Consider the following 60,793-nt stretch of genomic DNA (forward strand, 5'->3'; position numbering starts at 1 on the left):
TTTTATTTAAAATTACTTTTGAATTAAACGTGGTCGCCGATGTTAAAAAGTAAAGCCCTGAAGTCCAAGATAATTTAAACACGTTGCATGGAATCTAGTTACGAGGGCATCAATACATATGCAATTTGAACCTAATCGAATAAAAAATTTAAGTTGTATTGTGAAGTCCGTCGCGCTGTCTCACTTCAGCTAATGATTTTTCGGGCAGACGATTTTTAAAATTGTAGGACCTCTAAATAAAACCAAGAGCTATCTAAGGTTAAGGTGGTGTCAAAAATTTACATCATCTAGGCTATACGTAGGTATTGTTCGTTGACAAAATTGGCCTCAACGTATTAAAATGTTAACCAAATCCTTAACATAGTTTAATACCCTTCATAGTTTGTTGTTTTGAATTGTGCTGCACTTTGTATATAAATGCACATTTTTTCTTACATACAGTCAGCACTTCGTGCATGTTGTGTGTGTCTGTTCGCCTTCAAATTTTTAACGTTGTTGATCATGACGAACTTAAGCGAAATTCAAGAAAAAGAATTGTTTAACGCTAATTTTCAATATGGTCGTTGGTTGTCCTCACCTCCAACTGGTGAAGAAGTGGTCATATCTGGCATGTCTGGTCGTTTTCCAGAATGTGATAATGTCTACGAGTTTCGTGATAATCTGTTTAACAAAAAGGAGATGTTTACCGAAAATGAGAAAAGATGGAAAATCAATCATCCAGATGTACCGAAACGAAGTGCTCACATCAATAATATTGACAAACTGGATGCTGGGTATTTTGGGCTACATTATCGTCAAGCTGATAATTTAGACCCTTCCATGAAAGTTTTGATGGAAACGGTCATGGAAGCTATTATGGATGCAGGAGTCAATCCGTTAGAGCTTAAAGGAAGCAAAACTGGCGTGTTCATCGCTTTTTCTTGTTCAGATGTGGAAAATCTTACTATCATGGGTATGACGGAACCACAAAAGTTTACCGCTACCGGGTAAGAAAATTTTATTAATAAACACATTTTTACTTAATTTTTATTAACAATGTGTTTCTTTCAGCTATTTTAAATCCTTGATTGCTCATCGCCTCAGCTATTTTTTGAAACTAAAAGGACCATCATTCATAGCTGACACTGCTTGTAGCAGTTCTGGAAATGCTCTCCATTCAGCGTTCAAATCCATGAGAAGTGGTGAATGTGAAAACGCAATAGTCGCTAGCTGTATGTTGACTATCCATCCTGGAGGCACTATTCAATTTTTTCGGTACATTTCCGATTTATACAAGATTATAATTTCTTTGTCACAACAATACATTTTAGCTTAGGAGTTTTAAGTCCGGACGGAATACCAAAAATATTCGATCAGGACGCAAACGGTTACGTTAGAAGTGAGGCTTGTGCTTGTATTTTGCTCCAAAAGTCTAAAAATGCGAAACGAATTTACGCACAAGTTATTAATACCAAAGTGAACTGCGACGGTTTTAAAAAGGAAGGAATAACATATCCTTCATCGCAAATACAAGAAAAGCTTATGACTGAAATATATAAAGAAAGTGGCATTAAACTTTCAGAAGTGAGCTACGTCGAAGCACATGGTACTGGCACTCAAGCTGGTGATCCTGAAGAAGTTAATGCTATAGACAGGGCTCTGGCCAAAAATTGTGAAAAGCAGCTTCTCGTGGGTTCAGTAAAGTCAAATATCGGTCATACAGAGCCTGTTTCAGGTCTGTGTTCAATTATAAAGGTGTTGATTGCAATGGAAACCGGATTTATACCACCTAATATCAACTTGAAAAGAGTTCGAAAAGGACTGGAAGGAATTGAACAAAATAGAATGAAAATTGTGACAGAAGCCACTGAGCTTTTAAAAAATGATGCAATTGTAGGTGTTAACAACTTTGGTTTCGGAGGTAACAACTGTCATGTGATACTAAAAAGGTTCAAAAAACAGAAAATCGATAGTGGATTGCCAAAAGACGACGTTCCTAGATTAATTTGTGTCAGCGGTCGCACTAATGAAGCAGTTTTGAAAATTTTAGACGACGTTAGTAACAAAAGCTTGGATGAAGAATACGTCGGTCTTCTCCATCAGTTATATAAAATTAATAACCCAAATCATTTACATCGAGGATATGCACTGGTTTCCAAACGCGGTCTTATATCAATGTCATCAAAATTATTGCCTTCCCACAGACCACATTTGTATGTATTTTTCGGACAATTCGTCAATAATTTCCGCATACTGGCGTCTTACTTAAAGAAGTTTTCGATCTTCGAATACGTCGAAACAAGGTACGTTAAGATTTCATTTGTGGGTCCTTAACTAAGAGATTATTTTTCTGGCGATAGGGTTAATGAAATTTTGGTGCTTAACAAAGTAAAAACGTTTAAAGAAATTTTAGAAACAAAGACAAACGTCGACGAAGAGGTATTAGGATCAATATGTTTGCAGTTAATATTGGTTGGTATTATCAAAGAATTGAAATTGTTTCCAACTCGCGTTTTTGGTGTCGCTTCTGGTAAAATCGCTGCTGCTTACTGTAACAACTTTATTCAACTGAAAGAAGCTGTGTCAACAGCGGTAAAACTTAGTAAAGCAAATTCCGATATTAATTTAAATTTCCAATTACTATCAAACTTGATGGATTCAAAAAATAAAAACATGTTAAACGAGGATTATTCAACATTCCTAAATTCTAAGAAAGCATCAGTAGGCACATTACTTAATATATCCGACCTATGGCTCAGCGATGAAGATAATTTACTGGTAGAAAATGGTGGCTTGAATTTATTGTACCTTTTAGGAAGGTGAGAACTTCGTAACAATGAAATTTACAAAAAAACATGAATTAAATTTGTAGATTATATACAGAAGGTTATCATCTTCAAGTTCATAAACTGTATCCACAAGTAGAATTCCCTGTAAGTAGAGGCACATCCATGATTTCACCTTCTATTCGATGGAATCACGAAAAATCATGGTATACCTACAAATTCAGTGAATTTATATCATCGGACGCTGATCAGAGAGAATACAGAATTTCATACTTACACGAGGAACATCAGTTTATCAAAGGCCATTGCATCGATGGTAAGACGTTTAAACTAACACTAAAGAATATACTGAATGATCGAAAAAAGTCGTCTAGTAACATGATAAACAACGTTTTTAGGGCGCAACCTTTTCCCTGCTACCGAATATTTAAATTTAGTTTGGCAAACCTATGCACAGAGTCGACGATTATTAACCACCGATATTCCCGTTTTATTTGAAGACTGTAAATTTATCAGAGCTGTTACAATTCCTAATAGTGGTTACGTGAAACTGCTTGTAACGATTCAAAGGGGCACAGGCAATTTTGAAATTCTAGAGAAAGATTCGTTAATAGTTAGTGGTCGTCTCCAAATTTGCCCAAATGCAAGCCAGCAGCAAATTATGTTACCAAAATTTAATTCCTTCAATGACGATAAGCTGGAAGTATTGGAACAAGACGATATTTATCGAGAATTTTACCTAAGGGGTTACAATTACAGGTTAGTTTGATAACGGTGAGACACAATTTGTTGCATAGATGTTTTTAGTGGTTTATTCAAATCAATTAAACGGTGCACTATAGACGCTTCTGTTGGTTTGATTAAATGGAAGAACAACTGGTGTGCTTTTATGGATAATATGCTTCAAATGAAAATTCTTCAGTCTGACACAAGGTTGCTTTTCGTTCCTGTTGCCATTAAGAAAATAATTATAGACCCCTTAAAACACATGGATATTGTGAACCAACGGGATTCAGACGAATGTCTTCTACCTGTTTATGGGAACAAGAATTGCAACTTGATCCAGTAAATAAACTATTCTTTGATATTGCAATTAAAAAAATAATTTCATCGTGTTTAGGTCTGGCGGAATTGAGATACATGGAGTCCAAGTAAAATCTATTTTCAAGAAAAAACCACCACTGGAACTAGTTTTAGAAAAGAACGTGTTTATCCCAAATAATTTATCGTTAGGATTAGAAGAAGCTGTGAGAGTCAACACACAAATTATCTTAGAAAATAGTTTAGAGAGCAATTTCAAAGCTGTGGAAATTGTCAACGAATTCACGGATATAAATGCGAAATATATCTTAGGTTTTGTCGATAAAGCCTTAGAACACATTCCTGTAGTAACACCTGATCTAACCATTTCGTCAGAAACAACCATAGATGAGACACCTGGAATAAAATTGGAAACTGTTACGTTAACTCCTCAAAGTAACATACTTTTATATGTTGGCAGTAAAATTCTAAAACAATCAAATGCTTTAAAACAAATTTTTGCGCCAGTTAGCACAAACGGATTTATCCTTACACGGGAAGATATCGGTTTCAATTTGGAAAAAGATATTACTGAAGCAGATATTCTAACTGACTATGTAACACCAAACGAAAGAATAATTTTATTGCGAAGAAAAATGGAAAATGTTGATCAGAAGTTTGTTGAAATATCTTCTAGTAATTTCAACTGGATCTCGGAGTTACAAAACGCGTTAAATCTAGGAACAGATGTTATAACGTATGCGACTAACACAAATCCCGAAGGAATATTAGGTTTGATAAATTGCATCAGGCGTGAAGCCAGTGGACACTTAGTTAAGTGTTTCTTCATGATGGACGATGCTCCAGAATTTGATCCCCAAAATCCGTTCTATAGCAAACAAATTAGTAAAAACTTGGCTGTAAACGTATATAAGGACAAATCGTGGGGAACATATCGACATTTGGTTTTGGAAGAGAGGGCGAAGATTAACTGTGAACATTCTTATGCATATTTTAAAAGTAGAGGAGACATATCCAGTTTTGAATGGTTAGAGGGACATTTATCTGAACAAGTACCACTAAACGAAGGACAACTTTTGGTTTCAGTAAGTTACATAAAACACAGTTCAATGGAAATAATCTCTGTTTGTAGACACATTATTCGTCAATTAACTTTAAAGATATTATGGCGGCTTCTGGGCGTGTAAATCCCGAAATGATACATCCACATCGACTTGGCCAAGAATTTCTAATAGGGTTTGAATTTTCAGGAAAAGATTTAAGGTGGTATTTTTTATTTGAAAAAACTAAGTTACACACATTATTTACAGTGGTCGTAGAATAGCTGCTATGACTAACAATCAAGGTATTTCGTCCGCTGTTACTCTCGATTCTTCCTTAGTTTGGAAAATACCAGACTCATGGACACTTGAAGATGCAGCAACGGTTCCTGTTGTCTATTCCACTGTTATTTATGCTCTTTTAATGGTACCTACGTCCAAAGAAACTTAATTTCTTTAATAACGTCTTTTTAAGGTTGGCGATATGAAACCAAGTTCTTCAGTTCTTATTCACTCCGCCACTGGTGGTATCGGACTAGCTGCCTTGAACATTTGCCTTTACTACAAATGCGAAATCTATGTAACCGTAGGCACTCAGGAAAAACGAGCTTATTTAAGAGAAAATTATCCACAAATCCCGGACAACCATATCGGGAATTCACGAGACACCTCATTTGAACAAATGATCAAAAGAGAAACCCGGAATAAAGGGGTTGACATCATTTTGAACTCCCTAAGTGAGGATAAATTGCAGGCTTCGATTAGGTGTTTAGCACGAGGAGGAAAGTTTATGGAAATTGGCAAATACGATTTGGCGAATGACAGTTCTTTAAATCTTTTGTTCATGGAAAAAGAAGCCAGCTATCATGGCATATTGTTAGATGTGGTATTTAGAAACTTTAAAGAAATGAAGCCCAAGCTGGTCAAACGTTTAACGGAGGGAATTGAAGCAGGTTTTGTAAAACCACTTCCCAGGATTGTGTTCAGGGCAGATGAAGTTGAAAAATCTTACAGATACATGATGATAGGTAAACATATTGGGAGGATATTGCTCAAGCTGCGGAATGAAGAGGAAGATAGTGGCAGTAAATTCCAGATTATGTCAAATCCACGGTAAGTTAATAATGAGATAAAGACGGTTGGATGTAATCAAAGATGTTTTTTAAGTTTCCACTGTGACGTGCGTTGCACCTACGTCGTTATTGGAGGACTAGGCGGAGTTGGTTTAGAATTAAGCGACTGGTTGATTGTGAGAGGCGCAAGAAAACTAGTACTAACTTCGAGATCGGGTATACAAAATGGTCACCATCAGCAAAGAATAAAGTAAAATATAATCTCTTCACCCAGTAAACATAACCAATAGCAATTTTAGCATTTGGACAACCTATGGTGTCGAAGTTAAAATTTCTACAAAAGACGTAACGACTGAGCAAGGATGCGAAGATTTAATTAAAGAAGCGACTACCCTTGGACCTGTCGATGCTATTTTTAACTTAGCAGTTGTCCTCAAAGACACACTCTTTGAAAATCAAACTCATACAAATTTCGAAGCTTCCTTGGCACCTAAAGCACGCGCTACCCTATATATGGATCGAGTCACTAGAAAATTGTGTCCAAAACTAAGGTTTACTTACAACTTAGAGACAACATTTGACTCTGGTGATGTATTTTAGGCACTTTGTTGTATTTTCGTCAGTATCATGTGGTCGTGGAAATCCGGGCCAGAGCAACTACGGTATGGCAAACTCTGTTATGGAAAGAATATGTGAAAATCGAAAGCGAGGAGGACTACCAGCCGTAGCTATCCAATGGGGCGCAATCGGTGAAGTACTCAACACATTTTTAAATATTCCTTAAGACTGCGAGTATTTTAAAGGTAGGTTTGGTGGCGAAAATGCAGAAGGAGAATAAAGAGTTAGTAATTGGTGGTACTCTTCAACAAAAAATTTCAAGTTGTGTGGAGGTATTAGATGTGTTATTGAAACACGAATATCCGGTTGTTTCTAGTATGGTGGTTGCTAAAAAACACGATAAAAGTGGCATTGTTAGTGCAGTAGAAGCGGTTGCGCATGTTTTAGGAATAAAAGACATGAAAACTATAAGCCAGTATACGACGTTCGCAGAACTCGGTATGGATTCACTGATGGGAACTGAGATTATTCAACTTTTAGAGAAAGATTTTGGGATCTATGTAACATCCAAAGATGTGAGAAGTTTAACATTTGCAAAGTAATTATTATCTAATTGCGAAAATGTTGTAATTTATTGTTGAACTGTAGACTGACTGAAATGGAGGCAGAGAAAACGAAAGCGTCTGAAGAAGTTGTAAACAAAAAAATAGAAGAAGGCACAAGTTTACTTATTCAGTTTATTCCCAATAACGAAAATAGTCATCTGTCTGTTGTTAAATTAAATAGTCGAGTGGAACCAGATGTAGAAGCTCCAACCGTATTAGTGTTACCAGGAGTGGAAGGTATCTTCCAACCGCTAGATTTTTTGACGACTTCATTGAAAGCACATGTGATAGGAGTACAGTACAACTATAAAAATTCAGAGGACTCTATTGAGGAGCTTGCACGGAATACATTGCCAGTTCGTTAGAATTTATATACGTATGTTACAGTTTATTTATGATAATATTTTCAGCACATCAAACATTATTTAACCAGGAACACCTCCTTTTACATTATTGGATATTCATTCGGAACTCTAGTCGCTCTAGAAATGATCAGTTTGCTAGAAAAGAAGGGCTATACTGGTATTCTGATTTTAATCGACGGCTCACCAGCGTATTTAACTTCATCTTTAAAAAAACAGGTCGCGCATGAAACTGAAGCCCAATTCCAAACTGCTATTTTGAGCAAAATTTCTGCTTTCGTGGTTCCATTGGATCTATTTTCACAATGTGAGGTAACTGCTTATCAAATTATTTTTATTTATACGATTATAGTAAGTATGCGTTTTTTTCAGGAATCTTTACTGAAAGCTAAAGATTTTGAAGAACGAATCGATTTGTTTTTGGCGTTGATACCCCCCGAAACAAGTAACAAACAAAAGTTAGAAAAGCAGGCAGGTGTTGCACTATACCACCGGTGCAAAGCTATGCTTAACTATACGTTTCAAAATGAGAAAATTAAATCGTCAGTGCATCTGTTCAAGGCAAAATATTCCATGGTTGACGAAGAGGATGATTATCAATTGTCACAAATAAGCGAAAACCTGGCGCAAGTAACTGCGATAGATGGTGACCATGTAACAATTTTGAAAAACCCAGATCTTGTCACAGGTGTCAATGAAATTGTAGCCCTGAAATCATAATTTGAAATAAAATAATCATCTCAATCTTCTTTTTTTGACCTGTGGAGCAACACGAATAGTCGAAAAACATTCTGAATTTGTTTCGTCTAAACCGCTAAAGTGCAAACAGCCACCTGACTATCTAACGCTACAGAAGAAAAAAAGTTAGGATGTTAAAAATTAGTAACAAAAAATTATACTTGCAAAAAGTGTGTACTGCAAATTTAAGGAAAAATTTGTCAAACATATTAACAAAGGATCAAATTGAAGCTCTAAAAGGGAAAAAATTCAAAAAATGTTCCGAACAAACAATCACTAAATCTTTGAAGCTTAAATCTGGATGTGGGACCAGTGGACATAACTTATTAAGAAAAATGAAACTACCATTTTCAGCTATTCGAACATTGAATTTTCATTTACAAAATTTAGAGTTTAAGTCTGGAGTTTTGGATGAAATTATAGGGTTTTTGAAAATCAAATGTGAATCGCTTAATCAGGATTTTGGGAGGGATTGTCTGGTGGCATTGGACGAAATGGATATAAAAGTTGGGATTGATTATTGTGTACATAGTGGGGCGTATATTGGGGGAATTACTTTACCAAAACATGAGGGATTAGCGACAAAAGCATTGGTAATTCTTGTGGGAGGTATTACTACTCACTGGAAACAAATTGTTTCATACTATTTTACTGGAGACAGTATGAATGGAGCAGTTCTAGCTGATGTTCTTAAAGAAGTTTTTAAGAAAATCAGTGCAATTGGTTTGAAGGTTCATTCTGTAACCTCAGATATGGAATCGACGAATCAAGCTATGTGGAAAACCTTTGGAATAAAAGCTTGAAGAAAATGCGAACCAAAAAATTAGTAGATGGGCCACATTTATTACAAAATATAAAGCAATGTTTGTTACAAAACAAAATCATTCAATTACCAAATTATTTTGTTGAAAAATATAAACTAACTTCTGATTTGGTTGACGTGCAACAGATTAACGAATTTTGTGAAGAAGAAGGCAAATTTGAGCTGCAATTTGCGTCTAAATTAAATATGGATCTTTTACAATCTAACCATTTTGCCAAAATAAAGCTGTCAAATTATCTAAACGTTTGAATCGAAATGTTAGTTGTGGAATAAAATTTGATGCGGAAGAGGAGAGAGAAGACAAATCTTCTCTAACGACAGCTGTTTTTACTGATGTTGTACATAGGTGGTTCCAGTTGATTAGTTCTAGATCAACTATTTTGGCCTTGAGCAAGTTTAAAATGGCTGTCTATAGGGAAACTATATAATTCCTTCAAGAGTTCATCAAGTTATTTTTAAACTTAAAAGTCGCTCCTGACAAATTTGGAAACGCAGTTTGGAAGCCTATTCAAACAGGTGTTATACTGACTACAACATCAATTTTAGACCTGCATAACTTGTTTTTGAACGAAAAAAAAACTCATATTTATTAACATTGAGATTTTCTCAAGATTGTTTAGAAAATGTATTTTCCCAAATTCGGTCCCCACGGCCATTCAATTTAAATATGACTTAAAATTTTTATCAATTTCTCAATATTTGGACGTTTCAAATAACTCAAGTTACGAAACCGACAAAACAACACCTTTAGTTGGTTTTTTGAGTTATATTAAAAATAATAACAGAAAAGAAAACGATGTTCCTAAAGAAAAAGAAAATTTAGCTTTACCTAGAAATTGGAATTTGAAGAAAAAAGAACTTTCTTTGAGAAAAAAAAATGCTTTGTCCAGTTACACAGGTTACGTTGTTAAAAGCTTGATAAAAAATCAAAATTTTTGCAAAAAATGTATTGCTGCTTTGGTCTCTAAGAAGAATTGCAATGAAAATTGTGCAAAATTTGTGGCGTTAAAAGAATATAAAACTAGTGCTTTACATTACGCTTCAAAGAACGCGTTCCAAATAGCAAATATTTTGTAATTTGAGAGATTATTATTTAAAGAATAATCATTTTGCACTGATAATGTTTTGGAAGTCATGAAAAAAGAAATTACGAAAAATTCGACTTATCGCTCAATACAATTTCCAACATGCTGCAACAGCAAAACAAAATTTACTGCAAAAATGATAATTTAGTCTGAAAATCTATACCAGAAAAGCTAAAGAAGAAATAAGAAAAAACAAAGAATAAAATGGTCCATGCAATGAGAGATTTGGTTGAAAATGCAAATCAAAAATTTGAAAAAAAATAAAGAGTAACAGTTTTGTTGTCCAACTATTTAACTGACAAATTTCGAGATAAAAAATAAAAATTATTTTCGATATTTTGTTTATTATATTATGTAAGTAAGCTTTGATTTTGATCACGGAATAGCGTCTCGAAGTTAGAAAAAATCTGCTTTAGGTTTTGTATTCGGGATTGTTTTAGGCGAAGGTAGGCCAAGGAAATTTAGTAATTTGGTTGGCAACCAATTTGATAAATGCAAAGATCCCTAATGAAAAATGAAAATTGTCATGTTAGGTTCAGTTGTTTTGTTGTAAGGTTAAAAAATCTGTCAAATCAGTCTTAGCAGGTATAAGGCCCGCCCACCCACCCTCTCTTTTCTTAAAGGATACGTCATCTGCCAAAATCAGTTTCATCTTAGCAGGTACTAGCCCCGCCCACCCACCCTCTATTTTCTTGGAAGGTATGTGATTTGCTAAAGTCAGTCTTATCTTAGCAAGTACTAGCTACCTGATCTTGGCACTTTTGAGATTTTCGACCATTTTTTAACAATTTTTGAAAATTAGTTGAAGATATTTTCTTGTAAATTCATAGAAATATTTAAAATTTGTTTATTTGAGATATAGAAAAATTAGAACAGGTCAGGTCCCGTTGGGTCAAGTCAAGTCAAGTCAAGTAAAGTCAAGTCAAGTACATGAAATAAGAAATAAATTTTATAGCAAATAGTAACTATAACAAAAAACGTTACGATTGGCGCTGATTGAATGATCTTATGCTGAACAGAAATAAAATTAGTCGTTAAAATGAGAAGAGGGGGCCTAGTACTTGCTCAGATAAGACTGATTTTGGCAATCACATACCTTCCAACAAAATAGAGGGAAGGTGGGCGGGGCTATCATTTGATAAAATAAAACTGATTTTGGCAGTTTTAACATTTTTGGACAAGTTTTCAACTATTTTCGAAAATTAGTTGAAGACATTTTCTTGTAGATTCGCAGAAATGTTTAAAATTTATTTATTTGAGATAATAGATAAATTAGGTCAAGTCACGTCAGGTACGTGAAATAAGAAATAAATTTTATTGTAAATAGTATTAAAAAATACGATTGGCCCTTTTCTTACTTTTTTCACATCCTTTTCCCACTCCTACAGAACAGAAGAACATAACTTATATGTCAAGTGTCAAGAAATCCCAATCTCTCACCGGAACCACTATACCACAAATTCAATAGTAGCCCCTATTTAAAATTTTCTTAGTAACGCCACTCACCTTTTGGCATTAGTTTTGGATCAAAAATTGCTGTCACTTGTCAGTGTTTGCTCTATCTTATCATTATATGCAGTGTTGGGGACAGATACTTTTAAAAGTATCTAGATATATACAGATATAGATATATGGAAGATAAAAGTATCTAGATACAGATTGTTTTCGATTTTTTCGAAATGTATCTAGATACAGATATAAGAAAACAGATACTTTTTGAAGCTTTGGCGAATAAAATAACTGAAAACACGTTTATGTATTTTTTTATGTATTGTTTAATGAATTTTTTAAAATTAACAACATTTCGAACGTATTGTCACCTAAATTATTTCTTCTTGGTGTCAGAATTTGGTTTCCGCTACTAAACACCCGTTCCACAGGTGCAGAAGAAGGGATTGTGGCGTCCAAATTGTGTTTGAGTATATCTAATAATTATCTCCAGCATTAAAATTAATGTTTCAAAAGAAATACGGGAAATGATTATTCCGTGCTGAAGGTCTGTTGTCGGCAACCGGTCATAAATTATTATTCTTCAATATCGGCTTACGATGTTTTTATGACCATGTCCGGTAATCGTCTATCCCGTTGCGGTAGGTATATACATTTTAGAAAGAATTGCTGGTTCCGTTTAAGGCAAAATAAGTACAATTTCTTAGAAAGGTATTTAACCCCTTATAGGATCAAAGGCTATCTGGCAGGCCGAAATCACCAGAGTGCAACTTTAAATTTTCAGATTTTTGTTGAAACTCATTTTATTTTAATCTCGTTTCACGATTTCTGAGAATATATCACGATAAATTATTCTACCGAGGGTTGTAAAAATATTAATTTTATTGCCAAAGATTTACACATAAGCATAATCGGCACATGTGTCATTTCTTCACAAAGTGAAGAAATGACACATGTGGCAACAGGAAAAGATGCTACATTTGTCTGAAAAATAAAGGTATAAAACAGTAACAAATATGCGATTTATGCGAGAGAAATGTATATATTGAACATTCGATTAGTCGATTACATCACTAATTTGTGCTAATTGAAAAAATTAATCATTATGTAACACACAATTATTATTTTCTAAAAATAATAACATACCTTAAACAAATATTTTTACTATTAAAATTACTCTTATTTAATAACACAAATACAACCAGTGAATAGCGAATTGTGGTTTATGGTTTTTAAAATACCATCTTACCATGGCTTAGATTTATTACCCTTCAGGATTATATTTAAAGATGTATGAGTACTGAAGGCTACAATGTATGAAATTATGGTATTTAAAATATGAAAATTTCCGTGACAGAACACTATTAGTGGACCTCTTACCTCTATTTTTGTTTATGTCACCAAAATCACCAACATGAAGTATCAAAAATTACTACTAGTATAACTCAACCATTGATTAAATACATATATATATAAATATCCGCAAATTTGTGTTAGGCTCATCTGGCAACGTTTTCGGTAGGTAGGTATCAATGGAATAATGCGATTAGGTATACTGACCGTTTTAAGGAGTGCTCGTCCAATAGTGCGTAAACTAAAAGATTTGGTAATTTTCTTGGAAGAGTTTGTTTCTTCAATGAAAATTTATGGTTTTTAATTCTTCGGCCGCTTGAAAGTCTCGCCATGTGAAAATAGATTATTTGATAACCTGTTTCGTAATAATTGTAAATACGAACAAAAGCATATTTGCATATTCTAAACAACTGGCCATATCGATTCCAAACTTGTACAGATATGTTTTTTATTGTTTCTGTTTTCAATGAAATAAATTTTATTTGCAAAATACCTAATGTCTAACGACATATCACGCATACAAATTACCCCATTTACTATATTTTCAATCTGTGCATTTTTCGCTTCATTCGTAGGAGCCAAGTAAGAAGTATCAGTGAGACCGGCGGACTTTCAATAGCTCGTAAATGAAAAGATTTAGTAAAGTTTCCTAGAACAGTCTGTCTCTTCATAAAAAAATTTAGACATTTTTACTATGAAATATAGGTACAATACGGTATATTCCACTGTTTGCTTTCTTTGAGATACGACTAGTTCTTGTGCCGAAGTGAAACACCAAAAAGTCTAAAGTCCGGAAATCAGAGTGAATTTTAAAACACATAAAACGACTTCTCTATTTATTTAAATATTGTCCTGTAACGTCCTGTGACGTGGAATGGAGTTTCTTAATGTACAAAAGTATGTTAGATAATAACCGAAAAATTTTCTTGATTAAAACTAAAGGAAACACAATTATTACTTGGAATAAAAATAAAGAATATCAAGAACTTGTGCTATGTATTAAAAATATTTAATTTCAAATAAGTAAATTATGTTAATAAACCATAAAACCACAAAAATCTTTTTTTAACACAAATTATATTTCAATAAATTTTCAGTAGCGAATTATCGATATACTCAATTGTATTTACATCATAATAGTTATTTATTATACAAGCGGTTAAAGTGAATGTTTAATGAGCGGCCAGTTTAAGGCGAGAGCGGCGTATGCCGCGAGCGCCTTAAGACCACGAGTTACACATTCATTTTAACCGCGAGTGTAATACAAACTTTTATTCAATTTTGACAACCCCAAGTCCCAAATTGTGAAAAAATTGGTGATTCAAAGTTCACATTCGAGAAACGTCAGAATTGACAGCGACCAAATAAAAGTTTTATATGCGTAGAATTTAGGTTACAATATCAGGTGTGTGTGTGTAGTATGTGACTCTGGCGACGGTGTTTGTTTATTTTAAGCAAACTAAAATTATCGAAAAATTGCAAAATCATGCAAGATTCCAACGGCAAAACTTGCTCCCAAAAAAGAGCAAATCAGAAAGTGTATCAAAAGTTCCTTAGATGGAAAGAGCAGCAAGGCATTGGAGAAATTACAGAAATGGTAACCATGGTTTTAAAACAGCAAAATAAAAATTTTATTTCGCTAGCGGTTTAAAAATTTTATGGTGCTACCGGATAAACCAAAGCTTTAGTGGCCTACTGACGGCAAAACAATAGTATATTATTAGCTAAGGTTGTGAAGACAGACATTCTAGACCGAGCGCAAATTAGAACCTGAGACGCGCAGCGTCGAGGGCTCTAAAGCGCGAGGTCTAGAATTGGCTTCACAAACGTGGTTAATATACTATTTTTTCCACTAGTAGCCCATTTGAGGTTTGCGAATTTTCAAAATGTTTTTTCTGAAGTGCATCAATAAAAACGTGTACTCACGTCATTTTAGTAAGCTCTGGAATTTTATTATTTTTTGACAATCCAGAAATGGTCCAGAACTTTTGTTTTAATTTCCTCCATATTTCTCGTTTTTAATAAATTTTTGTGTGAAAAATGTTGTAAAGTGAACCATCATGTACCCCTCCTCATTTCGTCGTACTTACGCGACCGCGACAAATTTGGCTGAAAAAGGTATGGACCTTTTATCGTTAAAGCGACACGGGGAATGGAAATCCTCCAGCATAGCAGAAGGATACAACGACGGGTCGATCTTCAATAAAAAAAAAATCGCCGAAATCGTCCAAAGCTCATCTACGGCAAATCAAGTCAAACCAAATCGGAACCATGATTCAGTTTCAGTCCCGTAAACTTCATTTTCACTCGCATCAACTTCATCAACTTTGTTTCACCGATTTATCCTCAATTTATAATCAATTCAGGGTTTGGAAATCATTCCAGGGCATAATTTAAAAGCAAATTTTCCAAAATGATCGTTTTCAGGTTATGTCTCAGTTTTTCTGACAGTTGTGGACAGTTGTCACATTAGGTGGCCAACTTCACGTTTACATTATTGACCAAGGTTCACAATTTTCCAAATTACAGACCTCTAGACAAGTCGACAATTAGCCATTGTAATGCTTCTAGTGGAAAAACGTTTGTTTACATGTCAAAATTGAATAAAATTTATTTATTTTACTTTATACTATGTCAAGTTTGACGTTTTACTGGATCGAACGATTCCGGTAAAATCAAAAAAACGGACAAGTCCGATAAAATTGAGCCAAAAAGGACAAGTGTTCCATTTCCGGAAGCGGCCACTGACCCTTTTGGGTCTCTTTTGCTTTACCTGTTATTGTAAATACAAATGTAAATTTAGTATTTCTGTAACCGTCCTGTATTAAACATCGAAACCGAACGCTGTCTATTATCTCGCACGCAAGAAAACAAAGGTCCTTGGAGCAATATCAAAGTACAATTCGGTATCACATTGTCGTATCAACCAGATTACAAAAAATACTGGTAGGACGAGCCGAGTTGCACAAACATTGGTCCTTCGAGACGGATTGCACAAAACATTCGTCCATCGAGTCGGATTATACAAAACAATAAGTCCTGTAAAGTGTTATAAGTACTATGTGTTTAAACATATGATGCTGATTTGCACGAATAAACAAATTAAAACATTTACCAAAGAGCGGTTGCTAACGATGTCAGAAAAAGTGACTCGATTTGGATTTTTTCTCAAAATAATAATAATTTTATCGAATAAAAAAGTATGTTGACAGTATGAAATAAAATACATAACAACATACGTCCGGTAACTCTTTTCGCAGTACTCGTTTCGAAATTAAAGACTCGGCTACCTACTCGTCCTGAAACATATCACTCGTACTGTAAAATTTGAGCTACCGGACCGGACCGTATTTAGAATAACTTTAATTACCATTTATGTTTTCATCAACACTAACAAATATTTAAAATAACAAGTAATAATTTGTTTGTATTGTTTATTCATTATAATAATTCCATTTATTCACCAGAAACTTTTAAACGAAATAAAATCTAATCGACTAGAAATAACGGCAAAGTTGTGCTAGGCTCATCTGGCAACGTTGCAAATTATATAAATGGTTACTATGAGATTTTTACACATTGTTTTCGTCGCCCTCTGTCGAGTGGTAGCTTTATTAAATGTATTGTTGCTGCGATTTGGGTTATCTACGCGCGCGATTGGTGTCCAAGCTTTTCGCCGGCGTTTGACGGCCGACTGTTGGTGCGCCATCTCTTGTTCGCCGGCCGTTGGCCTGTTCGCTCCAAACAATAGCATGGGTCTATCTATATGTATTTAATCAATGACTCAACTAATAACTACTGAAAAAAAAGTGAAATAAAAAAATGTATCTGTATCTGCGCCATTAATTTAGTATTTAGATACAGATATTTTGTGCACACTGATTATATTATGTATGAATTATTTAGGTACACTATGTAGATATGCTGTTGTGACACTGTCGTATTGTGTGTTGCCTAGTCCAAATGTGACGTGGAAGACCAGTGTATTCCTGGTTGCCCGTGCTAATTACAAAACTGTCATTTAAAATCGTCCTTAAAAATTTTCCAAAAATTTATTTTAAGTTTAAACCCCGCTGTCATGACTTACCCGTAACGTAAATCGCGTCTCTTCTCTTCCCTAACCATCCTCACCAAAGTTACTTCGGGAAACTTCTAAACCAACTTTTAAGGTTATATCCCCACAATAAAATTGACCAGTCTTGGAAGAATTCGGGCGATTTTCACAAACTCCAGGTAAGCTAAACCACGAACACCGTTTTCGTTGCATAACGAGTGACTCACAGATGTAGACAAACCACGATATTACCCACCATCGATGCTAAATACCCCCATGTTTCGCCATGGCCTTCCCCAGGATGAACCTCCGCCACCCCAGCTCCATGTTGCCCCACTTTGACTGTGAAAATAGCAACATCGAAGTTTACTATTGCAAGGACTGTCATTTCCGCACCGAACTCACCCTATTTTACAAGCAACACTTCGAAAAGTGCCACGGCATCAAAACGGAAATCCAGGAGCACCCGTCGAACGAGGACTACACGGCCAAAAAATACGAGTGTGAAAAATGCGGCTTCGAAACCCACTTCTCGCTCACGTGGCTCCAGCACACCGCGGGGTGTTCAGCGACCAGGGAACCCCCACAAGTGACAAGTGACGACTTCGACGGCCAAAAAAATTCTTTTATGCGGTATAATTGCGAACTCTGTGAATACAAATGTCAGAGCAAGTATACATTTAAAATTCACAAAATTTCGCAACATTCGATTAACTATGAGATACCTTGGTGTCAAAACCAGCAGTCGTCAAACGACTCTAAAGCGAATTTAGCAACGCACGTGGAAAATATAAACGAACAAAAGGTGAAAAGCTTCGGATGTACGGTATGTCCGTACAAAACTAAATACAGGTCGGCGTTGAAAATCCACATGAATTCGCAGCATTTAGATGGGCAAGACATCAAGTGGTACGAATGTCCCAATTGTCCATATAAAGCGAAACAAAATTCGCACTTAAAAGTCCACATTAAAACCCACCACTTGGACGAAAAAGACATTAAGTGGTACGAATGTAAGCAGTGTCCCTATAAAGCTAAACAAAGTTCGCACTTAAAAAGCCACATCAAAGTGCACCACTTGGACGACAATAATATTAAATGGTACGAATGCGAAAAATGCACCTACAAAGCTAAAGAAAGTTCGAATTTAAAAAAGCACGTGAACGCGTTGCATGCAGACGGGTTGGTTGTTAAATGGTACGAATGCACAAAGTGCCCATTTAAAACCAAACAAAACGTTCATTTGAAAAACCACATGAATGCGTACCATGTGGACAAGAAAAACATCACTTGGTATGAGTGTAAAGAGTGTTCTTATAAAGCTAAACAGAGTTCTAATTTAAGGAGTCACATAAAAGCGCACCATTTGGATGAAAAGGATATTAAATGGTACATGTGTAACAAGTGTGCCTATAAATCTAAAAAAAAGTCGAATTTGAAAAGTCACATAAATACGCATCATTTGGATAAGAATGATATTAAGTGGTATGAATGTAACGAGTGTCCTTATAAAAGTATACGTGCTGCGGATTTAAGGCGGCATATAAGTTTGCGACATTTGGACGAGCAGGATATTAATTGGTTTGAGTGTGATAGGTGCCACTACAGGACTAAGCATAAATCCAATTTGAAAAGTCACGTGAATTTGCACCATTTTGATGGTTAAGGAATGTAAATGTACATAAAAAGTAAATTAAAATAAATATTTTTGTTATCGTTTTTAATTTTTTTATTAAGTTACGCGGATTTTATGTAATGTCGTTGAAATGACGTCATCAGTTTTTTGGAGGAGCTAAATCTGAATTTCAACACGACGTCCCTAAAATAGAAACATACCGTTTTACAACACCTTACCAAATTTAAAAGAATTTTACTGTGCTGTATATACCCGGTATATCTCTTCTCGACGTATTTAGAATTCTCTTAAAAGATCACAAACATAATATCATTTTGGTATAAAAAGTAGATGATTCAATTGTTGCCGTAAAATATAAAATAGAAAAAAATCGAAAAAGTCAAAAATCGGAAAATTAAACGATCGAAAAACTGAAAAATCGGGAAATTGAAAAGTTCCAAAACTAAAATGACGAAAAATTGGAAAAAATGAAAAATCGAAAAGTGGAAAAGTCGAAAAATCGAAATAGACCAAAATCGAAAATTTAAAAATTAAAAAATAGACGAATTTTAAATCAAACAAAATCGGAAAAATCAAAATATCGAGACATCGAAAAATCTAAAATTTTAGAAACCGAAAGTGAAAAATCTAAAACCAAGAAGTCGAAAGATCGAGAAATCGGGAGATGGAAACATCTAAAATTCAAAAATTGGAAAATTAAAATATAAAAAAAATTTAAAAATCGAGAAATCGAAACGTCGAAAAAATGAGAAACCTACAATTTAAAAATTGAAAAAGTAAAAAATGGAGAAATCGAAAAACAAAAGAAACGAAATATTAAAAAATCCCGACACTGATATATAGAAAAGCTGAAAGATTCAGAGATCGAAAAACCAAAACATCCGAGAAATCGAAATCTTAACTTTGAAAAATCAAAAACCTGAAAAATGGGAAAACTGTTAAACTGAAACGTTGGAAAATTAAGAAAACGAAAAATAAATAATTTTAAAAATAGAAAAACTGAAAATCTAAAACCAAGAAGTTGAAAGACTGAGAAATCGAAACATCAAAAACTAAAAAATCGAAAACATAAAAATTCGGAAAAAAGTCCCAAAACTCAAACATCGTAAAATTGAAAAATTGGGAAAACAAAAAATCAGAAAATCGAAAATTTAAAAAATCAAAAACCTGGAAAATCATAAAACTGAAACGTCGGAAGATTGAAAAAACAAAAGATTTTAAAAACCGAAAAATTGAAAATTCGAAAAATCAAAAAGTTTATATACCAAAAAATTGAAAAACTGAAAAATTTAAAACCAAGAAGTCGAAAAATCGGAAGATCAGAAAATCGAAACATTAAAAACTAAAATATTGAAAACATAAAAATTCGAAAAATTGAAAAATTGAAACTGAAATTGAGAAATCGAGAAATGGAAAAATTTTAAATCTAAAAATTGAAAAATTAGAATATTGAAAGACTGAAAAATATCGAAATAATGAAAAATTGAAAAATGAAAGAAAAATTGGAAAATTGAAAAATCCCAAAACTGAAACATCGAAAAATTGAGAAATCACGAATCGAAAATTGAAAATTTAAAAAATATCGTACAATCAACAACCTGAAGAATCTAAAAATTGAAAAATCGTTAAACTGAAACATCGAAAAATTGAGAAATCTAAAATTTAAAAATCGAAAAAGTAAAAAATGGAGAAATCAAAAAACTGAAAAATCAAAAAAACTTCCGAAATCCGAAAAATCGAAAAATAGAAATTCGAAGAACTGAAAAGTCGAAAAAACAAGAAATCTCAGAATTTAAAATTCAAAAATTGAAAAATTAAAAAATCAAAAACTCAAGACTTGAAAAACAAATTAAAAAAAAAACCAAAACTGATAATATCGAAAAATTCAAAAATGGAAGAAATATTGAAAAATCCCAAAGCTGAAAAATTGAGAAATCAAAAAACTGAAAAATCCGGAAGTCGAAAAATCGAAAACTTTAAAAATCAAAACATTGAAAAATTAAAAACTTGAAAAATCGAAAGATTGAAAAACCGTAAAACTGAAACGTCGAGAAATTGAGAAATAGAAAAATGAAAAATTTTAAAACCGAAAAATTAAAAAACTGAAAAATTTTAAACTAAGAAGTCGAAAAATCGAAAGATTCAAAAATTAAAACATCAAAATCCACAATCGAATATCGAAAAGATAAAAATTCGAAAAATTGAAAATTAGAAACATCAAATAACTGAATAGTTGAGAAATGGAAAAATCTAAAATTTCAAAATTGAAAAATTGAGAAATTTAAAATTTAAAAATCGAAAAAGTAATAAATTGGGAAATCGAAAAATTGAGAAATTAAAAAATTGAAATAGGCCAAAATCAAAAGTTAAAAATTGAAAAAATTTAAATTAAAAAAAATCGAAAATCTGTGAAATCCAAAAATCGAAAGATCAAAATCTTGACAAATCGAGAAATCGAAAAATTTAAAAGAGGAGTCGAAAGATCGAGACAGCGAAACATCAAAAAACTGAAAAATACTGCCAAAATTCAAAAACTACAGATATCGAAGAATAATGGAAATGTTAAAAAATCCCAAAACTGATAATATCGAAAAAATGAAAAATGGAAGAAAAATTGGAAAATCCCAAAACTGAACAATTGAGAAATCCAAAAACTGAAAAATCAGGAAATTGAAAAGTCGAAAAATCGAAAATTTTAATTCTCAAAACATTAAAAAATCAAAAACCTGAAAAACCGAAAAATTGAAAAATCATGAAACTGATTCCAAAAATCGAAAAACTGAAAAATCAAACTATTGAAAAACCCCAAAACTGATAATATCGAAAAATCGGAAAACGAAAGAAAAAATTAAAAATCCTAAAACTGAAACATCGAGAAATTGAGAAATCGAAAAATTGAAAAATCGAGAAATTGAAAAGTCGAAACATCGAAAATTTAAAACATCAAGACATTGAAAAATCAAAAACCTGAAAGATCTAAAAATTGAAAAATCGTAAAACTGAGGAATCGGAAAGTTGAGGAATCGAAAAACTGAAAATCGAGAAACTGAAAAATTCCAAAACTGAAATGACGAAAAATTGGTAGGTTAAAACACTGAAAAATCGAAAGTCGAAAAATCGAAAAACCGCGAAATCGAAACTTTTAAACATCGAAAAATTCAAAAACTTGAACATCGAGAATCGAAACAGCAAGAGATCGAGAAATTGAAAAGTCCAAAATCGAAAAGGGAAAAATTGAAAAATTTTAAATTAAAAAATCTATATTGACAAATTGAAAAATCCAGGAAACATCGAAATCTCGATGAATCAAGACATCAAATAAAAATGAAAAATTGAAAAACTGAAAAATCTAAAAACAAAGTGACGAAAAATCGAGAGATCGAGAAATCGAGACAAATGAAAAATCATCAAGCACAAGATCCCAATCTCTGTTTAAATTTAACTGCTTTAAGACCAACTACTGTCTCCACTCATCTTTACAGAGACTTTTATGGTTGGGTGGTCTGTGCCGTACTGAGGTTGATTTTACAGGTGTGAGTTTTAAAGTTTTTAAGTCCCAGCTTAGGAATTTATTTTAGAATGTAAGTTGTGCGTTTCTGTTTATTGTAGTTTATTGTAGTTTTTGTCTTTATTTTACTCTGTAACAGCTTTATTGGCGTTAATAAATGCAATTATTATTATTATCAATTTTGATAAATAGAAATATCGAAGAACTGAAAAATAGAAAAATTAAGAAATCCGAAAATTTTAAATTCAAAAATATTGAAAAATCCAGACGTCGAAAAAGTGAGAAACCTAAAATTTAAGAATTGAAAAAGTAAAAAATGGAGAAATCGAAAAACAGAAAAATCGAAAACTGAATAAAACATCGGACAAATCGAAAAATCGAAAATTTAGAAAACATAACATTGAAAAATCAAAAGCCCGAAAAATTGTAAAACTGAAACGTTGGAAAATTAAGGAAACGAAAAATAAATAATTTTAAAAATTGAAAAACTGAAAATCTAAAACCAAGAAGTTGAAAGATTGATAAATCGAGACATCAAAAACTAAAAAATCGAAAACATAAAAATTCGGAAAATTGAAAAATAGAAATATTAAAGAATTGAAAAAACGGGAAAAAGCAAAAAATGGAGAAATCGAAAAACGGAAGAATCAAAATATTGATAAATTGAAAAATGGGAGAAAAATTGAAAAGTCCCAAAACTGAAACATCGAAAAATTGAAAAATCGGGAAATCGAAAAGTCAAAAAATGGAAAATTAAAAAAACCAAAAATCTGAAAAATCGAAAGATTGAAACGTCGGAAGATTGAAAAAACAAACGATTTTAAAAACCGAAAAATTGAAAAAAAGAAAAATCCCAATACCGAAATATCGAAAACATGAGTACTTAATCGAAAAATTGAAAAATTGGAAAATTGAGAAATCAAAAAACTGAAAACCGGAAAAAATTGAAAAATTCTAAAATTGAAATGACGAAAAATTGGGAAGTTAAAACATTGCAAAATCGATTTTCAAAAAACCGGAGAGTCGAAAAACCGCGAAATCAAAACATCTAAACTACGAAAAATTCAAAAATTGAACATCGAGTACCGAAATATCCCATTGAGAAATCTAAGAATCCAGAAGTCGAAAAATTGAGAAATTGGAAAACTTTAAATTAACAACAATCGAAAAATTGAGCCATCAAAATATCGAAATCTCGAGGACCCGGTGGGTGAGGTGGCTTGACATCTGCCCACTACACCTTGGGTCGTGGGTTCGATTCCCGCTCTGTCTCTGGGTGTTTTTGTATGTCCCCTTTTCCTGTAATTGGGCCTCTCGGCCTGTTGGAAAAGTAATTATTAAAATAAAATAAAATAAAAAAAAATAAAATAAAATAACTCGAGAAATCGAAAAATTGAAAAGCTAAAAAATCAAAAAACTGAGAAATAGTTTAAAAATTCGAAAAATCGGAAAAGAGAAATATCGAAGAATTGAAAAATCGAAAAATCAAGAAATCTCAAAATCTAAAATTCAAAAATTGAAAAACTGAATCCTTAGTTTTAGATTTTTAGTTTTTCAATTTTTCGATTTATCCAGATTTCAATCTTTCGATTGTTCAATTTCTCAGTTTTTCGATTTATAGATTTTTTAATTTAATAATTAAAAAATCCCAAAACTGATATAATATTGAAAAATCGAAAAATGGAAGGAAACCCCAAAAAACCCAAAACTGAAAAATTGAGAAATCGAAAAACTGAAAAATCAAAAACCCGAAAAATGGAAAAATTGAAAAATCATTAAACTGAAACGCCGAGAAATTGAGAAAACGGAAAATGAAAAATTTTAAAAACCGAAAAATTGAAAAACTGAAAAATCTAAAACCAAAAAGTCGAAAAGCGAAAGAATCAAAAACATAAAAATTCGAAAACTCGAAAAATAGAAACAGCAAAGAACTGAAAAATTGAGAAATCAAGAGATCGAAAAATCGAAAATTTAAAAATTGGAAAATTAAATATCCAAAAATGAAAAATTGAGAAATCTAAAATTTAAGATCGAAAAAATAAAAAAAAAATGGAAAATCGAAAAATCGGGTATTCTCCAAAAATCTAAAATTTAAAAAATCAAAAAATTGAGAACTCAAGAACTTAAAAAATCGAAAAAATTAAAAATCCCAACACCGAAATATCAAAAAAGTGGGTAATCGAAAATTTGAAAAATCGGAAAATTGAAGAATTGAAAAGCTGAAAATAGAAAAAAATTGAAAAATTTGAAGAAATTGGAAAGTTGAAACATTGAAAATTCGGATTATCAAAAGAGCGGAAAATTGAACAGTCGAAAAATCGGAAAACCGCGAAATTGAAACATCCTAACATCAAAAAATTCAATAACTTGAACATCGACAATCAAAACATCAACATAACGAGAAATTGAAAGTCGAAAAATCGAAAAATTCAAATAGGCCAGAATCGAAAAGTTAAAAATTGAAAAATCGAAAAATTTTAAATTAAAGATTTTTAGTTTTTAGTTTATAAAGTTTATAAATTGAAAAACTGAGAAATCCAAAAAGCGGGCAATTGAACAATCAAAAAATCGAAAGCTGAAAAATAAAATAATTCAAAAATTGAAAACCTGAAAAATCGAAAAACTGGAAAATTGAAAAAGCGAAAAATCGAAACACTGAAAAGTCGAGGAATCGAAAAATTTTGTTTTTTTTCCAAAAGTTTAGATATCTAAAGTGAAAACTCAACACGGATTCAACATCACAAATGCAGAAGTATTTTATTTTATAAAATTAAAACCAAAGTTACTATTGTCAATTTTGGAGATGACGTCATCCTATTGGTAGTGGAAATGATTAGTCAAATTTTGGTTAGTCCTATGATCCTAATATACACACAAAATCTGACAGTCGATCCAGTAGTTTCGGAGGTTTATCTGTCTAATAAAAATCGACACAGACAAACGGAAACGGGAGAGCAGAATGTTCTGTCTAAATAACTTTAATGTGTTTTTTACACTATATAAGATCCTATTTATGCGACCCCTTAAATAAAGCACGTTTAATAAATAATGTAGCAGATTTGTTAAAAAAATAATAAGTTAGGTACTACATATTACCAATATTGCTTTGAAACTGTAACGTTTGAGTACTTCTGATTTTCAATTCTGACCTGGGGTTTGACAACGTAGTAACAAGTTTTAGTTACTGATTATAGTTACTTATAAAACAAATTTTGGACAAAAGCACAGAACAGACTACAAAAGTTTGGTTATGTCCAACTTAGTTTATTTATTTTTCAAGTTTTGCACTTTAATATCTTTCAAAATATAGGTAAGAAAAAAGTTAAAAAACCGAAAGTGTGTTTGCACTGTACTTAATTAATTAATTAATTTTTTAGGACAACTAGAACACCAATTTTAGATTGCTCAAGAAATTATCTCAAATAACCTAAATCATAATGGAACCATCATTATACCATTATATCTGTGCAGATGCCTTTATTAAATGTTATTATTGCAAAAACTGCAATTTCCAAACAGAACTAAACCTGCTTTTAGAACACCACTCTAAACAATGCAACAATAAAACTAAAAATGAAAATCCACCAGAAGTGTACTCCACTCTTAGATCACATAATAAATAGATACCAATACTCAAACTGAAAGCTGTGACTAGACATGAAGCTATCTGTTGTCGTTTTCTACGTCAAGGGGAGTAGTATAATGCTATCCTTGTGTGATCACCACATCTTCATCTTTGTTATATGCATTTCATCTGTGTATGTCTATTTCACTTCCATCCTTGTACCGCACCAGCGCAACAAATCGCTTTTGACAGATGTTTCTTCTAACCTCTCTTTCGAGTTGTTGTACAAAAAACAATTTTAGAATTTAGAACAAAGATCCTATTTTAAGTGATGTAGTCATAAAGGATCACAATTGCTGCCCAATAATTTACTATTCCTCTCGTTATCTACTGTGAATTATTTATAAATTCAAACTGTCAACATCTTTCTTCCGAAGTTAGTTCAGACATACTTCCTAAAATTTAGGCGCGCAAAATTCAAATAGTGATCAGGCAAGGATAGCTTCATTGTAACCTTTCCATGCACGAGAGAGATGTGTGACAGGAGGATGTCGTCACAGGCTGTCCTAAGGAAAGAACACGGCATGGTGGTATCTATTTATTATATGATCTAAGACTCCACTATAAAAAAATATGCTTGCAAAAAGTGTAGTTTTGTGTCACATTTCTCAATGAAATGGCTGCGACATACTTTAGTATGTAAGAAAAAATCCGTTTAAAAAAACACGCTCATCATTCCAACAAACAGAACATTAAATGGTATAGGTGTGAGCAATGTCCATACAAAGGTAAACAAAATGCCTTGGTTTGAATGTAGGGAGTGTCCCTATAAAGCAAGAAATAAGGCACTTTTGAAAAGTCACCGAATTATGCGGCATTTGGATGAGGCGGACATTAAATGGCATGATTGCAAAGAGTGTTCGTATAAAGCTAAATGGAAATATACTTTAAAAAGACACAATAAGGCGCATCACTGGAGGGTAAAATAATAATGCACAAAATAGAATACGAAAATAAAATTTTCCACTAGTTTCGTTGCAATTTTATGTATCAACTACGTAATCTTAAATGTTTTAGAACTTCTGATTATCGTGGTCCCGATTGGGGTATTTTGGGGACTTTTTTTACAAAAGTTACTAAATTTGACATTTATGCAAGAAGTGTCAAGAATTTGAGCGAGAGTAGGGGGTTACTTTACTAGTGGAATTTTGAGGTTATGTTCGTAATAAAATTGTATTAATTCCATCGGTTTAGGTAAGAAAACCCACAAACATTATTTCTTCCACTGTATAAAAAATTAATTAAGTTATTTAGGTGAATTAAAATGTCCTGTGACAACTTGACTGACATGAAAGATGAAGATGACATTAAGTACAAAAGTTGCCCCAAATTGCTACCTTTTAATTGTGAAAGTGGTAACATTGAAATCTACCATTGTCAAGAGTGCGGTTTTCAAACGGAACTGACACTTGTATTCAAACAACACCTTCGACAGTGCCCCAACATCAAACAAGAAGTCCCGAAAAATGTATCAAATGTGGAAGACTTCAGCATCCAAAACTACTACTGCGAAAAGTGCAACTTCCACACATACTTCTCCATAAAGTGGCTTCGACATTTCATTACATGTTTAGTGAAAAAACAAAATCTAAAAACTTCGGACGACTTAGATTGGTTATACTGTGATAACTGTACATACAAAGCTAAACAAAAGACATTGTTGAAAAAACACATGAAGGTGCACCGTTCCGGTGCCAATATTAAATGGTACGAATGCAAAGAATGTCCATACAAAGCTAAATACAGCAACGTTTTAAGAAGACACATCAATTCGTACCATTTAGATGAAAAGGATATTAAATGGTACGAATGCAAAGATTGCCCATACAAAGCTAAAGCCAAACATGTCTTAACCTACCATATAATTTCGCGACATTTAAACGACGCCGATATTAAATGGTATCATTGCCAAGAGTGTTCATTTAAAACCAAACGAAAGTCGTTACTAAAACAACACAATATCGCCCGACATTTAAATAACGGAGAAGTTCTTAAATGGTTCAGATGCAACAAGTGTCCATATGAAGCTAGAATCAAAGGAAATTTAAGAAAACACGTGAATGCACATCACGTAGAGCCGAAAAGTGTTAGATGGTATGATTGTGAAAAGTGTCCATATAGAGCTAAGGATAGTTCTAATTTAAAGAAACATATAAATGCGCTGCATTTGGAGGAACAGGATGTTAAATGGTTTCACTGTGACAAGTGTGTGTATAGAACTAAGGATAATTCTAATTTGAAACAACACATTAAGAAACACCACTTGGATGAGAAGGATATTCAGTGGTTTGAGTGCGAAAAGTGCCCTTATAGAAGTAGGTATAAAGCACTTTTGAAAAGTCACATAAATACGCGTCATCTGGACGAAGCGGATGTTCAATGGTTTGAATGTGATGAATGTTCATATAGAGCGAGACTGAAATATAGTTTAAAAAAGCACACCAGGATGCATCAGTTATTTACTGCTACGAATTCACCCTTGAAGTAAAGTAAAAAAAATAAACGTGTATTTTCACATTTCTGACGTGATGTATATGATATAAAGTTTGTTCAAAGTTTAAAATTTCATGTATTTGTAAACAATTATTATTAAAGTCTTTCATCTAGTGTTTTTTGCGTTATTTTCAACCCATTTAACACAGTTACTAGTGAAATTTGCAATGAAAACTGTTTTCGGTCATGTATTGTGTGTTGCCTACCTCAAACGTCAATAAGCAAAATTATGAGTTTGTTGACTTCGTGTTAATCTTAGTTGGTTTTATTAATTTTAAACCTCAAGTTTTAACCATTTTTCATTAAAACCTTTTTTTTAGCAAATTTAATTCGCTGGTGGATGTAAATTTGCGTCCAGGGACCTGATTAAAACTGATCTGTCAAATTCCACCTTCCAAATTGAGGGACTAGGCAACCCAATATACACTGCTTAAATTTGTATCAAATAGTTACATTTTTAAAGTTTAATGCGCATGCGTGGCAGTTATTGTTGTTATAGTCCGTAAGTTCGTCACGTGTATTTCTTATGGGCCTTTCAGAAACTGTCCCATTGTATGGTATAGTGTGATTACAGCGTGGTGACGAGAAAAACATTTTCAATTAAAATTTCCGATAAACTTGGCACCATTTCCGCTTTATAACACAACAGAAAATCAATTCTGCAGTGAAATTTAATTTTTGAGGTTATGTTGGTAGAGCATCATTTAAACATTAAAACAACCCAAACAACCTCATAAACGGTAAGAAAAAACTGTGTTTCCTTTAGAGCACACCAAAAACACTAATTTTAACCGTAGGCAAACCAAAATGTCGAGTTTGGAATACTGTGAAACCCCGACAGCACACTCCAAGTCTTCCTTAAAAAAAGTCCACCATTGTAAAGTTTGCCCATACTTTACAACATCATTATTGTTAATGATACACCACCTCAGATGCCACCCTTCATCATCAACGCTTTTCAACTGCGAAAATAGCAACATTGAAAGTTACAACTGCCCAACCTGCAATTTTCAAACCAAATTAACACTTATTTTTAAACAGCATGTAGAAGGGCACCACGAAATTAAAAGAGAAGAATCATTGAGTGAAGAATACACAGTTCAGAAATATTTTTGTGACAAGTGTGGTTTTAACACGAATTTTTCAATCAAGTGGCTTCGGCATACCTCAGTATGTGTGGACTATAAAGCGAATTGTGTAAAAGAAGACGAAAAAATTAAACACACCTGGTTCAACTGCAACGACTGTAAATTCAAATCAAAATATAAGAAAAATCTGACACAACACAGATGCTCAAAACACTTAAAAGACGACAAAATCTCGTGGTATAAGTGCTTAAACTGTCCATACAAGTGTAAGCGAAACTGGGATTTAAAAATCCACGTAAACGCACAGCATCTGGATGAAATGGAGAGCACATGGTACAAGTGCACACAATGCCAACACAAAACTAAGTACAAATCTGCTTTAAAACAACACGTAAACATTTGCCACAAAAATAAGCTAGATTTTAAATGGCACGAGTGTGAAAAGTGTCCATACAAATCTAGAAAAAGTTCCCATTTAAAAAGACACACGATTTTGCGCCATTTAGACGACCAGGACGTCGAATGGTGTGAGTGCAAAAAATGCCCATATAGAGGTAAATCCAAAGAGAACTTGAAACGTCACATAAAAACGCGCCACATGGTTAAGAAAAACATCACGTGGTATGAATGCGAAAAGTGTCCATATAAAGCTAAACAAAAGTCGAATTTAATATGCCACGTTAGCGCCCACCATTCGGACGAAAAGGATATTAAATGGTACGAGTGTGACAAGTGCCCGTATAAAGCTAAACAAAAAATACATTTAAAACGCCATGTCAGGAAATACCACTAGGAGATTAAATGTGAACATGTAACAGTCCACCATTTGGATGAACACAATATCAAGTGGTACAAATGCAAAATGTGTTCGTATAAAGCTATTAGAAAGTCGATTTGAACAAACACAAGATAATTGTCCACCACGCAGAAAAAAGTTAAACGACGTCATTGAAAAGGCATCCAGGCAAGTACGACTTTCAGTTAAAGATATTTTTCTAAATGTAGCTCAAGAGAAATAAAGTTGTTTTAAATTAAATGCGTTTTTTAATTACGTATAATTTATTGATTGATTTGATGCACATTGACGTGTCTATTAAAAGACGATTTAGGTTTAGATTTTAACGGACACCTTTCACACTCGTACCAATTAACATCTTCATCCTCCAAATGCCACACAATCATGTGCTTCTTCAAATTAAATTGCTTCTTAGCTTTAAAGTTGCACTTTTCACACTGAAACCACTTAATCTCGTTTTCGTCCAAGTGGTACGCGGTTATGTGACTTTTTAAATTCCCCTTCTGCTTAGCTTTAAACGAGCACTTGGCACATTCGTACCACGTAATCTCGCGCCCGTCTGAGTGTTCCGCGGTCGTGTGATCCTTCAAAGTTGCTTTAAGTTTTGCTTTATACGGGCACTTTTCACATTCGTACCATTTAATATCTTTATCGTCGAAATGGCGCGCGATTATATGCTTTTGCAAATACGATTTGTTTTTACCTTTATAGTCGCACCTGTCACACTTGAACCATTTAATCTCTGTTTCGTCTAAATGTGACACGTTTATGTGCACTTTCAAGCCGGATTTTTTTTATTTATAGGGGCATTTGTCACATTTGTACCATTTAATGTAAATGGTACAAATGTGATAAGCGTCTAAATGATAAGCGTTGAAGTGGCTTTTTAGATGGTGTTTTTGTTTGGTTTTGTAGGGGCACTCTGCACATTCGAACCATTTAATATCGTGCTCGGTGGTATGTCGAGCCACTACGTGGTTTTTTAAGTTTCCTTTGAGTTTGGCTCTGAATGGGCATTTTTCGCATTCAAACCACTTAATGTCTTGGATGTCCATATGCTGGTTGTGTACGTGGGTTTTTAAGTGGCCTTTTTGTTTAGCTTTGTATGGGCATTGGGCACAGTGGTACCACACTACTGAGTTTCCATCAGGGTGTTTCAAAATTTTGTGTTTGTTTAAAGACTGTTTTCTTTTGTATTTGCGACCACATGGACACTTATACAGCGGAAACGACTTTCTCATTTGACGATTTTCCAAACACTCTACAGTGTGTTGTAACCATTTGAGTGAAAAGTATGTTTCAAAGAAGCATTTGTCACAAACGTACTTCTGTGTGGTGTATTCTTTTTGCTCTTTTTTTATAGCGTGGTGTTCTTTGAAAAAAAGGGTCAGTTTTGTCTGGAAATTGCAGTCTTTGCACTTGTAGCTCTCCACGTTGCTATTTTCACAGTTGAAACGTAGCGGAGATGAGCTGTGACTTTTAAAGTGGTTTATCAAGCCATAATTTGAGGTTATGTTCGAGGGAGAGTTTTCTGGATATTCCAGGACCGACATGTTGATTCACCTAAATTAATTTGTTATTAGAATGGCTATAGTGTGAAAGTACTTACTAAGTTTACTTTTACCCTTTTAGCTGCTATTTTGGTGAAAAAATATTTCAAAATCTATTGTTACAACATAACCTCAAAAATTAACCAGAGAAACGGTACACTCGAAGTTAAAGCATAGATTAATTTTTTATAACGACTAAGTGAATATTTTTGGTGCATATTTAGGTGATTTTACCTATTTTGTTTAACTAAGAATTAATTCTTTATTTGTGTTTTATACTTGCAAAACGTCTTAAACTAAGAATATTGTTGAAATCGTAATAACCCAATGGATTTTTTTCGGGAAAACGTTTTGGAAACACTGTGTTCTATTTTGTATGAATTTTTAAATGTTTTTAGTGACAATTTTTGTGGTTGTTTTCAATACACTGTATGATATCAACAGTAAGGAAAAAAAAAATGAAAAATTAAAACAACCTAATAAAATTCGAAAAATCAAAAGATCAAGAAATCGTGGAGTCGACAAGTCCAACAATTGAAAAACCGAAATAGTCCAAAATCGAAAAATCTAAAACTTAAAAATTGAACAATTTATAAATTGAGAAATTGACAATCAAAATATCGAAAAATCCAAATCTCGATACATCATCGGGAAATCAAAAAACTTAAAAATTCGAAAAGTTGAAAAATTGAGCGATTGAAAGATTAAAAGAACGAGAAATCGAAAAGTAATGAAGTCGAAAAATCGACAGGTATTTTAAAATCAAATTAAAATTTTCCGAGTTTCATTTTTCCCCGAAATCTTAAAATAAACTAAAATTTTCCAAATTTCAAACTCCTTGACTAAAATGAAAAACAAACTATCACGATATTTTTATTACTGGATTTTTCAAAATTTCAAATTCTGTAGTTTTCTGTAATTTTAGAGAGAAACTAAAATTTCCTAATTTCCGCCACTAAAATGGAAAAAATGCCTTTTTTAAATCTGGGAATTTTTGAAAACTTCAAATTTTTGCAACCCTGACCACATGCAGTTTCAAAATTTATATCAACAATTTAAAGTTCATTTCTCTCCGGAATTTTAAAATCAAGTTAGAATTCTCCGAATTTTAAGACGAAACTAAAATTTTCCTAATTTTAAACTCAATTTCTGAATTTTTCAAAATTTCAATTTCTCAATTTTTCTGTAATTATAGAAAGAAACGAAAATTTTCTAATTTCCGCTACTAAAATGAAAAAGATCGTTTTTTTAAGTCTCGGAATTTTTGAAAATTTGAATTTCTAGCAACCCTGATCAAGCGCAGTTTCAAAATGTATATTAACAACTTTAAAATTTTTTTTTTCAGGTATTTTAAAACCAAATTAAAATTTTCCGAGTTTCATTTTTCCCCGAAATCTTAAAATAAACTAAAATTTTCCAAATTTCAAACTCCTTGATTAAAATGAAAAACAAATTATCACGATATTATTTATTACTGGATTTTTCAAAATTTCAAATTTTGTAGTTTTCTGTAATTTTAGAAAGAAACTAAAATTTCCTAATTTCCGCTACTAAAATGGAAAAAAATGCCTTTCTTAAATCTGGGAATTTTTGAAAATTTCAAATTCTTGCAACCCTGACCACGTGCAGTTTCAAAATTTATATCAACAATTTAAAGTTCATTTCTCTCCGGAATTTTAGAATCAAGTTAGAATTCTCCGAATTTTAAGAAGAAACTAAAATTTTCCTAATTTTAAACTCAATTTCTGAATTTTTCAAAATTTCAATTTCTCAATTTTTCTGCAATTATAGAAAGACACGAAAATTTTCTAATTTCCGCTACTAAAATGAAAAAGATCGTTTTTTTAAGTCTCGGAATTTTTGAAAATTTGAATTTCTAGCAACCCTGATCAAGCGCAGTTTCAAAATGTATATTAACAACTTAAAATTTTTTTTTCAGGTATTTTAAAACCAAATTAAAATTTTCCGAGTTTCATTTTTCCCCGAAATCTTAAAATAAACTAAAATTTTCCAAATTTCAAACTCCTTGATTAAAATGAAAAACAAATTATCACGATATTATTTATTACTGGATTTTCCAAAATTTCAAATTTTGTAGTTTTCTGTAATTTTAGAAAGAAACTAAAATTTCCTAATTTCCGCTACTAAAATGGAAAAAAATGCCTTTCTTAAATCTGGGAATTTTCGAAAATTTCAAATTCTTGCAACCCTGACCACGTGCAGTTTCAAAATTTATATCAACAATTTAAAGTTCATTTCTCTCCGGAATTTTAGAATCAAGTTAGAATTCTCCGAATTTTAAGAAGAAAGTAAAATTATCCTAATTTTAAACTCAATTTCTGAATTTTTCAAAATTTCAATTTCTCTATTTTTCTGTAATTATAGAAAGAAACGAAAATTTTCTAATTTCCGCTACTAAAATGAAAAAGCTCGTTTTTTTAAGTCTCAGAATTTTTGAAAATTTGAATTTCTAGCAACCCTGATCAAGCGCAGTTTCAAAATATATATTAACAACTTTAAAATTATTTTTTTTTCAGGTATTTTAAAACCAAATTAAAATTTTCCGAGTTTCGTTTTTCCCCGAAATCTTAAAATAAACTAAAATTTTCCAAATTTCAAACTCCTTGACTAAAATGAAAAACAAACTATCACGATATTTTTTATTACTGGATTTTTCAAAATTTCAAATTCTGTAGTTTTCTGTAATTTTAGAAAAAACTAAAATTTCCTAATTTCCGCTACTAAAATGGAAAAAAATGCCTTTTTTAAATCTGGGAATTTTTGAAAATTTCAAATCCTTGCAACCCTGACCACGTGCAGTTTCAAAATTTATATCAACAATTTAAAGTTCATTTCTCTCCGGAATTTTAGAATCAAGTTAGAATTCTCCGAATTTTAAGAAGAAACTAAAATTTTCCTAATTTTAAACTCAATTTCTGAATTTTTCAAAATTTCAATTTCTCTATTTTTCTGTAATTATAGAAAGAAACGAAAATTTTCTAATTTCCGCTACTGAAATGAAAAAGATCGTTTTTTAAGTGTTGGAATTTTTGAAAATTTGAATTTCTAGCAACCCTGATCAAGCGCAGTTTCAAAATGTATATTAACAACTTTAAAATTTTTTTTTTTCAGGTATTTTAAAACCAAATTAAAATTTTCCGAGTTTCATTTTTCCCCGAAATCTTAAAATAGACTAAAATTTTCCAAATTTCAAACTCCTTGACTAAAATGAAAAACAAACTATCACGATATTTTTATTACTGGATTTTTCAAAATTTCAAATTCTGTAGTTTTCTGTAATTTTAGAAAGAAACTAAAATTTCCTAATTTCCGCTACTAAAATGGAAAAAATTGCCTTTTTTAAATCTGGGCATTTTTGAAAACTTCAAATTCTTGCAACCCTGATCACGTGCAGTTTCAAAATTAATATCAACAACTTTATAGTTCATTTTTCTCCGGAATTTTAGAATCAAGTTAGAATTCTCCGAATTTTAAGAAGAAACTAAAATTTTCCTAATTTTAAACTCAATTTCTGAATTTTTCAAAATTTCAATTTCTCTATTTTTCTGTAATTATAGAAAGAAACGAAAATTTTCTAATTTCCGCTACTAAAATGAAAAAGATCGTTTTTTTAAGTCTCGGAATTTTTGAAAATTAGAATTTCTAGCAACCCTGATCAAGCGCAGTTTCAAAATGTATATTAACAACTTTAAATTTTTTTTTTTATATATTTTAAAACCAAATTAAAATTTTCCGAGTTTCATTTTTCCCCGAAATCTTAAAATAAACTAAAATTTTCCAAATTTCAAACTCCTTGACTAAAATGAAAAACAAACTATCACGATATTTTTTATTACTGGATTTTTCAAAATTTCAAATTCTGTAGTTTTCTGTAATTTTAGAAAGAAACTAAAATTTCCTAATTTCCGCTACTAAAATGGAAAAAAATGCCTTTCTTAAATCTGGGAATTTTTGAAAATTTCAAATTCTTGCAACCCTGACCACGTGCAGTTTCAAAATTTATATCAACAATTTAAAGTTCATTTCACTCCGGAATTTTAGAATCAAGTTAGAATTCTCCGAATTTTAAGAAGAAACTAAAATTTTCCTAATTTTAAACTCAATTTCTGAATTTTTCAAAATTTCAATTTCTCTATTTTTCTGTAATTATAGAAAGAAACGAAAATTTTCTAATTTCCGCTACTGAAATGAAAAAGATCGTTTTTTTAAGTGTCGGAATTTTTGAAAATTTGAATTTCTAGCAACCCTGATCAAGCGCAGTTTCAAAATGTATATTAACAACTTTAAAAGTATTTTTTTTAGGTATTTTAAAACCAAATTAAAATTTTCCGAGTTTCATTTTTCCCCGAAATCTTAAAATAAACTAAAATTTTCTAAATTTCAAACTCCTTGATTAAAATGAAAAACAAATTATCACGATATTATTTATTACTGGATTTTTCAAAATTTCAAATTTTGTAGTTTTCTGTAATTTTAGAAAGAAACTAAAATTTCCTAATTTCCGCTACCAAAATGGAAAAAATGCCTTTTTAAATCTGGGAATTTTTGAAAATTTCAAATTCTTGCAACCCTGACCACGTGCAGTTTCAAAATTTATATCAACAATTTAAAGTTCATTTCTCTCCGGAATTTTAGAATCAAGTTAGAATTCTCCGAATTTTAAGAAGAAACTAAAATTTTCCTAATTTTAAACTCAATTTCTGAATTTTTCAAAATTTCAATTTCTCTATTTTTCTGTAATTATAGAAAGAAACGAAAATTTTCTAATTTCCGCTACTAAAATGAAAAAGATCGTTTTTTTAAGTGTTGGAATTTTTTAAAATTTGAATTTCTAGCAACCCTGATCAAGCGCAGTTTCAAAATGTATATTAACAACTTTAAAATTATTTTTTTTTAGGTATTTTAAAACCAAATTAAAATTTTCCGAGTTTCATTTTTCCCCGAAATCTTAAATTAAACTAAAATTTTCCAAATTTCAAACTTCTTGATTAAAATGAAAAACAAATTATCACGATATTATTTATTACTGGATTTTTCAAAATTTCAAATTTTGTAGTTTTCTGTAATTTTAGAAAGAAACTAAAATTTCCTAATTTCCGCTACTAAAATGGAAAAAATTGCCTTTTTTAAATCTGGGAATTTTTGAAAACTTCAAATTTTTGCAACCCTGATCACGTGCAGTTTCAAAATTAATATCAACAACTTTATAGTTCATTTTTCTCCGGAATTTTAGAATCAAGTTAGAATTTTCCGAAATTTATGAAGAAACTAAAATTTTCCTAATTTTAAACTCAATTTCTGAATTTTTCAAAATTTCAATTCCTCTATTTTTCTGTAATTATAGAAAGAAACGAAAATTTTCTAATTTCCGCTACTGAAATGAAAAAGATCATTTTTTTAAGTGTCGGAATTTTTGAAAATTTGAAATTCTGGCAACCCTGATCATGCGCAGTGTATTAACAACTTTAAAATTCATTTTATTTCAGGTATTTTAAAACTAAATTAAAATTTTCCGATTTTCCGTTTTCCCTGAAATCTTAAAAAGAAACCAAAATATTATAAATTTTAATCTATCGGAAATCCAGAGATACACAACTAAAATAAAATCTAAAAACTGAAAAATCGAAAATTTAAAAAACCAAAAAATTGAAAGTCGAAAAAGTCGGGTGGGTGAAGCTTAATACATTTTTGCAAGGACATATGGATTTACAATAAAAAAATAAAATTTTCCATTTTAAACATGTTTTAAATGTCATGTTGTGAAAATAAGTCTACACACATTAAAACAAAAAGGCAAAATTTGAAAAATTGGAAAAGCAGTAAAATCAAAAAACGAAAAAATGGAAAACTGGAAAAACTGAGAAACCGAAATAGGCCAAAATATAAAAAATTGAAAAACTGATAAATCGAAAACCTGAACAACCAAATCTCGATAAATCGGGAATGAAAAATTAACAAATCGAAAAATTGAAAAACAGAACATCTAAAACCAGGAAGTCGAAAAATCGAAAGATTAAGAAATATTGAAAAATTAAAATATCAAAAGATTGAAAAATATAAAATTTAAAAATCGAAAAAGTAAGAAGTCAACACATCGAAAAATCCAGAAGTCAAAAATGGAAAAGTCGAAGAACAGAAATATTGAAAAATCTCAAAACTGAAATATCGAAAAACTGAAAAATGAAAGAAAAACTGAAAAATCCAAAAACTGAGAACCTAAAGAATCGAAAAATTGAGAAATCGAAAAATCAAAAAAGTGAAGTCGAAATATAAATTTTAGATTTTTTTAATCTTTTGATGTTTTAATTTTTCAATATTTCTTAATCTTTCTATTTTTCGATTTCCTGGTTTTAGATGTTTGTTTTTCAATTTTTCGATTTGTTAATTTTTCATTCCCGATTTATCGAAATTTGATTGTTCAGGTTTTCGATTTACCAGTTTTTCAATTTTTTGTTTTGGTATATTTCGGTTTCCCAGTTTTTCCAGTTTTCCATTTTTTCGTTTTTTGATTTTTCCGCTTTTCCAATTTGCAACTTTTAACTTTTTGTTTCTCGATTTCTCTATTTTTCGATTTTTCGACTTCATCACTTTTCGATTTCTCGTTCTTTGGATCTTTCACTCTCTCAATTTTTCAATTTTTCGAATTATCAAGTTTTTTGATTTCTCGATTTACCGAGATTTGGATTTTTCGATATTTTGATTGTCAATTTCTCAATTTATAAATTGTTCAATTTTTAACTTTTCGATTTTTCGATTTTGACCTATTTCGGTTTTTCAATTGTTCGACTTTTCGACTCTACGATTTTTTGATCTTTTGAGTTTTCGATTTTCCAGTTTTTCGATGTTTCGATTTTTCAGTTATCCGATTTTTTAAATTTGGGAGTTTCGATTTCTCGATTTTTCGTTATTCGATTTTTAAATTTTACATTTTTTCGTTTTTCAGTTCTTCGATATTTCGATTTTTCAAGTTTCGATTTTTCGATTATTAGATTTCTCGATTTTTCAAATTTTCCATTATTTTAATTGTTTATCTTTTTTCTCACTGTTAATATCATCAGTGTATCGAAAACAACCACAAAAATTGTCACTAAAAACATTAAAAAAAAATTCGTTCAAAATAAAACACAGTGTTTCCAAAACGATATTTCAGTTTTCGGATTTTTCAGTTTGTCTTTCATTTTTCAGTTTTTCGATATCTCAGTTTTGGGATTTTTCAATGTTTCGATTTTTGACTCCTGGATTTTTTAATTTTTTAAATTTTAGATTTTTCGATTTCTCGATTTTTTTCTTCTTTGTTCAGTTCTTCGATATTTGAATTTTGCAAGTTTTCGAATTTTTCAAGTGTTTCGATTTCTTAATCTTTTGATTTTTCGACTTCTCGGTTTTAGATTTTCTGTTTTTCAATTGTCGTTTTTTCAAATTTTCGATTTTTCAGTTTTTCAAATTTGACATTTAAACTGTTAATTTTTCGGTTTTTCAATTAATCGATGTTTTGATTTTCCCATTTCTTGAGTTTCGAGGGTTTCGATATTGCTGTTCTTCAATCCTTTAATTTTTCGATTTTTCATTTTTTAGTTTTTTTAAGGTTTCGATTTTTCGCTTCACTTTCTGGATTTTTCGATTGCTTAATTTTTCTACTTTTTAGGTTCTCAGTTTTTGGGTATTTTAGTTTTCGGATTTTTCAGATTTTCCATTTCTCACTTTTTCTTTCATTTTTTAGTTTTTCGATATCTCAGTTTTGGGATTTTTCAATGTTTCGGTGCTTCGATTTTTCAATTTTTGACTCCTGGATTTTTCGATGTGTCGATTATTTTACTTTTTCGATTTTTCAATTTTAGATTTTTTAATTTTTTAAATTTTAGATTTTTCGACTTCCCGGTTTTAGATTTTCTATTTTTCAATTGTCCTTTTGTCAAATTTTCGATTTTTTAATTTTTCAAATTTGACTTTCATAAACTTTCAATTTTTCGATTTTTCAGTTAATCGATGTTTTGATTTTCCCATTTCTTGACCTTCGAGTGTTTCGATTTTCCTGTGCTTCCATTCTTTAATTTTTTGATTTTTCAGGTTTTTGATTTTTCAATTTTTCGATTTTTTAAGATTTCTATTTTTCGACTTCACTTTTTTGGTTTTTCGATTTTCAGTTTTTAGATATTTCTGTTTTGGGATTTTTCAATATTTCAATTCTTCGGCTCTTTTATTTTTGACTTCTGGATTTTTCGATGTGTCTACCTTTTTACTTTTTAGATTTTTCAATTTTTGGATTTTTAAATTTTAGATTTTCCAATCCTTTGATATTTTAATTTTTCAATATTTCATAATCTTTCGATTTTTCGACTTCCTGGTTTTAGATGTTCTGTTTTTCAATTTTTCGATTTGTTAATTTTTCATTCCCGATTTATCGAAATTTGATTGTTCAGGTTTTCGATTTATCAGTTTTTCAATTTTTATTTTGGCCTATTTCGGTTTCTCAGTTTTTCCAGTTTTCCATTTTTTCGTTTTTTGATTTTTCCGCTTTTCCAATTATTCAACTTTTAACTTTTTGTTTGTCGATTTCTCTATTTTTCGATTTTTCCACTTCATCACTTTCCGATTTCTCGTTCTTTTGATCTTTCAATCTCTCAATTTTTCGAATTTTTACGTTTTTTGATTTCTCGAGATTTGAATTTTTCAATATTTTGATTGTCAATTTCTCAATTTATAAATTGTTGAATTTTTAACTTTTTCATTTTTTTTCTCACTTTTGATGTCATACAGTGTATCTAAAACAACCACAAAAATTGTCACTAAAAACATTTAAAAATTCATACAAAATAGAACAGTGTTTCCAAAACATTTTCCCGAAAAAATCCATAGGGTTATTAGGTTATTACGATTTCAACAATATTCTTAGTTTAATAAGACGTTTTGCTAGTATAAAATACGAATAAAGAATTAATTCTTAGTTAAACAAAATATGTAAAATCATCTAAATATGTACCAAAATTATTCACTTAGTCGTTATAAAAACCGACCAAACAACTATTTCCCGCAGAAATTATAGTCCAAACCAACCAAATCGCTACTGAAAGCTTATAGTATAATTTGTAGTTAATTTTATTCCTAGTTAGAAATAAACACTGTTGCCAACATAAGTCGAGGAGTCCTCAACCGTCATTTAATTTAAACTATGACGCTTCTCTATTAATCTATGGTTATATCCACTGGTCCCCATCCAAATTTAAGCTTCAAATGTGAATTTTCTAAATTAAATAAAATTCTTAACAAAAAGGGAGCATCTATTTAATAATAAATTACACTTTTGTATACAATTTTCAAATGACTAACTTTTCCACATGGTACTCATTTAAATGTCTAGTCAAAGACGACAACTGCTTAGCCCTATATGCACACATCTTACAATCATACATTTTAACACCCCTCTGTTTCAAATGCTGCGAGTTCACGTGTTTATTTAAAGCCGAATTATATTTAGTTTTATATGGACACTGTTTGCACTCATACCACTTAACATCCTCCTCATACAAATGACACCCATTTATGTGCTTCTTCAAGCTATAATTAAACTTAGTCCTATACGGACAGTTCTTGCATTCAAACCACGTCACGTCCTCTTCAGACAAATGTCGCCCTTTCATGTGTGTTTTTAACGCCCCGTTGGCCTTAGCTTTATACGAACACTTCTGGCAATGATACCATTTAATGTCCTTCTCGTCTGAATGGCGTGCGTTCACGTGACGTTTCAAATTCGAGGTGTGTTTGGCTTTGTATGGACACTTCTTGCACTCGTACCACACCACGTTGTGTTCATCTAAGTGTCGAGCGTTAATGTGGTTTTTCAAATTGGAATTCTGTCTAGTCTTGAATGGGCATTTCTTGCATTTGAACCACTTGGTTTCTTTTTCTTGCAAGTGACACGCTTCTATGTGACGTTGCAAGTTATTTTTTCGTTTACCTCTGTATGAACAGCGTGTGCAGTGGTATTGACGCGAGTCTTCGTCCGGTAGGTGCCTGGCGCTTTGGTGTTGTTTTAGACTAAATTTGTATTTGCTCTTGAAGGTGCATTGGTCACACTTGTACCACTTGGCAACGGTAATTTCGTCTAGGCTGGATTTAGGGGCTTTGGAAACTTTGTTTTGCGAACATTGTGAGGTATGGTGAAGGCTTTTAATGACGGAATGGGTTTCAAAGTTGCACTTGTCACAAATATAGTTTTGGACTGTAAAATTACCATATTTGGTTTCAACGCCATGGTGTTTTTGGAGGTGATGGTTGAAGAGGATTGTGAGGTCTGTTTTGAAATTACAGTCTCTACAGAAGTAGAGTTCAACTGTGGTCCTTTCACAGTTGAAACCGGCTGAACTGTGGCGTCGGACGTGGTTTACCATGAAAAATACTGACGTTGTAAAATAGGGACAAATTTTACACCATTGGACGTTTCTTGGGGGCGTTTTCAGGGGTGCACACTCCTCCGAATATTCCAGAATAGCCATTTTTGCTTTGGCTACACTTATTCATTACCATCCCACTGAAGTAAGGGGGATATCGTGCATTTTCTTATATAATATTCATTCTAACCTCAAAATGTTGAACATAAACCATTTCCGAACGAACTTTTTCTTGTGAGAGATTCACAGTAGTTAAAACTGGACCAACTACAAATGTAAATTCAATTAAAAAAACAGCGTTTCATGAGTGGAATTAAAATTTAAATTACAGAAGTTTGAAAAAAACTTCCTTATTTATGACTGGTGTATTGTGGGCTGCCTACATCCACGGGACGCTTGTACCACAGTACAAATACAGGGTTAGTCACGAGAAAATTACTTCTGAAAATTATTTTTACGCAACCCAAAATACTAATACGGTGTACCACTTGATACTAATTGAATTTAAAATGATTGTTTAATACGTGATTACTTTGATTTAGCAGTGTCAGTAGTCACTAGTATACCATCTAAAATAAGACCGAATTATTATAAGAAAAGACACTAGGGGCTCCAAAGCAGTTTCAAATTCTTTCCAAACAGGAATACCTATAACCTCAAGATTGTTTTAATTTTCCAAAAAAGGGGTCTTAAAATTAACGCAAAAACAGGTCGGGTTAGAATTTACCAAAATCAGTTGTACCTGCGGGGTCGTGCTGCCTGCAGAGCTGTTACCACTTTATTTGATGTGTTTGTGTGACGAATAATTAGAGCACAACTTCTTGTACCCTTATACCTATTTTCAATTGATTTGTACAACTGGTTCTCAAGATATTTAACCGTTTCCATGCATTCTAGAGACCTTGTATAATGGTTATCAGAAAACAAACATTTTTCATATTTGTTCAAAGAAACGAAATTCGCTGAACTGTACAGTTGCGGCCCCCCAAAAGTGCACGATAATTTTCTCTATTGTAAATGTATCTTCAAATCATGGACGCTCGAATAACAAAATTTGACAAATTTGACATTTTGTTTATTCAGAAATGCTGCGCCACTGGTAACAGCCATATTTACATTAATTTAAAAATTCAAAAAATTCCATGACAACGAAAAATCGTGCACTTTTGGGGGGCCGCAACTATACTTCAAGGCCGAGGGAAGTTCTGTCGAAGTAAGTTTTGACCATTTTTTTTTAATGTGAAATCTTCTCAGGGGTCCCAACTGTCCTTTTTTAAAGAAGGCGAAACCATCTCGAGAGTCCCAACTGTCATTTTTAAAATTGTAAAACCTTCTCGGGAACCCCAAATGTATTTTTTTTTTAATGTGAAATCTTCTCGGGGGGCCCAAAACTGTCTTTTTAAAAATACAAAACCTTCTCAGGGGTGTCAAATGTCTTTTTCAAAAATGTAAAACCTTCTCGGGGCCCCCAAATGTCTTTTTAAGAATGTGAAAGCTTCTCGGGGGTCCCAGCTGTCTTTTGTAAAAATGTAAAACCTCGGGGATCCTAACTGTCTTTTTTAAGAATGTGAAACCTTCTCGAGGGCCCCAACTGACTTTTTCAAAAGTGTAAAACCTTCTCGGGGGTCCCAAATGTCTTTTTTAAAATTGTAAAACCGTCTCGGGGCCCCCAAATGTCTTTTTTAAGATTGTGAAAGCTTCTCAGGGGTCCTAACTGTCCTTTTTTAAAGAAGGTGAAACCATCTCGGGGTTCCCAAATGTCATTTTTAAAATTGTAAAACCTTCTCGGGAACCCCAAATGTATTTTTTTTAAATGTGAAATCTTCTCGGGTGTCACAACTGTCTTTTTTAAAAATGTAAAACCTTCACGGGGATCCCAACTGTCTTTTTTATGAATGTGAAACTTTCTCGAGGGTCCCAACTGTCTTTTTTTTTTAAATCTAAAACATTCTCGGGGGCTCCAAATGTCTTTTTTTTAATGTTAAACCTTCTCGGGGGTCTCACTGTCTTTTTCAAAAATAAACTACCTTCTCGGGGCCCCCAAATGTCTTTTTTAAGAAAGTGAAAGCTTCTCGGGGGTCCCAACTATCTTTTTTAAAAATGTAAAATCTTCTCGGGGGTCCCCACTATCTTTTTTAAAAATGTAAAACCTTTTCGTGGGTCCCAACTGTCTTTTTTAAGAATGTGAAATCTTCTCGGGAGTTCCAATTGTCTTTTATAAAAATGTAAAACCTTCTCGGGGGCTCCAAATGTATTTTTTTTTATGTTAAACCTTCTCGGGGCTCCCAAATGTCTTTTTTAAAAATGTAAAACCTTCTCGGGGGCTCCAAATGTATTTTTTTTTATGTTAAACCTTCTCGGGGGTCCCAAATGTCTTTTTTAAAAATGTAAAACCTTCTCGGGGGCTCCAAATGTATTTTTTTTATGTTAAACCTTCTCGAGGGTCCCAACTGTCTTTTTTTAAAGATGTGAAACCTTCTCGAGGGTCCCAACTGACTTTTTTCAAAAATGTAAAACTTTCTCGGGGCCCCCAAATGTCTTTTTTAAGAATGTGAAACCTTCTCGTGGGTCCCAACTGCCTATTTTAAAAATGTAAAACCTTCTCAGGGCCCCCAAATTTCTTTTTTAAGAATGTGAAAGCTTCTCGGGGGTCCCAACTATCTTTTTTAAAAATATAAACCCTTCTCGGGGGTCCCAATTATCTTTTTTAAAAATGTAAAACCTTCTCGTGGGTCCCAACTGTTTTTTTTAAGTATGTGAATTCTTCTCGGGGTCCCAAATGTCTTTTTCAAAAATGTAAAACCTTCTCGGGGGTCCCAACTGACTTTTTTAAAAATGTAAAACCTTCTCGGGGCTCCCAAATGTCTTTTTTAAGATTGTGAAAGCTTCTCAGGGGTCCCAACTGTCCTTTTTTAAAGAAGGCGAAACCATCTCGGGGGTCCCAACTGTCATTTCTAAAATTGTAAAACCTTCTCGGGGGCTCCAAATGTCTTTTTTTTAATGTTAAACCTTCTCGGGGGTCTCACTGTCTTTTTCAAAAATAAACAACCTTCTCGGGGCCCCCAAATGTCTTTTTTAAGAAAGTGAAAGCTTCTCGGAGGTCCCAACTATCTTTTTTAAAAATGTAAAACCTTCTCGGGGGTCCACACTATCTTTTTTAAAAATGTAAAACCTTTTCGTGGGTCGCAACTGTCTTTTTCAAGAATGTGAAATCTTCTCGGGAGTTCCAACTGTCCTTTTTAAAAATGTAAAACTTTCTCGAGGGTCCCCACTATCTTTTATAAAAATGTAAAACCTTCTCGTGGGTCCCAACTGTCTTTTTTAAGAATGTGAAATCTTCTCGGAGGTCCCAAGTGTCTTTTTTAAAAATGTAAAACTTTCTCGGGGGTCCCTCCCACTGTCTTTTTCAAAAATGTAAAACCTTCTCGGGGCTCCCAAATGTCTTTTTTAAAAATGTAAAACTTTTTCGGGGGCTCCAAATGTATTTTTTTTATGTTAAACCTTCTCGAGGGTCCCAACTGTTTTTTTTAAGAATGTGAAATCTTCGCGGGGTCCCAAATGTCTTTTTCAAAATGTAAAACCTTCTCGGGGGTCCCAACTGAATTTTTCAAAAATGTAAAACCTTCTCGGGAGTCCCAAATGTCTTTTTTAAAAATTTAAAACCTTCACGGGGATCCCAACTGTCTTTTTTAAGAATGTGAAACCTTCTCGAGAGTCCCAACTGTCTTTTTTTAAAAATTTGAAACCTTCTCGGGGGTCCCAAATGTCTTTTTTAAAAATCTAGAACTTTCTCGGGGGCTCCAAATGTCTTTTTTTAATGTTAAACCTTCTCGGGGGGTCTCACTGTCTTTTTCTAAAATAAAAAACCTTCTCGGGGCCCCCAAATGTCTGTTTTAAGAATATGAAAGCTTCTCGGGGGTCCCAACTATTTTTTTTTTAATGTAAAACCTTCTCGGGGGTCCCCACTATCTTTTATGAAAATGTAAAACCTTCTCGTGGGTCCCAACTGTCTTTTTTAAGAATGTGAAATCTTCTCGGAGGTCCCAAGTGTCTTTTTTAAAAATGTAAAACTTTCTCGGGGATCCGTCCCACTGTCTTTTTCAAAAATGTAAAACCTTCTCAGGGTTCCCAACTGTCATTTTTTAAAGATGTGAAACCTTGTCGAGGGTCCCAACTGACTTTTTCAAAAATGTAAAACCTTCTCGGGGATCCCAAATGTCTTTTTTTAAAATGTAAAACCTTCTCGGTGCTCCAAAACTCTTTTTTTTATGTTAAACCTTCTCGAGGGTCCCAACTGTCTTTTTTTAAAAATGTGAAACCTTCTCGAGGTTCCCAACTGACTTTTTCAAAAATGTAAAACCCTCTCGGGGGTCCCAAATGTCCTTTTTAAAAATGCAAAACCTCTTTTTTAAGATTGTGAAAGCTTCTCAGGGGTCCCAACTGTCCTTTTTTAAAGAAGGCGAAACCATCTTGGGGGTCCCAACTGTTATTTTTAAAATTGTAAAACCTTCTCGGGAACCCCAGATGTATTTTTTTTAAATGTGAAATCTTCTCGAGGGCCCCAACTGTCTTTTTTAAAAATGTAAAACCTTCTCGGGGCCCCCAAATGTCTTTTTTAAGAATGTGAAAGCTTCTCGGGGTCCCAAATGTCTTTTTCAAAAATGTAAAACCTTCTCGGGGGTCCCAACTGACTTTTTCAAAAATGTAAAACCTTCTCGGGGGTCTCAAATGTCTTTTTTAAGAATGTGAAATCTTCTCGGGGTCCCAAATGTCTTTTTCAAAAATGTAAAACCTTCTCGGGGGTATCAAATGTTTTTTTAAAAATGTAAAACCTTCTCGGGGCTCCCAAATGTCTTTTTTTTATGTTAAACCTTCTCAGGGGTCCCAAAACTGTCTTTTTAAAAAACGCAAAACCTTCTCGGGTGTGCCAACTGTCTTTTTTATTAATTTATTAAATGGTATCAGTGCGAAAAGTGCCCTTATCAAGCTAAACAGAATTCTAAGTTGAAGCAACATGTAAATAATAAACATAATTGAAATTGCTTCGGTTTTGGTGTTAATATTGAATCAATAAAATATTTTTTAATTTTTCTGTAGTGACATTTCTGCGATGTTCTATGGCTGCCAGTATTGAATTTTTGAACAGTGACGTGTATTTTGGGTTGCCTACATGCCCAGGGAGTCGTGTACATTTTTGAGGTTATGTGTTATATTGTTTTCGTATTTTTTTAAAATAAAATTGAAAGTAATTTAAATAATTTGTGAAACCATAAAGCATTTTACGCAAAATTGAAGGTAAGACAAGATACAAACCTTGAGCGAGTAATACAATTCAAAAATCCTTTAATTTAGGATGGGTAAAACATCGATTTTGGAATTCTGGGTTTAATTAAGCCAGAATATCTTATACGTAGAGACAAGTGGCCAAAATATCGATGTTGGAGTACTCTGAGTTCACCGACGTGAAAGCACCCTTTAAGAACGTCCACGACTGCAAAGTTTGTCCATTTTTCACCACATCGTTTTTCCTCATGACGAATCACCTCAGGCGCCACAGTTCCTCGCTACAACAATTTAACTGCGAAAATTCCCACCTGGAAATGTACAGTTGCAAAGATTGCAATTTCAGCACGGAATTGACGCTCTATTTTAAACAGCACATTGACAGACATCATGGTCTCGAAAAAGAACTCCCAAAAAAGGTATCAAGTGAGGACTATAACATAAAACATTATATTTGCGACAAGTGTTCTTTTGAAACACATTTTGTGATAAAGTGGCTTCAACATACATCAGCATGTTTGCACAGTGAAGCAAATCTTCCCTCGCTGAAGTATGTGAAGGACACTGACCCTAAACATTTCCAGTATAGATGTGACCAGTGTGGACGCAAGTACAAATACAAAACGTCTTTAGAAAAACACAAAATCTTCACGCACTCGAGTCACGAAGAAATATGTTGGTATCACTGTGACAAGTGTTCATATAAAAGTAAATATGTGTCTCATTTAAACAGTCACGTGAACGCTCGCCATTTGGACGAGCACGATATTAAATGGTACCACTGCAACAAATGTTCATATAAGTCTAAAAGAAATCGCTATTTAAGACAACACATAATTGCGTGCCATTTAGACGAACAGGATATTAAATGGTATGAGTGCAAAACGTGCCCATATAAAGCTAAAAGCAACACCACGTTACAAAAACACATAAATGCGCACCATTCAGACAAACAGGATATTAAATGGCACGAGTGCCAACATTGTCCATACAAAACTAAATACAAGTCGACGTTGGATGGGCACGTTATTGCGCACCATTTGGACGAGAAAGATATTAAATGGTACAAGTGCGACAAGTGTCCATACAAAGCTAAACAAAAGGGGAGTTTGAAGTACCATATGAATGCCCATCATTTGGATAATGAGGACGTGAAATGGTACAAATGTAAAAGTTGCCCATACAAAGCTAAAACAAAGCACTATTTGAAAAATCACATGAGCACGCTACATTTGGACGAGAAAGATATTAAATGGTATGGATGCAAAAAGTGCCCATATAAAACTAAGCTTAAAAGATCGTTAAATATACATATTAGTACGACGCGACATTTGGATGAAAAAGACGCCTAATAAGGGTGAGTGATTTAAGCAATTATCGTTCATTAGTTATGTCAAATAAGTGTCAAATAGTTGTAATACCAACATGATTATTTTAAAAATAAATTTCATGGCCTGCTAGGCGACTTTTTCGATCATTTGGTGAAAACAGGACTGGAGTGGCAAATTTGGCAGAATGGAATTTTTGTTATTAACGTTTCGTATTAAAAAAAATATTGACCATTTATATTTTTATTTGTCTTTCAGGTAACGGGATCTCAGGATAAATGAAAATCTAGAAAAGAGAAAAGCCAAAAGAAAACAGTGGCATGTGTATTACTAGTCAGGGTGTTGCAGCTAATACTAGTACTAGTTTTAGTTGGTAGCAAGAATGGGAGAAAACCCGAAACATTTAGCTGAACACTCAACTTCTTGAAGTTTTAAAAGCAACTAAACTGAAAACAATAAATATTTTAAAATCAAAGGAGACTTTTTATTCAACTACCAATCGAACCAATTTTTTTTAAATTTGCAATAAAATTTTGTATTTAATTCTTCTGTACATTAACAAAAGCTAAACAAAATATCAGACTTGCTAGCCAAAATTTTAACATAAAGTAATTAGATATGTACTGGCAAATAATTGTGTTAACAGCTCTTTTGACACAAAAATTAAATTAATTTTTGCCACAATTTTTCAGCAAAATATGGCATCCTAATACATCGATAAATTCACAAAAAAAAAACAAAAATCCTCAAAACTGCTCTAAATTTTCTCTATATGAACTTCGTGAAGAAAAAAATAAATGCTCAAAAAATTGGTCGAACATTATTTCTCTCCTAAAGTACAGTCGAACAAAAATTAAAATTTCTAAATAAACCGCCCAGTTTTAACAGTTTTTCATCAAAACCTTAATTTTTAAATTCTCTAAATTTAAACTATTAATTTTTTCCTATAAACGCGTTCTCTTAAGGTCGATTTACAAACCTGCCGCTAACGTAAGATTAACCAATCACACTGCGGAAATGCTAAATTTTTGTAGGAACGTATCGATTTTGCAATTAGGCTCCGCCCTTCGGTCTGACCACGAATGAAAAATTCATCACAAATGAGCTTGGGATGGATATGGGTGGGGCTTAATACCCAAAAGCATGTTTTTTATTCCTTAAGTAAGAAATAAGGATTTTACAATTAAGCTCCGCCCCTCGGCTCACGACGAATAAAAAAATCATCAGAATTGAGATAGGGTTAGGGTTTAATGTACAAAGCCATTTTTTCACAACAAAAAACTTAGAACATGGTTAAAATGGGACATTTTTGCAAGGAATTATACAAATTTTACATTTTAAATATGTTTTAAGTTTCTTGTTGTGAAAAGAAGTCTACACATATTAAAACAAAAAGGCAAACTATTAACCCCGCCCGCCCACCCAATTTCAATTGTGAGAATATTTTTATTCGCCGTGAACCAAAGGGGCGGAGCGTAACTGCAAAGTACTTATTTCTATACAAGAAAATAAAAACATGTTTTTGAGTATCGTGTTGTTGAAAGAATACTACGCATATTAAGAAAAAAAGTCAAAATATAGACCCCGCCCACCCACCCCATCTCAATTGTAATGCTTTTTTTTATTCTTAGAAACTCAAAACAAGTTTAAAATGGTAAATTTTTGTGGGGAGATACGGATTTTGCAATTAGGCTCCGCCCCTAGGTCTGACAACAAATGAAGACTTCATTATTATTTAGATCAGGGCAGGTATGGGCGGGGCTTAATTTTTGACTTTCTTAGTATACATAGTATTCTTTGAACAGCACGATACTTAAAAACTTGTTGTTAATTTCTCGTAGAGAAATAAGGATTTTACAATTAAGATCCGCCCTTCGGCTTACGATGAATAAAAAAAATCATCACAATTGAGACAGGGCGGGTGGGTGGGGCTTATATTTTGTCTTATTATTAAAATGGTACATTTTTGCAAGGAAATATGGATTTTGGATTTATGGGGTGGAGCCTAATTGCAAGATCGATATTTCCTTATACAAATGTTCCATTTTGAACATATCTTAAGTTTCATGGTGCGAAAAGAAGTCCACACATATTAAAACAAAAAAGCAAAATGTAAGCCCGCCCACCCGCCCAATCTAAATTGTGATGATTTTTTTTATTCGCCATGAATCAAGGCGGCAGAGTTTATCTGCAAAATACTTATTTCTTTACAAGAAATTAAAATATGTTTTTGTGTATCGTGTTGTTCAAAGAATAGTATGTATATCAAGAAAAAAAGGTACAATATAAACCCCGCCCACCCACCCTATCTCGATTGTAATGATTTTTTTTATTCATAGAAACTTAAAACATGTTTAAAATGCTAAATTTTTGTAGGAAAGTATCAATTTTGCAATTAGGCTCCGCCCGTCGGTCTGACAACGAATGAAAAATTTATCACAATTGAGTTTGGGATGGACATAGGTGGGGTTTAATTTTTGGCTTGTTTTTTTGCTCAATATACATGGTATTTTTTGAAGAGTACGATACTAAAAAACATGTTTTTTATTTCTTGTAGAGAAATAAGGATTTTGCAATTACGCTCCGCCCCCTTGGCTCACGACGAATTAAAAAAATCATCACAATTGAGATAGGGCGGGGCTACGTTTGCCTTTTTTTCTCAACATGTGTAGTCATCTTTCCACAACAAGAAATTTAAACTACGTTTGAAACGGTAAATTTGTATAGGGAAGGGAAATATCGATTTTGCAATTACGCTCCGCCCCTCGGCCTGACAACGAATGAAAAATTCATCACGATTGAGATCGAGAGGGAGGGGTGGGGCTTCTCTTTTGATTTTCTTTTTTAATTAATACATTTAGTTTTTTTGTATAACACGTGTACTTAAGAACATATATATTTCACATGTAATTTCTCATAGAGAAATAAGGGTTTTACAATGAATCTCCGCCCCTCGGCTTACGATGAATAAAAAAAATCATCAGAAATGAGATAGGGTGGGCGGGAGGGCTTATATCTTGACTTTTTTTTTCTTAATACACATAGCCATTTTTTAAAACAATAAACTTAAAACATGATTAAAATGGTACATTTTTGCAAGGAAATATGGATTTTGGATTTATGGGGTGGAGCCTAATTGCAAGATCGATATTTCCTTATACAAATGTTCCATTTTGAACATATCTTAAGTTTCATGGTGCGAAAAGAAGTCCACACATATTAAAACAAAAAAGCAAAATGTAAGCCCGCCCACCCGCCCAATCTAAATTGTGATGATTTTTTTTATTCGCCATGAATCAAGGCGGCAGAGTTTATCTGCAAAATACTTATTTCTTTACAAGAAATTAAAAACATGTTTTTGAGTATCGTGTTGTTCAAAGAATAGTATGTACATTAAGAAAAAAAGGTACAATATAAACCCCGCCCACCCACCCTATCTCGATTGTAATGATTTTTTTTATTCATAGAAACTTAAAACATGTTTAAAATGCTAAATTTTTGTAGGAAAGTATCAATTTTGCAATTAGGCTCCGCCCCTCGGCCTGACAACGAATGAAAAATTCATCACGATTGAGTTCGAGAGGGATGGGTGGGGCTTCTCTTTTGGTTTTCTTTTTTAATTAATACATTTAGTTTTTTTGTATAACACGTGTACTTAAGAACATACATATTTCACATGGTAATTTCTCAAATAAAAATAAGAAGTTTACAATTAAGCTCCGCCCCTCGGCTTACGACGAATAAAAAAAAATCATCAGAATTGAGACAGGTCGGGTGGGTGGGGTTTATATTTTGTCTTTTTTTTTCTTAATACACATAGCCATCTTTTCACAACAAAAAACTTTAAACATGGTTAAAATGGTACATTTTTGCAAAGAAATGTAGATTTTGCAATTATGGGGGGAGCTTAATTGCAAAATCGATATTCCCTTATACAAATTTTCCATTTTGAACATATCTTAAGTTTCATGGTGCGAAAAGAAGTCCACACATATTAAAACAGAAAAGCAATATGTAAGCCCGCCCACCCGCCCTATCTAAATTGTGATGATTTTTTTTTATTCGCCATGAATCAAGACAGCAGAGTTTATCTGCAAAATACTTAATTCTTTACAAGAAATAAAAAACATGTTTTTGAGTATCGTGTTGTTCAAAGAATAGTATGTATATTAAGAAAAAAAGGTACAATATAAACCCCACCCACCCACCCTATCTCGATTGTAATGATTTTTTTTATTCATAGAAACTTAAAACATGTTTAAAATGCTAAATTTTTGTAGGAAAGTATCAATTTTGCAATTAGGCTCCGCCCGTCGGTCTGACAACGAATGAAAAATTTATCACAATTGAGCTTGGGATGGACATAGGTGGGGTTTAATTTTTGGCTTGTTTTTTGCTCAATATACATGGTATTTTTTGAAGAGTACGATACTAAAAAACATGTTTTTTATTTCTTGTAGAGAAATAAGGATTTTGCAATTAAGCTCCGCCTCCTTGTTTCACGACGAATTAAAAAAATCATCACAATTGAGATATGGCGGGGCTACATTTGCCTTTTTTTAACATGTGTAGTCATCTTTCCACAACAAGAAATTTAAACAACGTTTGAAACTGTAAATTTGTATAGGGAAGGGAAATATCGATTTTGCAATTACGCTCCGCCCCTCGGCCTGACAACGAATGAAAAATTCATCACGATTGAGATCGAGAGGTGGGGCTTCTCTTTTGATTTTCTTTTTTAATTAATACATTTAGTTTTTTTTGTATAACACGTGTACTTAAGAACATATATATTTCACATGGTAATTTCTCATATAAAAATAAGAAGTTTACAATTAAGCTCCGCCCCTCGGCTTACGACGAATAAAAAAAATCATCAGAAATGAGATAAGGCGGGCGGGAGGGCTTATATTTTGACTTTTTTTTTCGTAATACACATAGCCATTTTTTACAACAATAAACTTAAAACATGATTAAAATGGTACATTTTTGCTAGGAAATATGGATTTTGGATTTATGGGGTGGAGCCTAATTGCAAAATCGATATTTCCTTATACAAATTTTCCATTTTGAACATATCTTAAGTTTCACGGTGCGAAAAGAAGTCCACACATATTAAAACAGAAAAGCAATATGTAAGCCCACCCACCCGCCCTATCTAAATTGTGATGATTTTTTTTATTCGCCATGAATCAAGGCGGCAGAGTTTAACTTCAAAATACTTATTTCTTTACAAGAAATTAAAATATGTTTTTGAGTATCGTGTTGTTCAAAAAATAGTTAGTATGTACATTAAGAAAAAAAGGTACAATATAAACCCCGCCCACCCACCCTATCTCGATTGTAATGATTTTTTTTATTCACAGAAACTTAAAACATGTTTAAAATGCTAAATTTTTGTAGGAAAGTATCAATTTTGCAATTAGGCTCCCCCCGTCGGTCTGACAACGAATGAAAAATTCATCACAATTGAGCTTGGGGGGTTTAATTTTTGGCTTGTTTTTTGTTCAATATACATGGTATTTTTTGAAGAATACGATACTCAAAAACATGTTTTTTATTTCTTGTAGAGAAATAAGGATTTTGCAATTAAGCTCCGCCCCCTTGGCTCACGACGAATTAAAAAAATCATCACAATTGAGATAGGGCGGGGCTACATTTTGCCTTTTTTTCTTAACATGTGTAGTCATCTTTCCACAACAAGAAATTTAAACCATGTTTGAAACGGTAAATTTGTATAGGGAAGAGAAATATCGATTTTGCAAATACGCTCGGCCTGACAACGAATGAAAAATTCATCACGATTGAGATTGAGAGGTGGGGCTTCTCTTTTGATTGTCTTTTTTATTTAATACATTTTTTGTATAACACGTGTACTTAAGAACATATATATTTCACATGGTAATTTCTCATATAAAAATAAGAAGTTTACAATTAAGCTCCGCCCCTCGGCTTACGACGAATAAAAAAAATCATCAGAAATGTGATTGGGCGGGCGGGAGGGCTTATATTTTGACTTTTTTTTCTTAATATACATAGCCATTTTTTACAACAATAAACTTAAAACATGATTAAAATGGTACATTTTTGCTAGGAAATATGGATTTTGGATTTATGGGGTGGAGCCTAATTGCAAAATCGATATTTCCTTATACAAATTTTCCATTTTGAACATATCCTTAAGTTTCATGGTGCGAAAAGAAGTCCACACATATTAAAACAAAAAAGCAAAATGTAAGCCCACCCACCCACCCACCCTATCTCGATTCTAATGATTTTTTTTATTCATAGAAACTTAAAACACGTTTAAAATGGTAAATTTTTGCAATTAGGCTCCGTCTCTTGGTCTGGCAACGAATGAAAACTTCAATACTATTTAAATCAGGGCAGGTATGGGTGGGGTCTAATTTTTGGCTTTATTTTTTTCTTTATACACATAGCATTCTTTAAAGAACACAACACTCAAAACATGTTTTTAATTTCTCGTTTAGAAATAAGAATTTTGCAATTAAGCTCCGCCCCCTTGACTCACAACGAATAAAGTAAAATCATCACAATTGAGATGGGGCAGGTGGGCGGGGCTACATTTTGCTTTTTTTTTCTTAATGTGTGTAGACTTATTTCGACAACAAGAAACTTAAAACATATTTAAAATGGTAAATTTGTAAAGGGAAATATAGATTTTCTAATTACGCTCCGCCCCTCGGTCTGACAACGAATGAAACATTCATCACGATTGAGATCCAAACCGATGGATGGGGCTTTTCTTTTTGTTTTCTTTTTTAATTAATAACACATTTAGTTTTCTTTGTATAACACGATTACCTACTTAAGAATATATATCACATGGTAATTTCTCATAGAAAAATAAGGGTTTTACAATTAAGCTCCGCCCCTCGGCTTACGATGAATAAAAAAAATCATCAGAAATGAGATAGGGCGGGCGGGCGGGCTTATATTTTGACTTTTTTTTTCTTAATATACATAGCCATTTTTTACAACAATACACTTAAAACATGATTAAAATGGTACATTTTTGCAAGGAAATATGGATTTTGGATTTATGGGGTGGAGCCTAATTGCAAAATCGATATTTCCTTATACAAATTTTCCATTTTGAACATATCCGTAAGTTTCATGGTGCGAAAAGAAGTCCACACATATTAAAACAAAAAAGCAAAATGTAAGCCCGCCCACCCACCCTATCTCGATTGTAATGATTTTTTTTATTCATAGAAACTTAAAACACGTTTAAAATGGTAAATTTTTGCATTTAGGCTCCGCCTCTTGGTCTGGCAACGAATGAAAACTTCATTACTATTTAAATCAGGGCAGGTATGGGTGGGGTCTAATTTTTGGCTTTATTTTTTTCTTTATATACATAGCATTCTTTGAAGAACACAACACTCAAGACATGTTTTTAATTTCTCGTTTAGAAATAAGGATTTTGCAATTAAGCTCCGCCCCCTTGGCTCACAACGAATAAAGAAAAATCATCACAATTGAGATGGGGCGGGTGGGCGGGGCTACATTTTGCCTTTTTTTTCTTAATGTGTGTAGACTTATTTCGACAAGAAGAAACTTAAAACATGTCTAAAGCAACGTTAGCGGGAACTTCAACGTCAACAGCAAGTTTATAAATCCCACTTAAACGTTTGAGGTTATGTCATTTTTGCATTTGTCGTTCAAGGTTAGTTAATAGAGAATCTATTAAATGACTTTGTTTGTCGTTCAGGTTTTTCGGTAATGCTGGAAAGACAACAAAAAATAAATAAAAATAATACAGAAATATATTTCCAAGAACAATTTTACTTACGATAAAATAAACCGACAAAGTACATAAATATTCTAAATTCGGTGTTTTTGTTTTTCGTGTCTCTTCAAATACCACTTCAGTTTATGCTTGTAGGAACATTCTTTGCACTCATACCATTTACTATTTTCTCCATCTAAATGACGCAAATTTACGTGACGTTTTAAATCTCGTCCAAGTTTAGCTTTGTACGGGCACTTTTTGCATTCATACCATGTAATATCTTTTATATCTGCATGCCTCGCAGTGACATGCTTGTCTAAATTCGACTTTAGTTTAGCTTTATATGGGCACTTTTTACATTCATGCCATTTAATATCTTTCTCGTCCACATGGTACGACTTCATGTGACGGTTTAACCTATCTTTTAGTTTAGCTCTATAGGAACACTCTTTGCATTCATACCACATAATATCGCGTTCATCCAAATGATGCATAATTATATGTTGCTTTAAATTACAGTTTTCTTTAGCTTTAAAAGGACACTTTCTGCATTCATGCCACTTAATTTCATCCAAATGCTGGGCATTCGTGTGCTTTTTTAAGTTGGAGCTCTGTTTTGATTTATATGGACACTTGTCACACTTGTACCACGATATTTCGTCGTCTTTCAATTGCTTTGAAATTTTGTGTATCCCTAATGAATGCTTGTGTTTGGATTTGAACGGGCAATGATCACAATGGTGCCACTTGATGACTTGATTTTTGAAATTTTTGCTGCAACTCATTACTCGAGGACTTTTTGCTTTAGCTAAACATATTTCAATGTGCTGACACCATTTCATCAGGAAATGAGTTCTAAAGCCACACTTTTCACAACTGTAGTTTTGAATCTTATATCCTGGATTTTGGTTTTCTGTCAAATGATTTTCAATGTGTTGTTTGAAAAGAAGCGTAAGATCTGTTTGGAAATTGCAGTCCTTGCAGTGATAGGTTTCGATTTTGGCATTTTCACAGTTGAAAGGGGTTGCTGGAAACTGATCTCTTCTGACGTGTGTGAACATTAAAGTGGTGCGATAGCTGAATTACCAGACATCCAGATTAAACACTTAGTTTGTCTAGAGTAGTAATAATGCTTCAAGTTATGTTAACAATATTCGGATTTTACTTACTTAAACTCAAAAATGCTCCCCAAAAACTTGTTAAACTTTAAATCTAGGCGACATAACCTCAAAACGAGAGACCACTTCATTTTGTGTATGCAACCAATTATACACCAAATTGATTCTCACTTAAAAACGTGTAAAAATGCATTGGATGGCCAACGTGGCCAGTAGAAATTAACAAAAACCATTTACTGATTTAAAATAAAAACCAATTCTGTAGAAAAACTGTATTTTTCAGCCGTTAAAAACTTATTGATAAAAATCATTGAACTTAAATTTTCCAGTCTTTAAATTTTAGGACAAATACGAACATCATTGGTGTTTCTTTATATGTCTATTTAAATACGTTCTCGACTTAGTCTTAAACGAACACTTTTTGCACTCATACCATTTAATATCGTCCCCAACCAAATGTCGCACATTCACGTGATTTTTCAACGACGACGTAAATTTAGTTTTAAATGGACACTTACTACACCTCTTCCATTCCACCTCCTTTTCATCCAAATGGCGCGCATTTACGTGATCTTTCAAATTGACTTTTTGTTTAGATTTATAGGAGCATTTGTCGCATTTATACCACTCAATGTCCTGTAAATGGTGCGTTTTTATGTGGGTTTTTAAATTCGACGTGTGTTTAGTTTTATACGGACACTGCTCGCACTCGTACCACTTAACATCTCGCTCGTCTAAATGCCGCGCGTTTATGTGACGTCGTAAGTGTCCTTTTTCTTTGGTTCGGTAGGGGCACTTTTCACATTCGTACCATTTAATGTCTTGCTCGTCTAAATGTCGGGCGATGATGTGTTTTTTTAAGTTGACGTTGGTTTTGGCTTTGTAGGGGCACTTTTCGCATTCGTACCACTTGATGTCTTGTTCATCTAAATGGTGGGCTATTATGTGACGTTTTAAATGGGCGCTGAATCTAGCTTTGTATGGACATTGATTGCATTCGTACCATTTATTGTTCTGTTCTTCCATGTGCCAGAAAATTATGTGGCTTCTTAAATTTGATGGGTGTTTGGATTTGTAGGGGCACTTAGTGCATTCGTACCACTCCACAAACTGTTCTTCCAAATGCCTTGCATTTATATGCTTTTTTAAATTACTTTTTTGCTTATCTTTGTAGGTGCAATTTGGACAAAAATGCCACTGTATTTCGTCGTTATTCAAGTGTTTGAACATTTTGTGTCTCCTTAGCGATTTTTTGTGTTTGTAGGCGCACTCGCATTGATCACAACTATATTTAGCGACATTTTTTCCACTCTCCTTAACTGAATACATTTGAGGATTTTCACCATCTTTTGTACAAATTGACATATGCTGAAAGTACTTCATTGAGAAATTTGTTTCAAAGTTGCACCCTTTACAAACATAGCTTCGGATGCTGCAGTCTTGTGTGTTCTCGTTTTTACAGCTATGATTTTGATCTATGTGTTTTTTTAAAAGAAGGGTCAGTTCTGTTTGGAAGTCACAGTTCTTACAGAAGTAACTTTCAATGTGGGTGTTCTCACAGTTGAAAAGTTTTATTCGTGAACGGTGTTGCCCGAGGTGGTTTTCCAAAAGAATAAAGGATGTGGTGGAGTAGGGGCAGGTTTCGCAAGTGTGTGCATTTTTCGAGGAACACTCATATTCCAAGTTTGACATTTGGTTGCCTGAAGTGTACTAGATTGACAAACGAAAATAATTGTGGGTTTTTCTTACCTACTTATCTATGGAAAATTCTTAAACGGGTGAAATATTTAGTAATTCCAGTTCAGTTCCAAACATAACCTCAAAAATTGACAAGTGATGGCGAGTTATGCAACGCATTATACGCCACTGTAAATTATACCAAGAATGTGGAATTATCTGCCACAGGAAAACTAGAGTGCAAGTTGTGAAGTATTTACTTCTGTAACGTCCTTTCTTATCTAATTTTTAAAATAGTAACTTTGATGTTCAACTTTTCCCGTATTTGAAAAGGTTGTAGAATCATTTTAGACAAATTTTAAGTATCGTGTTATTTAAATAAGTCTACACATATTAAGAAAAAAAGGAAAAATGTAGCCCCGCCCACCCACCCTATCTCAATTGTGAGCTTAACTGCAAAATCCTTATTTCTCTACAAGAAATTAAAAATATGTTTTTGAGGACCGTATTTTTCAAAGAATACTATGTATGTTAAGAAAAGAATAAAGCCAAAGATTAGGCCCCACCTGTACCCGCCTCGATCTCAATTCACAATTGTGATCAATTTTTATTCGTCGTCAGTTCGTGGGGTGGGGCTTAATTGCAAGATCCATATTTGTCTCCAAGAATTTACCATATTAAACATGTTTTAAGTTTCTTGTTCTGAAAAGACGACTACGTATATTAAGAAAAAAGACAAAATATAAGCCCCGCCCACCCGCCCTATCTCAATTGTGATGATTTTTTTTTATTGCCGGGAGCCAATTGAGCGAAATTTAAATGCAAAATCCTTATTATTTGTATACAAGAAATTACCATGTAAGATCCGTTCTTGAGTATCGTGTTATTCAAAGAATACTATATATATATTAAGAAAAAATTAAAGCCAAAGAACCAAAGATTAAGCCCCACCCATATCTGACCTGATCTAAATAGTAATAAAGTTTTCATTCGTTCTCATAGCTAGGGGCGGAGCCTAATTGCAAAATCCATATTTCGCTACAAAAATTTACCATTTCAAACGTGTTTTAAGTTGCTAAGAATAAAAAAATCATCACAATTGAGATGGGGTGGGAGGGCGGTGTTTATATTTTGCCTTTTTTTGTTAATATACATAGTATTTTTTCAACAACACGATACAAGTATTTTGCAGTAAAGCTCCGCCCCTTTGGTTCACAGTCAATAGGAAAAAATCATCACAATTGAGATAGGGCGGGTGGGCGGGCCTAAATTTTGCCTCCTTGTTTCAATATGTGTAGACTTTTTTTCACAACATGAAACTTAAATCATGTTTAAAATGGAAAATTTGTATAAGGAAATATCAATTTTGCAATTAGGCTTCCCCTCATAATTACAAAATCCATATTTCCTTGCAAAAATGTACTATTTTAAGCATATTTTAAGTTTCTTGTTGTGAAAAAATGGCTATGTATATTAAGAAAAAAAAAGACAAAGTATAAGCCCCACCCACCCACCCTATCTCAATTCTGATGATTTTTTTTATTCGTCGTAAATCGAGGGGTGGAGCCTAATTGTAAAAT

The 60,793-nt window shown here is 32.7% G+C and overlaps 9 protein-coding genes and 1 long non-coding RNA gene across 14 annotated transcripts; 5 read left to right on the forward strand and 5 right to left on the reverse strand.

The window, feature by feature from the left end:
* The first annotated feature begins 501 nt into the window (after positions 1–501).
* LOC135138459 (fatty acid synthase-like) lies at positions 502–8,164 on the forward strand. The gene is made up of 19 exons (XM_064068433.1): positions 502–986; positions 1,051–1,254; positions 1,311–2,282; positions 2,340–2,798; positions 2,852–3,081; positions 3,164–3,524; positions 3,573–3,830; positions 3,886–4,241; positions 4,314–4,891; positions 4,939–5,069; positions 5,117–5,273; positions 5,322–5,959; positions 6,014–6,169; positions 6,219–6,470; positions 6,520–6,673; positions 6,723–7,075; positions 7,126–7,438; positions 7,493–7,756; positions 7,817–8,164. Exons 1-19 carry the CDS (start codon positions 502–504, stop codon positions 8,162–8,164), a joined length of 6,669 nt encoding a protein of 2,222 aa, XP_063924503.1.
* An 8,195-nt stretch (positions 8,165–16,359) lies between these two features.
* LOC135138113 (uncharacterized) lies at positions 16,360–17,441 on the reverse strand. Its single transcript, XR_010281975.1, has 3 exons — positions 17,352–17,441; positions 16,980–17,288; positions 16,360–16,924 (listed from the first exon to the last, which is right to left on the reverse strand). It is a non-coding gene; the product is annotated as an uncharacterized LOC135138113 (long non-coding RNA).
* LOC135138112 (zinc finger protein 142-like) lies at positions 17,035–18,665 on the forward strand. The gene is made up of 2 exons (XM_064067979.1): positions 17,035–17,125; positions 17,176–18,665. The coding sequence occupies exon 2, from the start codon at positions 17,233–17,235 to the stop codon at positions 18,610–18,612; it is 1,380 nt and encodes a 459-aa protein (XP_063924049.1). The 5' UTR covers positions 17,035–17,125; positions 17,176–17,232; the 3' UTR covers positions 18,613–18,665.
* An 8,154-nt stretch (positions 18,666–26,819) lies between these two features.
* On the forward strand, positions 26,820–28,265 carry LOC135138080 (zinc finger protein 142-like). Of its 2 annotated transcripts, none has more exons than XM_064067934.1 (2): positions 26,820–26,909; positions 26,970–28,265. In XM_064067934.1, the coding sequence occupies exon 2, from the start codon at positions 26,980–26,982 to the stop codon at positions 28,201–28,203; it is 1,224 nt and encodes a 407-aa protein (XP_063924004.1). In that variant the 5' UTR covers positions 26,820–26,909; positions 26,970–26,979; the 3' UTR covers positions 28,204–28,265. The 2 variants fall into 2 exon arrangements, with proteins under 2 accessions (XP_063924004.1, XP_063924003.1); XM_064067933.1 differs by having other exon boundaries at positions 26,822–26,909; positions 26,962–28,265.
* A 449-nt stretch (positions 28,266–28,714) lies between these two features.
* On the forward strand, positions 28,715–30,301 carry LOC135137866 (zinc finger X-chromosomal protein-like). Its single transcript, XM_064067624.1, has 2 exons — positions 28,715–28,948; positions 29,006–30,301. Exon 2 carries the CDS (start codon positions 29,016–29,018, stop codon positions 30,087–30,089), a length of 1,074 nt encoding a protein of 357 aa, XP_063923694.1. The 5' UTR covers positions 28,715–28,948; positions 29,006–29,015; the 3' UTR covers positions 30,090–30,301.
* Positions 30,302–30,355: 54 nt separating this feature from the next.
* On the reverse strand, positions 30,356–30,827 carry LOC135138461 (zinc finger protein 142-like). The gene is made up of 2 exons (XM_064068434.1): positions 30,819–30,827; positions 30,356–30,769 (listed from the first exon to the last, which is right to left on the reverse strand). Exons 1-2 carry the CDS (start codon positions 30,825–30,827, stop codon positions 30,356–30,358), a joined length of 423 nt encoding a protein of 140 aa, XP_063924504.1.
* Positions 30,382–31,793, reverse strand: LOC135137867 (zinc finger Y-chromosomal protein-like). Of its 2 annotated transcripts, none has more exons than XM_064067626.1 (2): positions 31,717–31,780; positions 30,382–31,655 (listed from the first exon to the last, which is right to left on the reverse strand). In XM_064067626.1, the coding sequence occupies exon 2, from the start codon at positions 31,643–31,645 to the stop codon at positions 30,887–30,889; it is 759 nt and encodes a 252-aa protein (XP_063923696.1). In that variant the 5' UTR covers positions 31,646–31,655; positions 31,717–31,780; the 3' UTR covers positions 30,382–30,886. The 2 variants fall into 2 exon arrangements, with proteins under 2 accessions (XP_063923696.1, XP_063923695.1); XM_064067625.1 differs by having other exon boundaries at positions 30,383–31,655; positions 31,711–31,793.
* Positions 31,794–40,928: 9,135 nt separating this feature from the next.
* LOC135138216 (zinc finger protein 711-like) lies at positions 40,929–42,469 on the reverse strand. The gene is made up of 2 exons (XM_064068140.1): positions 42,381–42,469; positions 40,929–42,318 (listed from the first exon to the last, which is right to left on the reverse strand). The coding sequence occupies exon 2, from the start codon at positions 42,154–42,156 to the stop codon at positions 40,978–40,980; it is 1,179 nt and encodes a 392-aa protein (XP_063924210.1). The 5' UTR covers positions 42,157–42,318; positions 42,381–42,469; the 3' UTR covers positions 40,929–40,977.
* Positions 42,470–47,223: 4,754 nt separating this feature from the next.
* On the forward strand, positions 47,224–49,110 carry LOC135138154 (zinc finger Y-chromosomal protein 2-like). 2 transcript variants are annotated; one of them, XM_064068043.1, is made up of 4 exons: positions 47,224–47,346; positions 47,404–47,753; positions 47,919–48,691; positions 48,921–49,110. In XM_064068043.1, the coding sequence occupies exons 2-3, from the start codon at positions 47,487–47,489 to the stop codon at positions 48,684–48,686; spliced, it is 1,035 nt and encodes a 344-aa protein (XP_063924113.1). In that variant the 5' UTR covers positions 47,224–47,346; positions 47,404–47,486; the 3' UTR covers positions 48,687–48,691; positions 48,921–49,110. The 2 variants fall into 2 exon arrangements, with proteins under 2 accessions (XP_063924113.1, XP_063924112.1); XM_064068042.1 differs by having other exon boundaries at positions 47,404–48,691.
* An 8,714-nt stretch (positions 49,111–57,824) lies between these two features.
* LOC135138185 (zinc finger protein 142-like) lies at positions 57,825–59,378 on the reverse strand. 2 transcript variants are annotated; one of them, XM_064068092.1, is made up of 2 exons: positions 59,290–59,378; positions 57,825–59,236 (listed from the first exon to the last, which is right to left on the reverse strand). In XM_064068092.1, the coding sequence occupies exon 2, from the start codon at positions 59,226–59,228 to the stop codon at positions 57,894–57,896; it is 1,335 nt and encodes a 444-aa protein (XP_063924162.1). In that variant the 5' UTR covers positions 59,229–59,236; positions 59,290–59,378; the 3' UTR covers positions 57,825–57,893. The 2 variants fall into 2 exon arrangements, with proteins under 2 accessions (XP_063924162.1, XP_063924163.1); XM_064068093.1 differs by having other exon boundaries at positions 59,286–59,365.
* Positions 59,379–60,793: the final 1,415 nt, after the last annotated feature.

This window comes from Zophobas morio, unplaced genomic scaffold (assembly GCF_036711695.1).
Source record: "Zophobas morio isolate AGI-343-1 ecotype UQ-CSIRO unplaced genomic scaffold, CSIRO_AGI_Zmor_V1 ptg000030l, whole genome shotgun sequence".
Classification (NCBI taxonomy): Eukaryota; Metazoa; Arthropoda; class Insecta; order Coleoptera; family Tenebrionidae; genus Zophobas; species Zophobas morio.

What these genes read in the sequence shown, in the direction of transcription:
- LOC135138459 (XM_064068433.1), top strand. Translation starts at nt 502, where the DNA reads ATGACGAACTTAAGCGAAATTCAAGAAAAAGAATTGTTTAACGCTAAT. An exon ending in CACCATCAGCAAAGAATAAA is followed by an intron (nt 6,170 to 6,218) that starts GTAAAATATAAT and finishes TAGCAATTTTAG; the next exon opens with CATTTGGACAACCTATGGTG. An exon ending in AAATTGTGTCCAAAACTAAG is followed by an intron (nt 6,471 to 6,519) that starts GTTTACTTACAA and finishes GATGTATTTTAG; the next exon opens with GCACTTTGTTGTATTTTCGT.
- LOC135138112 (XM_064067979.1), top strand. Translation starts at nt 17,233, where the DNA reads ATGGCCTTCCCCAGGATGAACCTCCGCCACCCCAGCTCCATGTTGCCC.
- LOC135138080 (XM_064067934.1), top strand. Translation starts at nt 26,980, where the DNA reads ATGTCCTGTGACAACTTGACTGACATGAAAGATGAAGATGACATTAAG.
- LOC135137866 (XM_064067624.1), top strand. Translation starts at nt 29,016, where the DNA reads ATGTCGAGTTTGGAATACTGTGAAACCCCGACAGCACACTCCAAGTCT.
- LOC135137867 (XM_064067626.1), bottom strand. Translation starts at nt 31,645, where the DNA reads ATGTCGGTCCTGGAATATCCAGAAAACTCTCCCTCGAACATAACCTCA.
- LOC135138216 (XM_064068140.1), bottom strand. Translation starts at nt 42,156, where the DNA reads ATGGCTATTCTGGAATATTCGGAGGAGTGTGCACCCCTGAAAACGCCC.
- LOC135138154 (XM_064068042.1), top strand. Translation starts at nt 47,487, where the DNA reads ATGTTGGAGTACTCTGAGTTCACCGACGTGAAAGCACCCTTTAAGAAC.
- LOC135138185 (XM_064068092.1), bottom strand. Translation starts at nt 59,228, where the DNA reads ATGTCAAACTTGGAATATGAGTGTTCCTCGAAAAATGCACACACTTGC.